General features: G+C 48.1%; 1 protein-coding gene and 1 long non-coding RNA gene across 2 annotated transcripts; one reads left to right on the top strand and one right to left on the bottom strand.

Moving 5' to 3' along the window:
• The first annotated feature begins 16369 nt into the window (after positions 1-16369).
• LOC134965328 (indolethylamine N-methyltransferase-like) lies at positions 16370-50233 on the top strand. The gene is made up of 3 exons (XM_063941801.1): positions 16370-16526; positions 45205-45400; positions 49996-50233. The coding sequence occupies exons 1-3, from the start codon at positions 16370-16372 to the stop codon at positions 50231-50233; spliced, it is 591 nt and encodes a 196-aa protein (XP_063797871.1).
• Positions 50234-52608: 2375 nt separating this feature from the next.
• LOC134965584 (uncharacterized) lies at positions 52609-70969 on the bottom strand. Its single transcript, XR_010188448.1, has 3 exons — positions 70562-70969; positions 64701-64871; positions 52609-53273 (listed from the first exon to the last, which is right to left on the bottom strand). It is a non-coding gene; the product is annotated as an uncharacterized LOC134965584 (long non-coding RNA).
• Positions 70970-72089: the final 1120 nt, after the last annotated feature.

Below are 72089 nucleotides of genomic sequence, written 5' to 3'. Positions count from 1 at the left end.
GTTCTGTGAAGTGTCACCCCCCTCCCCAGTGTTCTGTCATTGTGTCACCCCCCCAATGTTCTGTCACTGTGCCTCCCCCCCAGTGTTCTGTCACTTTGTCACCCCCCAGTGTTCTGTCACTGTGCCACCCCCCAGTATGCTGTCACTTTGTCACCCCCCCCCCCAGCGTTCTGTGAAGTGTCACCCCCCCAGTGTTCCGTGAAGTGTCACCCCCCCAGTGTTCTGTGAAGTGTCACCCCCCCCCAAGTGTTCTGTGAAGAACATCACATCCCGAGTCCCGAGCCCGGATCCGTGTCCGGCTTAGGACTTCCCGCCAGACTCGGTAAAAAGATTGAGGAAAAACGTCATTATCCCGCTCTCAAATTCTCACAGGATTTGAATTGCATATAAACATCCGGGCATCACCGCCATTTTCACTCCGGACTGGGAGAGTGAGGGAGACAGACCTCTGTCTCTCTCTGTGGGTGTCACTGGCTGTCACTGGTGTTTCATGCGTTGCAGCTGTACATGGGTGTTGCTGCCCTGGCTGTCACTGTGTTGTACAGGGTTCAGGGGCACTGGCCTCCTCCTGTATGCTGTAAAATATAAGGGTGATACTGGCCCTATATGTTGTAAAAATTCAGGGATGCAGTTGTTAAAAATTAAAAGCACACTGCTGTATGTTGTAAATTATAGGGGTAATGCTGTTTAAATAACATTACACTGGCCCTGTATGCTATTAAAATGCAGGGGTGCAGTAGCTAAAAATAAAAAACACACTGCTGTATGCTATAAAACATAGGGGTGATGGTTTTCAAATAACATTACACTGATATACACTAGAGATGTGCACTTGAAATTTTTCGGGTTTTGTGTTTTGGTTTTGGGTTCGGTTCCGCGGCCGTGTTTTGGGTTCGACCGCGTTTTGGCAAAACCTCACCGAATTTTTTTTGTCGGATTCGGGTGTGTTTTGGATTCGGGTGTTTTTTTCAAAAAACACTAAAAAACCGCTTAAATCATAGAATTTGGGGGTCATTTTGATCCCAAAGTATTATTAACCTCAAAAACCATAATTTCCACTCATTTTCAGTCTATTCTGAACACCTCACACCTCACAATATTATTTTTAGTCCTAAAATTTGCACAGAGGTCGCTGGATGACTAAGCTAAGCGACCCTAGTGGCCGACACAAACACCTGGCCCATCTAGGAGTGGCACTGCAGTGTCACGCAGGATGGCCCTTCCAAAAAACACTCCCCAAACAGCACATGACGCAAAGAAAAAAAGAGGCGCAGTGAGGTAGCTGTGTGAGTAAGCTAAGCGACCCTAGTGGCCGACACAAACACCTGGCCCATCTAGGAGTGGCACTGCAGTGTCACGCAGGATGGCCCTTCCAAAAAACACTCCCCAAACAGCACATGACGCAAAGAAAAAAAGAGGCGCAATGAGGTAGCTGTGTGAGTAAGCTAAGCGACCCCAGTGGCCGACACAAACACCTGGCCCATCTAGGAGTGGCACTGCAGTGTCACGCAGGATGGCCCTTCCAAAAAACACTCCCCAAACAGCACATGATGCAAAGAAAAAAAGAGGCGCAATGAGGTAGCTGTGTGAGTAAGCTAAGCGACCCTAGTGGTCAACACAAACACCTGGCCCATCTAGGAGTGGCACTGCAGTGTCACGCAGGATGGCCCTTCCAAAAAACACTCCCCAAACAGCACATGACGCAAAGAAAAAAAGAGGCGCAATGAGGTAGCTGTGTGAGTAAGCTAAGCGACCCTAGTGGCCGACACAAACACCTGGCCCATCTAGGAGTGGCACTGCAGTGTCACGCAGGATGGCCCTTCCAAAAAACACTCCCCAAACAGCACATGACGCAAAGAAAAAAAGAGGCGCAATGAGGTAGCTGTGTGAGTAAGCTAAGCGACCCTAGTGGCCGACACAAACACCTGGCCCATCTAGGAGTGGCACTGCAGTGTCACGCAGGATGGCCCTTCCAAAAAACACTCCCCAAACAGCACATGACGCAAAGAAAAAATAAAGAAAAAAGAGGTGCAAGATGGAATTGTCCTTGGGCCCTCCCACCCACCCTTATGTTGTATAAACAGGACATGCACACTTTAACCAACCCATCATTTCAGTGACAGGGTCTGCCACACGACTGTGACTGAAATGACGGGTTGGTTTGGACCCCCACCAAAAAAGAAGCAATTAATCTCTCCTTGCACAAACTGGCTCTACAGAGGCAAGATGTCCACCTCATCATCATCCTCCGATATATCACCGTGTACATCCCCCTCCTCACAGATTATCAATTCGTCCCCACTGGAATCCACCATCTCAGCTCCCTGTGTACTTTGTGGAGGCAATTGCTGCTGGTCAATGTCTCCACGGAGGAATTGATTATAATTCATTTTAATGAACATCATCTTCTCCACATTTTCTGGAAGTAACCTCGTACGCCGATTGCTGACAAGGTGAGCGGCGGCACTAAACACTCTTTCGGAGTACACACTTGTGGGAGGGCAACTTAGGTAGAAGAAAGCCAGTTTGTGCAAGGGCCTCCAAATTGCCTCTTTTTCCTGCCAGTATAAGTACGGACTGTCTGACGTGCCTACTTGGATGCGGTCACTCATATAATCCTCCACCATTCTTTTAATGGGGAGAGAATCATATGCAGTGACAGTAGACGACATGTCCGTAATCGTTGTCAGGTCCTTCAGTCCGGACCAGATGTCAGCATCAGCAGTCGCTCCAGACTGCCCTGCATCACCGCCAGCGGGTGGGCTCGGAATTCTGAGCCTTTTCCTCGCACCCCCAGTTGCGGGAGAATGTGAAGGAGGAGATGTTGACAGGTCGCGTTCCGCTTGACTTGACAATTTTCTCACCAGCAGGTCTTTGAACCCCAGCAGACTTGTGTCTGCCGGAAAGAGAGATCCAAGGTAGGTTTTAAATCTAGGATCGAGCACGGTGGCCAAAATGTAGTGCTCTGATTTCAACAGATTGACCACCCGTGAATCCTTGTTAAGCGAATTAAGGGCTCCATCCACAAGTCCCACATGCCTAGCGGAATCGCTCCGTGTTAGCTCCTCCTTCAATGTCTCCAGCTTCTTCTGCAAAAGCCTGATGAGGGGAATGACCTGACTCAGGCTGGCAGTGTCTGAACTGACTTCACGTGTGGCAAGTTCAAAGGGCAGCAGAACCTTGCACAACGTTGAAATCATTCTCCACTGCGCTTGAGACAGGTGCATTCCACCTCCTATATCGTGCTCAATTGTATAGGCTTGAATGGCCTTTTGCTGCTCCTCCAACCTCTGTAGCATATATAGGGTTGAATTCCACCTCGTTACCACTTCTTGCTTCAGATGATGGCAGGGCAGGTTCAGGCGTTTTTGGTGTTGCTCCAGTCTTCTGTACGTGGTGCCTGTACGCCGAAAGTGTCCCGCAATTCTTCTGGCCACCGACAGCATCTCTTGCACGCCCCTGTCATTTTTTTAAAAATTCTGCACCACCAAATTCAAGGTATGTGCAAAACATGGGACGTGCTGGAATTTGCCCATATTTAATGCACACACAATATTGCTGGCGTTGTCCGATGCCACAAATCCACAGGAGAGTCCAATTGGGTTAAGCCATTCCGCGATGATCTTCCTCAGTTGCCGTAAGAGGTTTTCAGCTGTGTGCGTATTCTGGAAACCGGTGATACAAAGCGTAGCCTGCCTAGGAAAGAGTTGGCGTTTGCGAGATGCTGCTACTGGTGCCGCCGCTGCTGTTCTTGCGGCGGGAGTCCATACATCTACCCAGTGGGCTGTCACAGTCATATAGTCCTGACCCTGCCCTGCTCCACTTGTCCACATGTCCGTGGTTAAGTGGACATTGGGTACAACTGCATTTTTTAGGACACTGGTGAGTCTTTTTCTGACGTCCGTGTACATTCTCGGTATCGCCTGCCTAGAGAAGTGGAACCTAGATGGTATTTGGTAACGGGGGCACACTACCTCAAGAAATTGTCTAGTTCCCTGTGAAGTAACTGCGGATACCGGACGCACGTCTAACACCAACATAGTTGTCAAGGCCTCAGTTATCCGCTTTGCAACAGGATGACTGCTGTGATATTTCATCTTCCTCGCAAAGGACTGTTGGACAGTCAATTGCTTGGTGGAAGTAGTAAAAGTGGGCTTACGACTTCCCCTCTGGGATGACCATCGACTCCCAGCAGCAACAACAGCAGCGCCAGCAGCAGTAGGCGTTACACGCAAGGATGCATCGCAGGAATCCCAGGCAGGAGAGGACTCGTCAGAATTGCCAGTGACATGGCCTGCAGGACTATTGGCATTCCTGGGGAAGGAGGAAATTGACACTGAGGGAGTTGGTGGGGTGGTTTGCGTGAGCTTGGTTACAAGAGGAAGGGATTTACTGGTCAGTGGACTGCTTCCGCTGTCGCCAAAAGTTTTTGAACTTGTCACTGACTTATTATGAATGCGCTGCAGGTGACGTATAAGGGAGGATGTTCCGAGGTGGTTAACGTCCTTACCCCTACTTATTACAGCTTGACAAAGGCAACACACGGCTTGACAAATGTTGTCCGCATTTCTGTTGAAATACTTCCACACCGAAGAGCTGATTTTTTTGGTATTTTCACCAGGCATGTCAATGGCCATATTCCTCCCACGGACAACAGGTGTCTCCCCGGGTGCCTGACTTAAACAAACCACCTCACCATCAGAATCCTCCTTGTCAATTTCCTCCCCAGCGCCAGCAACACCCATATCCTCCTCATCCTGGTGTACTTCAACACTAACATCTTCAATCTGGCTATCAGGAACTGGACTGCGGGTGCTCCTTCCAGCACTTGCAGGGGGCGTGCAAATGGTGGAAGGCGCATGCTCTTCACGTCCAGTGTTGGGAAGGTCAAGCATCGCAACCGACACAATTGGGATTTGGGATTTCGAAGAACGCACAGTTCTTTGCGGTGCTTTTGCCAGCTTGAGTCTTTTCATTTTTCTAGCGAGAGGCTGAGTGCTTCCATCCTCATGTGAAGCTGAACCACTAGCCATGAACATAGGCCAGGGCCTCAGCCATTCCTTGCCACTCCGTGTGGTAAATGGCATATTGGCAAGTTTACGCTTCTCCTCCGACAATTTTATTTTAGATTTTTGAGTCCTTTTTTTACTGATATTTGGTGTTTTGGATTTTACATGCTCTGTACTATGACATTGGGCATCGGCCTTGGCAGACGACGTTGCTGGCATTTCATCGTCTCGGCCATGACTAGTGGCAGCAGCTTCAGCACGAGGTGGAAGTCGATCTTGATCTTTCCCTAATTTTGGAACCTCGACATTTTTGTTCTCCATATTTTAATAGGCACAACTAAAAGGCACCTCAGGTAAACAATGGAGATGGATGGATACTAGTATACTTATGGATGGACGAGCGACTGCCGACACAGAGGTAGCTACAGCCGTGGACTACCGTACTGTGTCTGCTGCTAATATAGACTGGATGATAATGAGATAAAATTAAAATATATATATATATCACACTAGTACTGCAGCCGGACAGGTATATATTATGTAATGATAATGACGGACCTGCTGGACACTGTCTGCAGAATGCGTTTATAAAAACACCACACGACGAGTGTTTAACTTTTTCAGGCAGACAATCACAATATACTGGTGGTCAGCAGACAATCACAATACTGGTGGTCAGTGGTCACTGGTCAGTCACACTGGCAGTGGCACTCTGGCAGCAAAAGTGTGCACTGTACTTAAGTGCAGTCAGATAATGATATACAGTATTACATATGATGCAGCACATTGGGCTGAGCACAGATATGGTATGTGTGACTGTGTCACACTGTGTATCGTTTTTTTTCAGGCAGAGAACGGATTAATTAAACTGGTGGCACTGGTCACTGGTCACACTATCAGCAGCAAGTAGTACTCCTCCTATATGCTCCCCAAAATTTGTGTCTCTCTCTCTCTCTAGTACTCTAGTCACTCTAAACGGAGAGGACGCCAGCCACGTCCTCTCCCTATCAATCTCAATGCACGTGTGAAAATGGCGGCGACGCGCGGCTCCTTATATAGAATCCGAGTCTCGCGATAGAATCCGAGCCTCGCGAGAATCCGACAGCGGGATGATGACGTTCGGGCGCGCTCGGGTTAACCGAGCAAGGCGGGAAGATCCGAGTCGCTCGGCCCCGTGTAAAAAATACTGAAGTTCGGGCGGGTTCGGATTCCGAGGAACCGAACCCGCTCATCTCTTTTATACACTGCTAAACATTACACTGCTTTACACTGCTATATTATATGCTATACAAATGCTGGGGTGCAGTTGTTGAAAATTAAAAGCACACTGCTGTATGCTGTAAAATATAGGGTTGTTGCTGTTCAAATAACATTACACTGGCCCTGTATGCTATAAAAATTAGGGTGCAGTTGTTAAAAAATAAAAGTACACTGCTGTATGTTGTAAAATATAGGGGTGTTGCTGTTCAAATAATGACACTGACCCTGTATGCTAGAAAATGTCAGGGGTGCAGTGAAAATCAATGTACACTGACCCTGTCTTGTATGCTGTAATAATTCTAGGGTGCAGTGAAAATCAATGTACACTGGCCCTGTCTTGTATGCTGTAATAATTCTGGGGTGCAGTGAAAATCAATGTACACTGGCCCTGTCTTGCATGCTGTAAAATTACAGGGGTGTTGTGAAAATACAGGGGTGCTGGCACTGTCTGCAGTTGCAATGACTAGGCCTGACCTTCACTACACTGTATGGGAAGAGGAGACTCCTACCACCATTTGCACTCATATGAGGGTGATGACGACATCTTGTCACTGTAAAGCCAGTTTGTGCAAGGAGAGACTAATTGCTTCTTTTTTGGTGGAAGCCCAAACAAACCAATCATTTCAGGCACAGTCATGTGGCAGACCCTGTCGCTGAAATGATTGGTTTGTTAAAGTGTGCATGTCCTGTTTATACAACATAAGGGTGGGTGTGAAGGCTCAAGGACAATTCCATCTTGCACCTTTTTTTTCTTTGCATGATGTGCTCTTTCGGGCCTAGATTTTTAAAACTGCCATCCTGTCTGTCACTGCAGTGCCACTCCTAGATGGGCCAGGTGTTTGTGCCGCACACTTGTGTTGCTTAGCTTAGTCACCTAGCGACCTCGGTGCACCTCTTTTTTTTCTTTACATTATGTGCTGTTGGGGCCTAGTTTGTAAAACTGCCATCCTATCTGTACAGGTGTTTGTGATGCCAACTTGTGTCGCTTAGCTTAGTCATCCAGCGACCTCGGTACAACCTTTTGGCCTAAAAACAATATTGTGAGGTGTGAGGTGTTCAGAACGGGTGGTCTCCAGTATGCCGACTGTCGGGATCCCGGCGCACAGTATACCGGTGCCGGAATCCCGACAGCCGGCATACCGACACTTTTTCTCCCTTGTGGGGGTCCATGACCCCCTGGAGGGAAAATAAAATAGCGCGCGCCACTGTGCCCGCAAGGGGCTCATTTGCACTGGCCACGCTGTCGGTATGCCGGCGGTCGGGCTCCCGGCACCGGTATGCTGGTCGCCGGGAGCCTGGCCGCCGGCATACCATACTACACCCGTTCAGAACAGACTGGAAATGAGTGGAAATGAATGTTACAGAGGTCAATAATACCGTAGGAACAAAATGACCCCAAATTCTGTGATTTTAGCTGTTTTTATGTTGTTTTTTCCCCAAAAATCATCCAGATCCAAAACACAAAACACGAAAAGTGCCCGCCGCACATCTCTAGTAGAAAGTACACCATACTGTATTGTTGAACATATAATGTGACACCCAGAAGGGACTGTAAATATTGGGTCACTAGACCATTGTCTTTTTATATCATACATGTGTTTCACATGTTTTTTAATTTCTTTTTCTACACCCACTGCACTTTCCAGCTTCTCTCTTCGCTTCTACTATATTTCCTCCCTTTTTTCCTTCATATTGCACACATGAACATAGTGCTCAGTTACACTTTTTTCATATAATGTAACATACTGAATGTATAATATTTCATTAGTACAGTCTGGAACCTGAGCCCTAGTGAAGGATGTGACCACTTAAGCAGTGGGGCCCTCTGTACCCTTGTGGGCCAGACCTACCCTGCCTACAGCCCCACAAATAGTTACTCAGAGCAACTACATAAGAAAATGCTTATGTTGTATATAAACCTTCTATCTATTTCACATATACATCTAGACACACATTATTTGATGTTTTAAAGAACTCAGTTTAGTGTGAAGAAAAAAAAAGTTGTAAAATGAATGACCACATACCCCGTCCTGTCATTATACCCCTCATTACTTGTTATAGAAATGATATGGGTTCCATTTAACAATGATTATTATGACTGGTGACATATTTTGTATAGTATTACAGTAGTAATAATGAAAATGTCACCCTCAGTTAATAGAACTTATGGGGTCTCGTGATGTCCCTCTCCACAGCAGCATCCTTTGCTCTGTTGCTGCAGCCTATCGATGCGTATGTGCACGCATGATGGCCACCTGCGCTTGCATATTACACTTCCAACCAGTGGGTACTCTGCAAAGCCTCAAAGCCTCATTGCAGCCACTGGAGACCATGGGCCTAATTATACTTGATCGTAGCCGTGCAAGATTTTGCACGGCTATGAACAGCTATTCAGATATGCGGGGGGATGCCCAGCACAGGGCTAGTCCGCTCCGCATGTCTGGCTCTGCCCCGCCGCACAAGTATAAAAGCATTGCACAGCGGCGATACTTTAACTCGTCGCTGTCCTTGTCACAGTGGCTGCATGTGAGATCACGCAGCCGCCGTGGCCCGCCCTTCCCCCACACGGTCCAGTCACGCCTGCATTGCCCGGACTGCTCCCCTAAAACGGCGGCCAAACGCAGCCCGCACCCTCCCACCCAGCGACCGCCTCTGCCTGTCAGGCAGCGGCGATTGCAGGGCTGAGGCATCCGTTGACAGTCTGGCATGCGCCAGCGCACTGCGGAGCCGGTGCATGCACATTTCAGACCTGATAGACGCACAGCAGCGATCAGTTCTGAATTAGGCCCCATGTCAATAACACCAGCTACAGATATAGCTGAGCCTAGGCCTGTTTGCTAAATATGGAACAGAGCTCGTAATCCCTTCAGTGAGTGCTAAAGGGATTAATACTAGAGATGAGCGCCTGAAATTTTTCGGGTTTTGTGTTTTGGTTTTGGGTTCGGTTCCGCGGCCGTGTTTTGGGTTCGAACGCGTTTTGGCAAAACCTCACCGAATTTTTTTTGTCGGATTCGGGTGTGTTTTGGATTCGGGTGTTTTTTTCAAAAAACACTAAAAAACAGCTTAAATCATAGAATTTGGGGGTAATTTTGATCCCAAAGTATTATTAACCTCAAAAACCATAATTTACACTCATTTTCAGTCTATTCTGAATACCTCACAATATTATTTTTAGTCCTAAAATTTGCACCGAGGTCGCTGTGTGAGTAAGATAAGCGACCCTAGTGGCCGACACAAACACCGGGCCCATCTAGGAGTGGCACTGCAGTGTCACGCAGGATGTCCCTTCCAAAAAACCCTCCCCAAACAGCACATGACGCAAAGAAAAAAAGAGGCGCAATGAGGTAGCTGTGTGAGTAAGATTAGCGACCCTAGTGGCCGACACAAACACCGGGCCCATCTAGGAGTGGCACTGCAGTGTCACGCAGGATGTCCCTTCCAAAAAACCCTCCCCAAACAGCACATGACGCAAAGAAAAAAAGAGGCGCAATGAGGTAGCTGTGTGAGTAAGATTAGCGACCCTAGTGGCCGACACAAACACCGGGCCCATCTAGGAGTGGCACTGCAGTGTCACGCAGGATGTCCCTTCCAAAAAACCCTCCCCAAACAGCACATGACGCAAAGAAAAAAAGAGACGCAATGAGGTAGCTGTGTGAGTAAGATTAGCGACCCTAGTTGCCGACACAAACACCGGGCCCATCTAGGAGTGGCACTGCAGTGTCACGCAGGATGTCCCTTCCAAAAAACCCTCCCCAAACAGCACATGACGCAAAGAAAAAAAGAGGCGCAATGAGGTAGCTGACTGTGTGAGTAAGATTAGCGACCCTAGTGGCCGACACAAACACCGGGCCCATCTAGGAGTGGCACTGCAGTGTCACGCAGGATGTCCCTTCCAAAAAACCCTCCCCAATCAGCACATGATGCAAAGAAAAAGAAAAGAAAAAAGAGGTGCAAGATGGAATTGTCCTTGGGCCCTCCCACCCACCCTTATGTTGTATAAACAAAACAGGACATGCACACTTTAACCAACCCATCATTTCAGTGACAGGGTCTGCCACACGACTGTGACTGATATGACGGGTTGGTTTGGACCCCCCCCAAAAAAGAAGTAATTAATCTCTCCTTGCACAAACTGGCTCTACAGAGGCAAGATGTCCACCTCATCTTCACCCTCCGATATATCACCGTGTACATCCCCCTCCTCACAGATTATCAATTCGTCCCCACTGGAATCCACCATCTCAGCTCCCTGTGTACTTTGTGGAGGCAATTGCTGCTGGTCAATGTCTCCGCGGAGGAATTGATTATAATTCATTTTAATGAACATCATCTTCTCCACATTTTCTGGATGTAACCTCGTACGCCGATTGCTGACAAGGTGAGCGGCGGCACTAAACACTCTTTCGGAGTACACACTTGTAGGAGGGCAACTTAGGTAGAATAAAGCCAGTTTGTGCAAGGGCCTCCAAATTGCCTCTTTTTCCTGCCAGTATAAGTACGGACTGTGTGACGTGCCTACTTGGATGCGGTCACTCATATAATCCTCCACCATTCTATCAATGTTGAGAGAATCATATGCAGTGACAGTAGACGACATGTCCGTAATCGTTGTCAGGTCCTTCAGTCCGGACCAGATGTCAGCATCAGCAGTCGCTCCAGACTGCCCTGCATCACCGCCAGCGGGTGGGCTCGGAATTCTGAGCCTTTTCCTCGCACCCCCAGTTGCGGGAGAATGTGAAGGAGGAGATGTTGACAGGTCGCGTTCCGCTTGACTTGACAATTTTGTCACCAGCAGGTCTTTCAACCCCAGCAGACCTGTGTCTGCCGGAAAGAGAGATCCAAGGTAGGCTTTAAATCTAGGATCGAGCACGGTGGCCAAAATGTAGTGCTCTGATTTCAACAGATTGACCACCCGTGAATCCTTGTTAAGCGAATTAAGGGCTGCATCCACAAGTCCCACATGCCTAGCGGAATCGCTCCCTTTTAGCTCCTTCTTCAATGCCTCCAGCTTCTTCTGCAAAAGCCTGATGAGGGGAATGACCTGACTCAGGCTGGCAGTGTCTGAACTGACTTCACGTGTGGCAAGTTCAAAGGGCATCAGAACCTTGCACAACGTTGAAATCATTCTCCACTGCACTTGAGACAGGTGCATTCCACCTACTATATCGTGCTCAATTGTATAGGCTTGAATGGCCTTTTGCTGCTCCTCCAACCTCTGAAGCATATAGAGGGTTGAATTCCACCTCGTTACCACTTCTTGCTTCAGATGATGGCAGGGCAGGTTCAGTAGTTTTTGGTGGTGCTCCAGTCTTCTGTACGTGGTGCCTGTACGCCGAAAGTGTCCCGCAATTTTTCTGGCCACCGACAGCATCTCTTGCACGCCCCTGTCGTTTTTTAAAAAATTCTGCACCACCAAATTCAAGGTATGTGCAAAACATGGGACGTGCTGGAATTTGCCCATATTTAATGCACACACAATATTGCTGGCGTTGTCCGATGCCACAAATCCACAGGAGAGTCCAATTGGGGTAAGCCATTCCGCGATGATCTTCCTCAGTTGCCGTAAGAGGTTTTCAGCTGTGTGCGTATTCTGGAAAGCGGTGATACAAAGCGTAGCCTGCCTAGGAAAGAGTTGGCGTTTGCGAGATGCTGCTACTGGTGCCGCCGCTGCTGTTCTTGCGGCGGGAGTCCATACATCTACCCAGTGGGCTGTCACAGTCATATAGTCCTGACCCTGCCCTGCTCCACTTGTCCACATGTCCGTGGTTAAGTGGACATTGGGTACAACTGCATTTTTTAGGACACTGGTGAGTCTTTTTCTGACGTCCGTGTACATTCTCGGTATCGCCTGCCTACAGAAGTGGAACCTAGATGGTATTTGGTAACGGGGGCACACTGCCTCAATATATTGTCTAGTTCCCTGTGAACTAACGGCGGATACCGGACGCACGTCTAACACCAACATAGTTGTCAAGGACTCAGTTATCCGCTTTGCAGTAGGATGACTGCTGTGATATTTCATCTTCCTCGCAAAGGACTGTTGAACAGTCAATTGCTTACTGGAAGTAGTACAAGTGGGCTTACGACTTCCCCTCTGGGATGACCATCGACTCCCAGCGGCAACAACAGCAGCGCCAGCAGCAGTAGGCGTTACACGCAAGGATGCATCGGAGGAATCCCAGGCAGGAGAGGACTCGTCAGAATTGCCAGTGACATGGCCTGCAGGACTATTGGCATTCCTGGGGAAGGAGGAAATTGACACTGAGGGAGTTGGTGGGGTGGTTTGCGTGAGCTTGGTTACAAGAGGAAGGGATTTACTGGTCAGTGGACTGCTTCCGCTGTCACCCAAAGTTTTTGAACTTGTCACTGACTTATTATGAATGCGCTGCAGGTGACGTATAAGGGAGGATGTTCCGAGGTGGTTAACGTCCTTACCCCTACTTATTACAGCTTGAAAAAAGGGAACACACGGCTTGACACCTGTTGTCCGCATTTCTGGTGAAATACCTCCACACCGAAGAGCTGATTTTTTTGGTATTTTCACCTGGCATGTCAACGGCCATATTCCTCCCACGGACAACAGGTGTCTCCCCGGGTGCCTGACTTAAACAAACCACCTCACCATCAGAATCCTCCTGGTCAATTTCCTCCCCAGCGCCAGCAACACCCATATCCTCCTCATCCTGGTGTACTTCAACACTGACATCTTCAATCTGACTATCAGGAACTGGACTGCGGGTGCTCCTTCCAGCACTTGCAGGGGGCGTGCAAATGGTGGAAGGCGCATGCTCTTCACGTCCAGTGTTGGGAAGGTCAGGCATCGCAACCGACACAATTGGACTCTCCTTGTGGATTTGGGATTTCAAAGAACGCACAGTTCTTTGCGGTGCTTTTGCCAGCTTGAGTCTTTTCAGTTTTCTAGCGAGAGGCTGAGTGCTTCCATCCTCATGTGAAGCTGAACCACTAGCCATGAACATAGGCCAGGGCCTCAGCCGTTCCTTGCCACTCCGTGTGGTAAATGGCATATTGGCAAGTTTACGCTTCTCCTCCGACAATTTTATTTTAGGTTTTGGAGTCCTTTTTTTACTGATATTTGGTGTTTTGGTTTTGACATGCTCTGTACTATGCCATTGGGCATCGGCCTTGGCAGACGACGTTGCTGGCATTTCATCGTCTCGGCCATGACTAGTGGCAGCAGCTTCAGCACGAGGTGGAAGTGGATCTTGATCTTTCCCTAATTTTGGAACCTCAACATTTTTGTTCTCCATATTTTAATAGGCACAACTAAAAGGCACCTCAGGTAAACAATGGAGATGGATGGATTGGATACTAGTATACAATTATGGACGGGCTGCCGAGTGCCGACACAGAGGTAGCCACAGCCGTGAACTACCGCACTGTACTGTGTCTGCTGCTAATATATAGACTGGTTGATAAAGAGATAGTATACTCGTAACTAGTATGTATGTATAAAGAAAGAAAAAAAAACCACGGTTAGGTGGTATATACAATTATGGACGGGCTGCCGAGTGCCGACACAGAGGTAGCCACAGCCGTGAACTACCGCACTGTACTGTGTCTGCTGCTAATATATAGACTGGTTGATAAAGAGATAGTATACTCGTAACTAGTATGTATGTATAAAGAAAGAAAAAAAAACCACGGTTAGGTGGTATATACAATTATGGACGGGCTGCCGAGTGCCGACACAGAGGTAGCCACAGCCGTGAACTACCGCACTGTACTGTGTCTGCTGCTAATATATAGACTGGTTGATAAAGAGATAGTATACTCGTAACTAGTATGTATGTATAAAGAAAGAAAAAAAAACCACGGTTAGGTGGTATATACAATTATGGACGGGCTGCCGAGTGCCGACACAGAGGTAGCCACAGCCGTGAACTACCGCACTGTACTGTGTCTGCTGTTAATATATAGACTGGTTGATAAAGAGATAGTATACTCGTAACTAGTATGTATGTATAAAGAAAGAAAAAAAAACCACGGTTAGGTGGTATATACAATTATGGACGGGCTGCCGAGTGCCGACACAGAGGTAGCCACAGCCATGAACTACCGCACTGTACTGTGTCTGCTGCTAATATATAGACTGGTTGATAAAGAGATAGTATACTCGTAACTAGTATGTATGTATAAAGAAAGAAAAAAAAACCACGGTTAGGTGGTATATACAATTATGGACGGGCTGCCGAGTGCCGACACAGAGGTAGCCACAGCCGTGAACTACCGCACTGTACTGTGTCTGCTGCTAATATATAGACTGGTTGATAAAGAGATAGTATACTCGTAACTAGTATGTATGTATAAAGAAAGAAAAAAAAACCACGGTTAGGTGGTATATACAATTATGGACGGGCTGCCGAGTGCCGACACAGAGGTAGCCACAGCCGTGAACTACCGCACTGTACTGTGTCTGCTGCTAATATATAGACTGGTTGATAAAGAGATAGTATACTCGTAACTAGTATGTATGTATAAAGAAAGAAAAAAAAACCACGGTTAGGTGGTATATACAATTATGGACGGGCTGCCGAGTGCCGACACAGAGGTAGCCACAGCCATGAACTACCGCACTGTACTGTGTCTGCTGCTAATATATAGACTGGTTGATAAAGAGATAGTATACTCGTAACTAGTATGTATGTATAAAGAAAGAAAAAAAAACCACGGTTAGGTGGTATATACAATTATGGACGGGCTGCCGAGTGCCGACACAGAGGTAGCCACAGCCGTGAACTACCGCACTGTACTGTGTCTGCTGCTAATATATAGACTGGTTGATAAAGAGATAGTATACTACTAATATTATATATACTGGTGGTCAGGTCACTGGTCACTAGTCACACTGGCAGTGGCACTCCTGCAGCAAAAGTGTGCACTGTTTTAATATAATATTATGTACTCCTGGCTCCTGCTATAACCTATAACTGGCACTGCAGTAGTGCTCCCCAGTCTCCCCCACAATTATAAGCTGTGTGAGCTGAGCAGTCAGACAGATATATAATATATATAGATGATGCAGCACACTGGCCTGAGCCTGAGCAGTGCACACAGATATGGTATGTGACTGACTGAGTCACTGTGTGTATCGCTTTTTTCAGGCAGAGAACGGATATATTAAATAAACTGCACTGTGTGTCTGGTGGTCACTCACTATATAATATATTATGTACTCCTGGCTCCTGCTATAACCTATAACTGGCACTGCAGTAGTGCTCCCCAGTCTCCCCCACAATTATAAGCTGTGTGAGCTGAGCAGTCAGACAGATATATATATAATATTATATATAGATAATAGATGATGCAGCACACTGGCCTGAGCCTGAGCAGTGCACACAGATATGGTATGTGACTGAGTCACTGTGTGCTGTGTATCGCTTTTTTCAGGCAGAGAACGGATTATAAATAAAACTGGTGGTCACTATCAGCAAAACTCTGCACTGTACTGAGTACTCCTAATGCTCCCCAAAATTAGTAAATCAAGGGTCTCTCTAATCTATTCTAAACGGAGAGGACGCCAGCCACGTCCTCTCCCTATCAATCTCAATGCACGTGTGAAAATGGCGGCGACGCGCGGCTCCTTATATAGAATCCGAGTCTCGCGATAGAATCCGAGCCTCGCGAGAATCCGACAGCGTCATGATGACGTTCGGGCGCGCTCGGGTTAACCGAGCAAGGCGGGAAGATCCGAGTCGCTCGGACCCGTGAAAAAAAACATGAAGTTCGTGCGGGTTCGGATTCAGAGAAACCGAACCCGCTCATCTCTAATTAATACTTGATATTAAATAGAGCCCTACATAATTGTTGCTGTATACAGCCCGTAGCAGTGTTTTATAGCAGAAACCCAAACACAGGATGTATATGTATTACTATGTTTATACCTGGGGCAGAGTAGCTGTTGTTTTACATACTTAATGAGAAGTTATATTAACAAGTTTCAAATTATATTGTAACTTGTGACATTAATTATGTTTACTTGTAATGCATGTGCTGTTTATGTAATGTTTAATGTGCTCAACAAAACATATTTATATCTGCTATTCGCCCACATTAGTATCATAACACTCTACATTGTCAGGATGGATCCCAGCGCTGTTAAGAACTATTATTTATATTTACATGAATACGATCCAAAAGATTTTCTTACTATGTATCTTTCTCCAACTAGTGACAAGCAACTGTTTTATGAAATTGTAATATTCCCTATGAAGGAGCTTCAGAAACTTAACATTTCAGGTATGTATATGAGTTGGTTTATGTCTGTCTTGCACTATGGATAGTGAATTGGTTTATATCCATCTTTAACCGTGGAGGGTTATATTTCTGAGTCATACAGTAAGAGTAGTTTGTGTAGTGTGGTTAGAGCTGCTTTGAAATAATATAGGGGTCTATTCATTAAGCAGTGGAAAGAGTGGAGGAGTGAGCCAGTGGAGAAGTTGCCCATGGCAACAAATCAGCATTGAAGTAACATTTATAACTTGCATATTATACAATTGTACGGAGCAGCTGATTGGTTGCAGGGCCGGCGCCACCATTGGGCAGCTTTAGGCAGCTGCCTATGGGCGTCGGCAACTGGAGGGCGGTACCGCACATGGCAGATGAAAGCTTTATTTATTATTCATTTAGCTCAGGGACGTGCAGTCAGGGGAGGCAGTGCTTCCCGTCATTAATGATTACAATAATATAAAGAAGATACTTATGACACATATTCTGTGTCCTAAGTATATGCTTTATATTATTGTAATGATTTTTACACTTTAAAACACGTTACAATTTGTTGTGGAGGCACAGAGAGCGGTGCCTCCTGCGGATAATGACAAAAGGCCGGATGTGGGGGGCGGGCAGGGGGCGGGGCCAAGGAGAGGGCTGTAAAAGCCCATTATAAAAAGTATGATAAGCGGCACCAGTGTGAGTGCCTCAGTGACAGGGGCGTGCTTTCAGCACATATGAAAGCACGCCCCTGCACTGCTGCAGATATGATTGGGCACCAGAATTTGAGGTCACCCTGTGGACCAGCCTACCGATGGCCAGCCAGACGCTCTGCACTTCCTCATGTGAGACCCTGGTGGCCTCTGATCCCCTGACCCGCTCATCACCGCTATCTGACTCCCCTCATCACCACTATCTGACTCCCCTCATCACCGCTATCTGACTCCCCTCATCACCGCTATCTGACGCCCCTCATCACCGCTATCTGACTCCCCTCATCACCGCTATCTGACACCCCTCATCACCGCTATCTGACTCCCCTCATCACCGCTATCTGACTCCCCTCATCACCGCTATCTGACGCCCCTCACCACCACTATCTGACTCCCCTCATCACCGCTATCTGACGCCCCTCATCACCGCTATCTGACTCCCCTCATCACCGCTATCTGACTCCCCTCATCACCGCTATCTGACTCCCCTCATCACCACTATCTGACTCCCCTCATCACCGCTATCTGACTCCCCTCATCACCACTATCTGACTCCCCTCATCACCGCTATCTGACTCCCCTCATCACCGCTATCTGACTCCCCTCATCACCGCTATCTGACTTATCATCTCCCCGTCCAGCGCCAGCGCCGCTCATCTCTCCTCTCCCCCCCACTGCGCTATGTGACTTCTCCGTCCCCGCTCATCACCATCCAGGTCATCGCCGCTGTGCTATGTAACTTACCATCTCCCCCGTCCCCGCTCAGCACCGGCGCGCTCATCACCCCCCTCACCATTGCTATCTGACTTATCATCTCCCCCGTCCCCGCTCAGCACCGGCGCGCTCATCACCCCCCTCACCACTGCTATCTGACTTATCATCTCCCCCGTCCCCGCTCAGCACCGGCGCCGCTCATCCCCCCCCACCTCATCACTGCTATATGACTTACTGTGCCATGTCCCCCCTCCCCCTACTAGCTAAAGTGTGTGCCATGTCTCCCCCTCCCCCCACTAGCTAAAGTGTGTTCCATGTCCCCCCGCTGGCCCAATCGCTGGCTAATGTGCACAGCGACAGTGGCGGGAAACCACAGACCCAGCGTGAATTGAGCGGTGCCCGATGATCTCCTCCTCCGCCCTCTCTCAGACAGAAGCCCCTGCTCGGTGGCCGGTGGCTGTGTAGAGCGCACAGCCGCTCACCGCCACCAGCCGCTCACCGCCCACCGCTCACCACCGCCGCTAGCCGCTCACCGCCACCAGCAACAACAAATGAGTCAGGTAATGTTCACCTGCTGTCACCCTCTCTCCCTGTTGTTACTTCCCTACTGTCACACTCTCTCTCCCTGTCGTCACTCTCTCCCTGCTGTCACTGTCGTCACTCTCTCTCTCCCTGCTGTCACTGTCGTCACTCTCTCTCCCTGTCGTCACTCTGGCTGTCCCTGCTATCACAATTTCAGCTCACTCAGTGTGCTACAATGTGACTGTCGGCTCATTCAGTGTGCTACAATGTGACTGTCGGCTCATTCAGTGTGCTACAATGTGAATGTCGGCTCATTCAGTGTGCTACAATGTGAATGTCTGCTCATTCAGTGTGCTATAATGTGAATTTTGGCTCATTTAGTGTGCTACAATGTGACTGTCGGATCATTCAGTGTGCTACAATGTGAATTTCGGCTCATTCAGTGTGCTACAATGTGACTGTCGGCTCATTCAGTGTGCAACAATGTAACTGTCGGCTCATTCAGTGTGCAACAATGTGAATTTCGGCTCATTCAGTGTGCTACAATGTGAATGTCGGCTCATTCAGTGTGCTACAATGTGAATTTCGGCTCATTTAGTGTGCTACAATGTGACTGTCGGCTCATTCAGTGTGCTATAATGTGAATTTCGGCTCATTCAGTGTGCTACAATGTGAATGTCGGCTCATTCAGTGTGCTACAATGTGAATTTCAGCTCATTCAGTGTGCTACAATGTGAATTTCGGCTCATTTAGTGTGCTACAATGTGACTGTCGGCTCATTCAGTGTGCTATAATGTGAATTTCGGCTCATTCAGTGTGCTACAATGTGAATGTCGGCTCATTCAGTGTGCTACAATGTGAATTTCGGCTCATTCAGTGTGCTATAATGTAACTGTCGGCTCATTCAGTGTGCTACAATGTGAATGTCGGCTCTTTCAGTGTGCTACAATGTGAATGTCGGCTCATTCAGTGTGCTACAATGTGAATGTCGGCTCATTCAGTGTGCTACAATGTGAATTTCGGCTCATACCGTGTGCTATCAGATGAAAGGGGCACCAGTACTAGATAGTATAAGGGGTTCTACTACACTGGACACACCCCCTATTGGGTGACCATGCCCCCTTTTCTGGAGCGCGCATAATTGCATCCTTGACTTTTGCATACCCCCACTTCAAAATTTCCACTTCGACCACTCTATATATATATATATATATATATATATATATATATATAAAAAATATATATATATATATATATAAAATATATATCAGTGCCTCCCCAGGCAATGACCTCACCGCACGTCACTGATTTTGCTGTGCTCACTGCTGCTCCTCCTCTTCCTTATTAAAGAAGGAGCAGGGATTCCGCGGTCACCCAACAATCAGCCGACCCGACACTAACAGCGCGAGTGGCAACGTACGTGCTGGTGATAAGCCGGCTCTCGCTCTGTCACTCCCCAAGTCGTCCGCCCGCAATGGCACCCAACATATTCCCCCTGCACCACAACAGCACCCTCGTGTAGACGCCCCCCTGCGATCACACCCCCTCACACACACTCACTATCCTTAATGATCACCCCTCCCCTATCTGAGTGGGCCACCCACCACCGATCTGATCCGCGGTACAGTCAGAGCTTCTGGCTCCCCAGAGTCCCCACTAACCATGCGATGGGCTGCAGCTGCCAGTGCTGAGCAACAGACCTGCTGTACAATAGTAAGTTAAGCTTCTTGCAGCCTGTGACTGGCTGGGTGCGCAAGCGGCAGGGAAGGAGGTGGGATCCCTGTCAGTGTCTTGAGTTATGTATTCAAACTTCAGAGGAGAGTCATAGAGGACAGTGCAGGCTCTCTCCAGTTGTGTGCATGTGTCTTCACAGCCTGTCATTGCTGTCAGCAGAGCCGGCCCTAACCAATATGATGCCCTAGGTAAGATTTTGGCTGGTGCCCCCTAGCACCACCGCTGGTTCCGCCTCTGACCTTGCACCTCTTTCCCAGCACCATCACCCCTCACCCATAGCAGTCCTTATTTTGGTGTTTGTACCCCCTATATTTTAAATAGGAACAGTTTGCACATTTGGCGCACAGCCCAAAAAGGGGTGTGTTTTTGCTGGCAAGGGGCATGGCCACACAATAGTAACCCCAATTCCAATTACGCCATACAGTACTGCAACTTTATTCACATTTGATCATGCGATAGTGTCCATAATTCATATTACATCCCACAGTAGTATCACTTTACCTTATAAACGTTACTCCTCATAGTAGAGCCCCTTATTCACATTACATCACACTGAATTGCTCCTTATTCACATTACACCATACCCCTATTGCTCTTTATTCACATTAGACGACACAGTAATGCCCTTTCTATACGCAATGCCACATAGTAGAGAACCTTATACACATAATGCCACACATTAGTAATGCATTTATACACATAATTCCACACAGTAATGCCCCTTACACATATGAGACACATCATTAATGTCCTTATAAACATAATGCATCTTACACATTATGACAACCTTTATTAATGCCCTTTTACACATAATGTCCCTTACACAGGTGCTGCACATTATTAATGCCCTTATACACATAATGACACACACAGTGCCCCCTACACATTTGCTGCACATTATTAGTGCCCCTATACACATAATGACACACATACAGTAGTACCCTGTTACACATATGCCGCACATAATTAATGCCCTTATACACATAATGACACACACAGTGCCCCTTACACATATGTTGCACATTATTAATGCAATTTTACATGACACACATATTCTGAACACTACTGCACAACTAACCCACTCACAGGCACACAGCACTCACACTGCCACTGTGACCTCTGCCTCTGCTTGGATACAGATGTGTCCTCATAAATCTTGCCTCAGTGCTATAAATCTTATTTGCATTGCTATATAGCTAGGATGCACAAGCAGCTTCTGCTGATTAAAATGATATGCAGCATGCCTATATACTGTGTGAGACTGTGGCTGTATCTGCATATGAAATGTTACACACAGAATATAGGCATGCCGCATATCATTTTAATCAGTAGAAGCTGCTGATGCCCCTAGGCATATCAAATGCCCTAGGCAATTGCCTAGTTTGCCTATACCTATGGCCGGCTCTGGCTGTCAGCAAAAGGAAGAAAGGCTCAGGCTGTATTATTATTATTATTTTTTTTTCTATTACCAATTCAATTTGGAATTTACGCTCTGGGTTATTATGTATATATGCATATGTGTGTGTATACACTGTGTGTATATATATATATATATATATATATTTATATTATATCTAGATCTTTCTTTCTATCTAGCTATATATATATATATATATATATATATATATGTATGTGTGTCTATCTATCTATCTATCTATGGATATATATATATATATATATATCTATCTGAAAGAGTAGTAGAATCATCTTCACCTCCTGCACCTGTGTCTATGGGCCTAATTCAGACCCGATCGCTCCTCTGTGAATCTGCAGAGGTTTGCGATCGGATAGTCTCCGTACGCCATGCGAAAAGCTTTGCAAACGCCAGTCAGCTGCAAATCCATTCGCAACTCACTCACCATCAAATGATTTTTCCGGTCTGTGCAGCGTGTACAGCCCAGGACTCACTCCTACAGTGCGATACATACAGGCTGATCGTGACCGGAGCTGATGCCACCAGGGGCGGGTCCAGAACAAAATGACAGGGGGGGCACCACAATAGGGGAAGGAAGGGGGGGTTCGGCACATGTGCTCCTGTGAAAGGTGTAGCTTTGTAACAAGGGGTTTGGCCTCACAGAGAATGCCATACCCATGAGTCACGCCCTCGTTTTCATCACGCTGGGGGCATGGAGTACAAGGGCAGTAGGTGACAGGATGAGAGTGCGGGGACGGTGAGTGAGCGGGGACAGGCCTGGTAGGGTACAAGACGAGAGTGCAGACAGGTCTGGTAGGGGATAGGGCTAGGGGATAGGGCAAGTGTGCGGGGACAGCCCTGGTAGAGGATAGGGCAAGTGTGCATTAGAGATGTGCACCGGAAATTTTTCGGGTTTTGTGTTTTGGTTTTGGGTTCGGTTCCGTGGCCGTGTTTTGGGTTCGAACGCGTTTTGGCAAAACCTCACCGAATTTTTTTTGTCGGATTCGGGTGTGTTTTGGATTCGGGTGTTTTTTTCAAAAAACCCTAAAAAACAGCTTAAATCATAGAATTTGGGGGTCATTTTGATCCCAAAGTATTATTAACCTCAATAACCATAATTTCCACTCATTTTCAGTCTATTCTGAACACCTCACACCTCACAATATTATTTTTAGTCCTAAAATTTGCACCGAGGTCGCTGGATGACTAAGCTCAGCGACCCAAGTGGCCGACACAAACACCTGGCCCATCTAGGAGTGGCACTGCAGTGTCACGCAGGATGGCCCTTCCAAAAAACACTCCCCAAACAGCACATGACACAAAGAAAAAAAGAGGCGCAATGAGGTAGCTGTGTGAGTAAGATAAGCGACCCCAGTGGCCGACACAAACACCTGGCCCATCTAGGAGTGGCACTGCAGTGTCAGGCCGGATGGCCCTTCCAAAAAACACTCCCCAAACAGCACATGACGCAAAGAAGAAAAAAAAGAGGCGCAATGAGGTAGCTGTGTGACTAAGATAAGTGACCCTAGTGGCCGACACAAACACCTGGCCCATCTAGGAGTGGCACTGCAGTGTCACGCAGGATGGCCCTTCCAAAAAATACTCCCCAAACAGCACATGACGCAAAGAAGAAAAAAAAGAGGAGCAATGAGGTAGCTGTGTGACTAAGATAAGTGACCCTAGTGGCCGACACAAACACCTGGCCTATCTAGGAGTGGCACTGCAGTGTCACGCAGGATGGCCCTTCCAAAAAATACTCCCCAAACAGCACATGACGCAAAGAAGAAAAAAAAAAAAAGCAATGAGGTAGCTGTGTGACTAAGATAAGCGACCCTAGTGGCCGACACAAACACCTGGCCCATCTAGGAGTGGCACTGCAGTGTCACGCAGGATGGCCCTTCCAAAAAACACTCCCCAAACAGCACATGACGCAAAGAAAAATGAAAGAAAAAAGAGGTGCAAAATGGAATTGTCCTTGGGCCCTCCCACCCACCCTTATGTTGTATAAACAGGACATGCACACTTTAACCAACCCATCATTTCAGTGACAGGGTCTGCCACACGACTGTGACTGAAATGACGGGTTGGTTTGGACCCCCACCAAAAAAGAAGCAATTAATCTCTCCTTGCACAAACTGGCTCTACAGAGGCAAGATGTCCACCTCATCATCATCCTCCGATTCATCACCGTGTATATCCCCCTCCTCACAGATTATCAATTCGTCCCCACTGGAATCCACCATCACAGCTCCCTGTGTACTTTGTGGAGGCAATTGCTGCTGGTGAATGTCTCCATGGAGGAATTGATTATAATTCATTTTAATGAACATCATCTTCTCCACATTTTCTGGAAGTAACCTCGTACGCCGATTGCTGACAAGGTGAGCGGCGGCACTAAACACTCTTTCGGAGTACACACTTGTGGGAGGGCAACTTAGGTAGAATAAAGCCAGTTTGTGCAAGGGCCTCCAAATTGCCTCTTTTTCCTGCCAGTATACGTACGGACTGTCTGACGTGCCTACTTGGATGCGGTCACTCATATAATCCTCCACCATTCTTTCAATGGTGAGAGAATCATATGCAGTGACAGTAGACGACATGTCCGTAATCGTTGGCAGGTCCTTCAGTCCGGACCAGATGTCAGCATCAGCAGTCGCTCCAGACTGCCTTGCATCACCGCCAGCGGGTGGGCTCGGAATTCTGAGCCTTTTCCTCGCACCCCCAGTTGCGGGAGAATGTGAAGGAGGAGATGTTGACAGGTCGCGTTCCGCTTGACTTGACAATTTTCTCACCAGCAGTTCTTTGAACCCCTGCAGACTTGTGTCTGCCGGAAAGAGAGATCCAAGGTAGGTTTTAAATCTAGGATCGAGCACGGTGGCCAAAATGTAGTGCTCTGATTTCAACAGATTGACCACCCGTGAATCCTTGTTAAGCGAATTAAGGGCTCCATCCACAAGTCCCACATGCCTAGCGGAATCGCTCAGTGTTAGCTCCTCCTTCAATGTCTCCAGCTTCTTCTGCAAAAGCCTGATGAGGGGAATGACCTGACTCAGGCTGGCAGTGTCTGAACTGACTTCACGTGTGGCAAGTTCAAAAGGTTGCAGAACCTTGCACAACGTTGAAATCATTCTCCACTGCGCTTGAGACAGGTGCATTCCACCTCCTATATCGTGGTCAGTTGTATAGGCTTGAATGGCCTTTTGCTGCTCCTCCAACCTCTGAAGCATATAGAGGGTTGAATTCCACCTCGTTACCACTTCTTGCTTCAGATGATGGCAGGGCAGGTTCAGGCGTTTTTGGTGTTGCTCCAGTCTTCTGTACGTGGTGCCTGTACGCCGAAAGTGTCCCGCAATTCTTCTGGCCACCGACAGCATCTCTTGCACGCCCCTGTCGTTTTTTAAATAATTCTGCACCACCAAATTCAAGGTATGTGCAAAACATGGGACGTGCTGGAATTTGCCCATATTTAATGCACACACAATATTGCTGGCGTTGTCCGATGCCACAAATCCACAGGAGAGTCCAATTGGGGTAAGCCATTCTGCGATGATCTTCCTCAGTTGCCGTAAGAGGTTTTCAGCTGTGTGCGTATTCTGGAAAGCAGTGATACAAAGCGTAGCCTGCCTAGGAAAGAGTTGGCGTTTGCGAGATGCTGCTACTGGTGCCGCCGCTGCTGTTCTTGCGGCGGGAGTCAGTACATCTACCCAGTGGGCTGTCACAGTCATATAGTCCTGAGTCTGCCCTGCTCCACTTGTCCACATGTCCGTGGTTAAGTGGACATTGGGTACAACTGCATTTTTTAGGACACTGGTGAGTCTTTTTCTGAGGTCTGTGTACATTTTCGGTATCGCCTGCCTAGAGAAATGGAACCTAGATGGTATTTGGTACCGGGGACACAGTACCTCAATCAAGTCTATAGTTGGCTCTGCAGTAATGATGGATACCGGAACCACGTTTCTCACCGCCCAGGATGCCAAGGCCTCAGTTATCCGCTTTGCAGCAGGATGACTGCTGTGATATTTCATCTTCCTCGCAAAGGACTGTTGGACAGTCAATTGCTTGGTGGAAGTAGTAAAAGTGGTCTTACGACTTCCCCTCTGGGATGACCATCGACTCCCAGCAGCAACAACAGCAGCGCCAGCAGCAGTAGGCGTTACACGCAAGGATGCATCGGAGGAATCCCAGGCAGGAGAGGACTCGTCAGAATTGCCAGTGACATGGCCTGCAGGACTATTGGTATTCCTGGGGAAGGAGGAAATTGACACTGAGGGAGTTGGTGGGGTGGTTTGCGTGAGCTTGGTTACAAGAGGAAGGGATTTACTGGTCAGTGGACTGCTTCCGCTGTCGCCCAAAGTTTTTGAACTTGTCACTGACTTATGATGAATGCGCTGCAGGTGACGTATAAGGGAGGATGTTCCGAGGTGGTTACCGTCCTTACCCCTACTTATTACAGCTTGACAAAGGCAACACACGGCTTGACAAATGTTGTCCGCATTTCTGTTGAAATACTTCCACACCGAAGAGCTGATTTTTTGGGTATTTTCACCAGGCATGTCAATGGCTATATTCCTCCCACGGACAACAGGTGTCTCCCCGGGTGCCTGACTTAAACAAACCACCTCACCATCAGAATCCTCCTTGTCAATTTCCTCCCCAGCGCCAGCAACACCCATATCCTCCTCATCCTGGTGTACTTCGACACTGACATCTTCAATCTGACTATCAGGAACTGGACTGCGGGTGCTCCTTCCAGCACTTGCAGGGGGCGTGCAAATGGTGGAAGGCGCATGCTCTTCACGTCCAGTGTTGGGAAGGTCAGGCATCGCAACCGACACAATTGGACTCTCCTTGTGGATTTGTGATTTCGAAGAACGCACAGTTCTTTGCTGTGCTTTTGCCAGCGAAAGTCTTTTCATTTTTCTAGCGAGAGGCTGAGTGCTTCCATCCTCATGTGAAGCTGAACCACTAGCCATGAACATAGGCCAGGGCCTCAGCCGTTCCTTGCCACTCCGTGTGGTAAATGGCATATTGGCAAGTTTACGCATCTCCTCCGACTATTTTATTTTAGATTTTTGAGTCCTTTTTTTACTGATATTTTGTGTTTTGGATTTTACATGCTCTGTACTATGACATTGGGCATCGGCCTTGGCAGACGACGTTGATGGAATTTCATCGTCTCGGCCATGACTAGTGGCAGCAGCTTCAGCACGAGGTGGAAGTGGATCTTGATCTTTCCCTATTTTTGGAACCTCAACATTTTTGTTCTCCATATTTTAATAGGCACAACTAAAAGGCACCTCAGGTAAACAATGGAGATGGATGGATACTAGTATACTTATGGATGACGAGTGACTGACGACACAGAGGTAGCTACAGCCGTGGACTACCGTACTGCGACTGCTAGTATAGAGATGATAATGATATAAAAAATATATATATATCACTACTGCAGGTATATATAATATAATGACGGACCTGCTGGACACTGTCAGCAGACTCCTAAACTACTAGTATGAAGAAGATAGAAAAAAAAAACCACCACAGGTAGGTATACAATTATGGACGAGCACTGACGACACAGAGGTAGCTACAGCCGTGGACTTCCGTACTGCGTCTGCTAGTATAGAGATGATAATGATATAAAAAATATATATATATCACTACTGCAGGTATATATAATATAATGACGGACCTGCTGGACACTGTCAGCAGACTCCTAAACTACTAGTATGAAGAAGATAGAAAAAAAAACCCCACCACAGGTAGGTATACAATTATGGACGAGCACTGACGACACAGAGGTAGCTACAGCCATGGACTACCGTACTGCGTCTGCTAGTATAGAGATGATAATGATATAAAAAATATATATATATCACTACTGCAGGTATATATAATATAATGACGGACCTGCTGGACACTGTCAGCAGACGCCTAAACTACTAGTATGAAGAAGATAGAAAAAAAAAAACCCACCACAGGTAGGTATACAATTATGGACGAGCACTGACGACACAGAGGTAGCTACAGCCGTGGACTACCGTACTGCGTCTGCTAGTATAGAGATGATAATGATATAAAAAATATATATATATCACTACTGCAGGTATATATAATATAATGACGGACCTGCTGGACACTGTCAGCAGACTCCTAAACTACTAGTATGAAGAAGATAGAAAAAAAAACCCCACCACAGGTAGGTATACAATTATGGACGAGCACTGACGACACAGAGGTAGCCACAGCCGTGGACTACCGTACTGCGTCTGCTAATATAGAGATGATAAAGATGATAGAGATGAACAAAAAAAATATAACACTACTGCAGGTAAATATTTATATAATATAATGAATGACGGACCTGCTGGACACTGTCAGCAGAATGCGTTTATAGAATAAAAAAAAAAACACCACAGGAGTGTTTAACTTTTTCAGGCAGACAATATACTGGTGGTCACTGGTCAGTCACACTGGCAGCAAAAGTGTGCACTGTACTCCTGCTATAACTGCACCCCAGTCTCCCCCACAATTCAGCTGTGTGAGCAGTGAGCACTCAGCACAGTCAGATATACATATAGATGATATTATCATGCAGCACACTGAGGCTGAGCACAGATATGGTATGCGACTGTGTATCGTTTTTTTTCAGGCAGAGAACGGATTATATTAAATAATAAATAAAACTGGTGGTGGTCAGTCACTAGTAACTATCAGCAAAACTCTGCACTCTGAGTACTCCTAATGCTCCCCAAAATTACTAAGTAATCAACTCAAGTGTCTCTATCTATTCTAACGGAGAGGACGCCAGCCACGTCCTCTCCCTATCAATCTCAATGCACGTGTGAAAATGGCGGCAACGTGCGGCTCCTTATATAGAATCCGAGTCTCGCGATAGAATACGAGCCTCGCGAGAATCCGACAGCAGGATGATGACGTTCGGGCGCGCTCGGGTTAGCCGAGCAAGGCGGGAAGATCCGAGTCTGCCTCGGACCCGTGTAAAAAGGCTGAAGTTCGGGGGGGTTCGGATTCCGAGGAACTGAACCCGCTCATCTCTAGTGTGCATTGACAGGCCTGCTAGGGGACAGGCCTGGTAGGGGACAAGGCAAGTGTGTTTTTAGTTACAGCATCCCCTTCTGTAATTATTTTTGTTATAGTCCCCATTTTTTTGTTGGACTGGTCCACCTGCTTTCTTATAGTGCTCCCGTTTTTCTGTTTTTTGTTATAGACCTCTCAGCTCCTGCCAGTGTGTTTTTTAAATAGTGCCCTCTGTAAGGGGCGTCAGAAGGATTTTACGCTGGGGGGAGCAAGTTTGAATTTAATTCTGGCACCCTGCTGTGGTGCCGATCTCCCCTCCTTCAACCCCCTCCATCCCCTCCCCTCCGCCTCCGCTGTGGTGCCAGTCGCTCTTCTTCAAACCCCCCCCCCCAATTCAGTGCGGGGGTGCGCTTACATCTGCATCCCCATGGGTGTCCCCTCTTCTGTAATACCCGGCTGTCTCCTCACTGGTGATGCATTACTGGGAGAAGGCGTGGCATTCCAGGCCCACAGCCACGCCTCCTCCCAGTAATATATCACCAGTTAAGAGATAGCCGGCTAGCACAGAAAAGGGCGACGACGCATCATGTTTGGGAGTTCAAGCTGCCCCCCTGCCCCCCCCCCCCCCCATTACGACGCCTATGGCCCTCTGTCCCCCGTCCTGTTTCAGCATCTACCTGTCCCCCGACGTCAACCCACCTCACAGCAGCAAAGCATTTTTTCTTCTCCCGACTCCTCTGTCAGGCTGTGGCAGTGTCGCGTCCTCATTACAGCAGATGAGCGACATTGCCGGGAGCCGGGACTGGCGCTGCTGTATGGGACCATCACGAAGCCAGGGCACATGCAGCTAAAATGAAAGTTAAAAAATCTTCTAAATGACAGGGGTGGCACGTGCCTGGGTGCCCCCCTCCCCCTGGATCCACCACTGGACGTCACACACCCTCCCTGAAAACGCTTGGGAACACCTGAGTTTTTTCTGACACTCCCACAGGATGGTCAGTTGCCACCCACAAACGCCAGCTTCCTGTCAATCAGACATGCGTGCGCTCTACGATCCATACCCATACGCAGTCGTTCAATAATTGTACGCTGTGCGATTTTGCACAACAGCGCTCGGGTCTGAATTAGGCTCCATATACCTGCAGAGCTGCTTGTTCCCCTCCTCCGTCGGGACCAGTGATTAGTAGATGGCGCTGTGCTATTGGCACTGGGGGCTGAGACGTCATGACATCTTATCCCCCAAGAAGGAGACAACGTGCTGGACTTGGGATACTGGAGCTGGATTCTGAATCTGCCTGCTGGGACCCGCAAGCCAGCTCTGAGGTCAGTGAGGGGGAGAAAATCATTAAATATATTTTATAGTGTGGGGGTGAGAGCTTAAATTGCTGTATAAAGAGAGGGGGGAAATATTTAAAGGGTGGGGGGGATTATTAAATCTGTACATCACGTTGGGGCCAATTCAATTGTTTTTCCCCACAGCTAACACCAGGGGGCGCAAAACAGAGTAATTAAATTGTTGCTCCATTTAGACGTCCAGGAGCAGCAGCACTAAAAAAAATTCTCGCAGCCTCCTGAGGTGCGAGAAAAAATGTTTGGAAACTCAGCACTTTGGGTGTACAAACGTTGAGTTTGGACGCCCAAATCAGGGAGTTTAGACGGGTTTAGCTGTTTTAGGCGGCTAAACCTGGTCTGTTTGGGTGCGATACATGAATTGTGACAATTGTTTGGGCGTCTAAAAAGTCCAATTTAAATGGGATTTTTAGACGCCCAAAACAATTGAATCGGCCCCTAAGAGTCTGCACACTATATTTTGTGAGATTAATTATTAAAAGAGAGATAAGTGTTCATGAGACCCAAGCAGTAGTAACCAGTGGCCAACTAATCTTTCTCATTGCCCTGTTATATATTTAGGATCACTAATGGCCTATAGGGCATTTCCTATCCTGTCACAATCCAGGGATGTTTATAAATTGCGTCTTACTCAGAATTATGTCCATTTTCATATATTCAGCATTGTGGGGCATTCACTTACATGCTGTCAACAGTGGCGTAACTACTGCCCCCGCAGTCCTCGCGGTGGCTTGGGGGCGAGGGGCTGCGGGGGCGCCACTGATTACAGCAGACTGACATGCGGACGAGCGCCCGCATGTCAGTCTGCTTTCTCCTTCCCGCCGCCGCTTGTTGGAGGGACACGGACGGCACAGCGTGTGCCTCTCCTGTGTCCCTCCTGCATCATCTCCGGCGGCCGCGGGTCTAATAGGGGGAAGTGCCGTCCGTGAGCTCTAATTGGCTCACGGACGGCACTTCCCCCTATTAGACCCGCGGCCGCCGGAGATGATGCAGCAGGAGGGACACAGGAGAGGCGATCTGTGCCCTCCGTGTCCCTCCAATAAGCGGCGGCGGCGGCGACGGCGGCACTGGGGGGAATATCTGGCACTGGGGGGGGGATGTCTGGCACTGGGGCATATATGGCACTGGGGGGGGGGATATCTGGCACTGGGGGGGATATCTGGCACTGGGGGGGGGATGTCTGGCACTGGGGCATATATGGCACTGGGGGGGAGATGTCTGGCACTAGGGGGGATATCTGGCACTGGGGCATATATGGCACTGGGGGGGGGGTGTCTGGCACTGGGGGGGATATCTGGCACTGGGGGGGGGATGTCTGGCACTGGGGCATATATGGCACTGGGGGGGAGATGTCTGGCACTAGGGGGGATATCTGGCACTGGGGCATATATGGTACTGGGGGGGGATATCTGGCACTGGGGGGGGGATGTCTGGCACTGGGGGGGATATCTGGCACTGGGGGGGGGATGTCTGGCACTGGGGCATATATGGCACTGGGGGGGATGTCTGGCACTGGGGCATATATGGCACTGGGGGGGGGATGTCTGGCACTGGGGGGGATATCTGGCACTGGGGGGGGGATGTCTGGCACTGGGGCATATATGGCACTGGGGGGGAGATGTCTGGCACTAGGGGGGATATCTGGCACTGGGGCATATATGGCACTGGGGGGGGATATCTGGCACTGGGGGGGGGTGTCTGGCACTGGGGGGGATATCTGGCACTGGGGGGGATGTCTGGCACTGGGGCATATATGGCACTGGGGGGGGATGTCTGGCACTGGGGCATATATGGCACTGGGGGGGGATGTCTGGCACTGGGGGGGATATCTGGCACTGGGGGGGGATGTCTGGCACTGGGGCATATATGGCACTGGGGGGGGGATGTCTGGCACTGGGGGGGGATGTCTGGCACTAGGGGGGATATCTTGCACTGGGGGAATATCTGGCACTGGGGGCATATGTGGCACTGGGGGGGAATATATGGCACTGGCGGCATATCTGGCACGGGGGGAATATCTGGCACTGGGGGCATATGTGGCACTGGGGGGGAATATCTGGCACTGGGGGCATATGTGGCACGGGGGGGGGTATATGTGTACCTGGCACATGGGGGGGGGCTATATTTGGCACCGGGGGCATGTGAGTACCTGGCACCGTGGGGGAATATCTGGCACTGGGGTCATATGTGGCACTGGGAGCACAGCCCTAGCAACAAGGACTACCTCCTAGCAACGAGCATGACACCCAGTGCATGAAACACCTGACAACGAGCATGACACCCAGTGCATGAAACACCTGGCAACGAGCATGACACCCAGTGCATGAAACCCCTGACAACGAGAAGGTAATTGAAAAGTAATTAGAAGCCTTACTGTAGGACTTAATGTGTAATGGGCATTACGGTGTGTGGCATAATGTATCACGGACATTGCGGTGTGTGTCATAATGTGTCACAGGCATTACGGTGTATGGTATACTATATCGCGGGCATTGTGATATGTGGTATAATGTCTCAGGGTCATTGCAGTGTGTGGCATAATGTATCACGGACATTGCGGTGTGTGTCATAATGTGTCAGGCATTACGGTGTGTGGTATACTATATCACGGGCATTGTGGTATGTGGTATAATGTCTCAGGGTCATTGCAGTGTGGCATAATACATAACGGGCATTGCGGTGTGTGGCATAGGGTATAACGGGCAGGGCATTGCGGTATGTGTCACAGGCATTACGGTGTATGGTATACTATATCACGGGCATTGTGGTATAATGTCTCAAGGTCATTGCGGTGTGTGTCATAATGTGTCACAGGCATTGTATGTGCTATAATGTATCAGGGGCATTGCAGTGTGTAGCATAATGTATAACGGGCATTGCGATTCCTGTCATAATGTGTCGGGGGCATTACGGTGTGTGGCATAATGTGTCACAGGCATTACGGTGTGTGGCATAATGTGTCACAGGCATTACGGTGTGTGGCATAATGTGTCGGGGGCATTATGGTGTGTGGCATAATGTGTCATGTGCATTATTGTGTGTGGAATAATGTCTAAGGGCCATTGCAGTATGTGGCATAATGTATACTGGGCATTACTATAAGGAGGAAAAATGACAAATAATGTAAGGGGCATGAATCAGGATTATTTTTCTTTCCTGTGGTGGCTAACGTCTGGGCGTGCAGGTTGCAAAACTGGGGTATAAGGTAGTCTTTTCCTGCAATACCACGCCCCTTTATGAGAAACCACGCCCATTCCAACAAAACCACGCCCCTTTTTTGCAGCGCGCGCCGAAGGCGCGCGCATATTTATCCCTTTCTTGCTCCCAATTATGCGGCGGGGGGGGGGCGCCAAAGAATTTTTTGGCTTGGGGGAGAAAAATTTCTAGTTACGCCACTGGCTATCAATATTGTATGTTGGGCACACTGATGCTCTCCGTATTGTCTGCTGTTTACTTAACTGCTTTCCGTATTGTCTGACGATCACTAAAATGCTCTCCGAATTGTCTGGCGGTCTCTACAATGTTCATATTGCCTAGCTGTCACTAAAATGCTCTCCGTATTGTCTGGCGGTAACTAAAATGATCTGCGTATTGTTTGACGGTCACTAAAAGGCTCTCCGTATTGTCTGGCGGTCATTAAAATGCTCTTGGTACTACATGGTGGTCCTGTAGACAGTGTAATGTAATACTACATGGTGCAGTCTTTTTCCTCTTCCTCTGCCCCGGGGCAGAAAAGAGTGGCCTTTTGCTCGCTTGTACTTATGGGAACGAAAGGACTGAGTTTGAAAAGACGGTGTCTTTTTCTGCTGATGTGGAGTGACCTGGGGTAAAAAGGTGGATTTTCCAGCCGTTGCCGTGGCCACCAGGTCCGATAGACCAGCCCCAAATAACTCCTCCCCTTTATACGGCAATACTTCCATGTGCCGTTTGGAATCCGCATCCCCTGACCACTGTCGCGTCCATAACGCTCTTCTGGCAGAGATGGACATAGCACTTATTCTTGATGCCAGGGTGCAAATATCCCTCTGTGCATCACGCATATATAGTAGTGCATCCTTTAAATGTTCTATAGTTAACAAAATATTGTCCCTATCCAGGGTATCAATATTCTCGGTCAGGGAATCCGACCATGCGACTCCAGCACTGCACATCAAGGCTGAGGCGATTGCTGGTCGCAGTATAACACCAGTATGTGTGTATATACTTTTTAGGATATTTTCCAGCCTTCTATCAGCTGGTTCTTTGAGGGTAGCCGTATCAGGAGACGGTAACGCTACTTGTTTTGATAAACGTGTGAGCGCCTTATCTACCCTAGGGGGTGTTTCCCAACGCGCCCTAACCTCTGGCGGGAAAGGATATAATGCTAATAATTTTTTAGAAATTAGCTGTTTTTTATCGGGGGAAACCCACGCTTTTTCACACACCTCATTTATTTCCTCTGACTCAGGAAAAAATATTGGTAGTTTTTTCTCTCCCCACATAATACCCTTCTTTGTGGTACTTGTAGTGTCAGAAAGGTTCAATGCCTCTTTCATTGCCGTGATCATGTAACGTGTGGCCCTACTGGACATTACGTTTGTCTCGTCACCGTCGACACTAGACTCAGTATCTGTGTCAGGGTCTGTGTCGACCCACTGAGGTAACGGGCGTTTTAGCGCCCCTGACGGTGTCTGAGACGCCTGGACAGGCACTAATTGATTTGCCGGCTGTCTCATGTCGTCAACAGTTTTTTGCAAATTGCTGACATTATCACTTAATTGTTTAAATACAATCATCCAGTCAGGTGTCGACTCCCTAGGGGGTGACATCACCAACACAGGCAACTGCTCCGCCTCCACATAATTTTCCTCCTCATACATGTCGACACACGCGTACCGACACACAGCACACACACCGGGAATGCTCTGATAGAGGACAGGACCCCACTTAGCCCTTTGGAGAGACAGAGGGAGAGTCTGCCAGCACACACCCAGCGCTATATATATATATACAGGGATAACCTTACATAAGTGTTATTCCCTTATAGCTGCTGTTATTATCGTTATTTGCTGCCAAAAATGCCCCCCCTTCTCTTTTTTACCCTGATTCTGAAGCAGGACTGCAGGGGAGAGTCAGGGAGCCGTCCTTCCAGCGGAGCTGTGAGGGAAAATGGCGCTTGTGTGCTGAGGAGATAGGCTCCGCCCCTTCACGACGTCCTTATCTCCCGCTTTTCTGTGTAAAATGGCAGGGGATTAAAATACATCCATATAGCCCAGGAGCTATATGTGATGTATTCTGTTTTGCCACCTAAGGTATTCCGTTATATTGCGTCTCAGGGCGCTCCCCCCCCCAGCGCCCTGCACCCTCAGTGACCGGAGTGTGAAGTGTGCTGAGAGCAATGGCGCACAGCTGCGGTGCTGTGCGCTACCTTAGTCTGAAGACAGGATGTCTTCTGCCGCAGATTTCACCGGACCTCTTCGTCTCTTCTGGCTCTGTAAGGGGGACGGCGGCGCGGCTCCGGTGACCCATCCAGGCTGAACCTGTGATCGTCCCTCTGGAGCTAGTGTCCAGTAGCCTAAGAAACCCGATCCACTCTGCACTCAGGTGAGTCCGTTTCTTCTCCCCTTAGTCCCACGATGCAGTGAGCCTGTTGCCAGCAGGACTCACTGAAAATAAAAAAACCTAACTAAACTTTCATTCTAAGCAGCTCAGGAGAGCCACCTAGATTGCACCCTTCTCGGCCGGGCACAAAAATCTAACTGAGGCTTGGAGGAGGGTCATAGGGGGAGGAGCCAGTGCACACCACCTGATCCTTAAGCTTTTATTTTGTGCCCTGTCTCCTGCGGAGCCGCTATTCCCCATGGTCCTTACGGAGTCCCAGCATCCACTAGGACGTCAGAGAAATAATATTTAAAGAAGTCAGTTATGTATGTGAGTGGCTGGGCAGAGGGTATTGGGGGGAGCAGGGGCGGTATTGGGTAGCTCTGCCTAGGGTGTCTTGAAACCTTGCACAGGCCCTGATTGGTTGCCATGGGCAACTTCTACACAGGCTCACTTCTCCACTCTTTTCACTTCTTCATGAATATACCCAATTATGCCTTGTACCTCTTAACTGATGGATGGATGGATGGATGGATGGATGGATGGATGGATGGATGGATGGATGGATGGATGGATGGATGGATGGATGGATGGATGGATGGATGGAAGAGAAGATATTAATATAATTAGGTTGTATGTAGAGGCACAATAAAATGGTGAGTTGAGCTACCCAATCAAAGCCAAGTTCTGCCCAATCATAACAAAGTATGAATAGCAAAAATTGTATAGAGGAAATGATCAAAGGCACTAATACCTTAAAGAAAAAAACAAGGAAAGGAAGAAGAAAATAACTCAGCTCCAAAAGTTTTCTCTTGAAAATAACATAATAAAATAGAACAAGATTCCCACAAACAACGTTCTTCATAATAGTACAGTAATTTGAATCTGTGTTGAGATATCCTCCAGGCTCTAATATGGAATATTTTTATATTGTTTTCTCTTGTTGATATATGGGGATTATTTTTTTTTAATAACTACCATGTGTAGTATGTGCATTATTAAAAATTTACTTCACTCCACCACTTGTAAAATTTAAATAAACAGTAATAGTGTTTGCAAGACATGGTTAAAGCTGCTTGCAAATAAAAAAATACATTGTTCTACTTAACTGATGGACAGAGAAGAAGACATGTCTACCCCAAATATGTTTCAGAGGCTAGCACTAAATGCTGCTGCCATACTGTATCATCCTTAATGCTGAGCAAGAATAGAATCCTGCACCTATACCCATAGCATCTATTATATACTGTACATTAATATAAATGGCTAAGAATAAAAACAGTTTGTGTTGTGGTTGATAAAGGGTGAAAGTTGGGACAATGATTAACAATAACTGGACTGTGATAAGTAGGTGAAAAAATGTCGAAACATCAATGAATTTTATTGGTTAGTAGTAGAAATGAGTGGGTTCAGTTCCCAGAGAACCGAACAGACCCAAACATAATGGATCAGGGGCGATCTGAGCCACAGCTCGGATCTCCCTGCCGGCCCCGTATCCCAAATTGAGGCAAAACCTCAGGATCCAGCTGTTGGATCCTGAGGTTTTGGCTCAGGCACCAGTCCCATTATATTCAATGGGCTGACCACTGATTGGCTGAGAGAGCCATCTGTCATGGCTTTCAGCCAATCAGTGTGGTGTTTTGTTTTTTTGCTGTTTGTTAACTACTTTAGAGCAATGATATTCTACACACAATTCTCAGTAAATTTCTGTGTTGGATTGTTTTCTATTGATAGTACTTGCGAGTTGCTTCAATTGGTTATTGCTAATACATTACTAATTTCTAAAATATTTTTAAACAGAAATAACTGCCGTGTGTTTGTGCCACTGCTCTGTTGCTCAGCCAGGCTTTGGTCTATGTTGGTGAGGTGGTTAAAATTGACTGAAAAGGAGTGGAAAATAAGATTTTACTTACCGATAAATCTATTTCTCGGAGTCCGTAGTGGATGCTGGGGTTCCTGAAAGGACCATGGGGAATAGCGGCTCCGCAGGAGACAGGGGAATAGCGGCTCCGCAGGAGACAGGGCACAAAAAGTAAAGCTTTTTCCGATCAGGTGGTGTGCACTGGCTCCTCCCCCTATGACCCTCCTCCAGACTCCAGCTAGGTACTGTGCCCGGACGAGCGTACACAATAAGGGAGGATTTTGAATCCCGGGTAAGACTCATACCAGCCACACCAATCACACCGTATAACTTGTGATCTGAACCCAGTTAACAGTATGATAACAGCGGAGCCTCTGAAAGATGGCTTCCTTCAACAATAACCCGAATTAGTTAACAATAACTATGTACAATTTATGCAGATAATCCGCACTTGGGATGGGCGCCCAGCATCCACTACGGACTCCGAGAAATAGATTTATCGGTAAGTAAAATCTTATTTTCTCTATCGTCCTAGTGGATGCTGGGGTTCCTGAAAGGACCATGGGGATTATACCAAAGCTCCCAAACGGGCGGGAGAGTGCGGATGACTCTGCAGCACCGAATGAGAGAACTCCAGGTCCTCCTTAGCCAGAGTATCAAATTTGTAAAATTTTACAAACGTGTTCTCCCCTGACCACGTAGCTGCTCGGCAAAGTTGTAATGCCGAGACCCCTCGGGCAGCCGCCCAAGATGAGCCCACCTTCCTTGTGGAGTGGGCCTTTACAGATTTAGGCTGTGGCAGGCCTGCCACAGAATGTGCAAGTTGGATTGTGCTACAGATCCAACGAGCAATCGTCTGCTTAGACGCCGGAGCACCCATCTTGTTGGGTGCATACAATATAAACAACGAGTCAGATTTTCTGACTCCAGCTGTCCTTGCAATATATATTTTTAATGCTCTGACAACGTCCAGTAACTTGGAGTCCTCCAAGTCACTTGTAGCCGCAGGCACTACAATAGGCTGGTTCAGATGAAATGCTGACACCACCTTAGGGAGAAAATGCGGACGAGTCCGCAGTTCTGCCCTGTCCGAATGGAAAATCAGATATGGGCTTTTGTAAGATAAAGCTGCCAATTCTGACACTCTCCTGGCAGAAGCCAGGGCTAGAAGCATGGTCACTTTCCATGTGAGATATTTCAAATCCACCTTTTTTAGTGGTTCAAACCAATGAGATTTTAGGAAATCCAAAACCACATTGAGATCCCACGGTGCCACTGGAGGCACCACAGGAGGCTGTATATGCAGCACTCCCTTAACAAAGGTCTGGACTTCAGGGACTGAAGCCAATTCTTTTTGAAAGAAAATCGACAGGGCCGAAATTTGAACCTTAATAGATCCCAATTTGAGACCCATTGACAATCCTGATTGCAGGAAATGTAGGAATCGACCCAGTTGAAATTCCTCCGTCGGAGCACTCCGATCTTCGCACCACGCAACATATTTTCGCCAAATTCGGTGATAATGTTGCACGGTTACTTCCTTCCTTGCTTTAATCAAAGTAGGAATGACTTCTTCCGGCATGCCTTTTTCCTTTAGGATCCGGCGTTCAACCGCCATGCCGTCAAACGCAGCCGCGGTAAGTCTTGAAACAGACAGGGACCCTGCTGAAGCAAGTCCCTCCTTAGAGGTAGAGGCCACGGATCTTCCGTGATCATCTCTTGAAGTTCCGGGTACCAAGTCCTTCTTGGCCAATCCAGAACCACTAGTATCGTTCTTACGCCTCTTTGCCGTATAATTCTCAATACTTTTGGTATGAGAGGCAGAGGAGGAAACACATACACCGACTGGTACACCCAAGGCGTTACCAGCGCGTCCACAGCTATTGCCTGCGGATCTCTTGACCTGGCGCAATACCTGTCCAGTTTTTTGTTGAGGCGAGACGCCATCATGTCCACCATTGGTCTTTCCCAACGGGTTACCAGCATGTGGAAGACTTCTGGATGAAGTCCCCACTCTCCCGGGTGAAGATCGTGTCTGCTGAGGAAGTCTGCTTCCCAGTTGTCCACTCCCGGGATGAACACTGCTGACAGTGCTATCACATGATTCTCTGCCCAGCGAAGAATCCTTGCAGCTTCTGCCATTGCACTCCTGCTTCTTGTGCCGCCCTGTCTGTTCACATGGGCGACTGCCGTGATGTTGTCCGACTGGATCAACACCGGTTTTCCCTGAAGCAGAGGTTCTGCCTGGCTTAGAGCATTGTATATTGCTCTTAGTTCCAGAATGTTTATGTGAAGAGACGTTTCCAGGCTCGTCCATACTCCCTGGAAGTTTCTTCCTTGTGTGACTGCTCCCCAGCCTCTCAGGCTGGCGTCCGTGGTCACCAGGATCCAATCCTGTATGCCGAATCTGCGGCCCTCCAATAGATGAGCACTCTGCAACCACCACAGAAGAGACACCCTTGTCCTTGGAGACAGGGTTATCCGCAGGTGCATCTGAAGATACGACCCTGACCATTTGTTCAACAGATCCCTTTGGAAAATTCTTGCGTGGAATCTGCCGAATGGAATTGCTTCGTAAGAAGCCACCATTTTTCCCAGGACTCTTGTGCATTGATGTACAGACACCTTTCCTGGTTTTAGGAGGTTCCTGACAAGCTCGGATAACTCCTTGGCTTTTTCCTCCGGGAGAAAAACCTTTTTCTGAACCGTGTCCAGAATCATCCCTAGGAACAGCAGACGAGTTGTCGGCATTAACTGGGATTTTGGAATATTCAGAATCCACCCGTGCTGTTTTAGCACTTCTTGAGACAGTGCTAATCCCATCTCTAGCTGTTCTCTGGACCTCGCCCTTATTAGGAGATCGTCCAAGTATGGGATAATTAATACGCCTTTTCTTCGAAGAAGAATCATCATCTCGGCCATTACCTTTGTAAAGATCCGAGGTGCCGTGGACAATCCGAACGGCAGCGTCTGAAACTGATAGTGACAGTTTTGTACAACGAACCTGAGGTACCCCTGGTGTGAGGGGTAAATTGGAACGTGGAGATACGCATCCTTGATGTCCAAGGATACCATAAAGTCCCCCTCTTCCAGGTTCGCTATCACTGCTCTGAGTGACTCCATTTTGAACTTGAACTTCTTTATGTACAGGTTCAAGGACTTCAGATTTAGAATAGGCCTTACCGAGCCATCCGGCTTCGGTACCACAAAAAGAGTGGAATAATACCCCTTCCCTTGTTGTAGAAGAGGTACCTTGACTATCACCTGCTGAGAGTACAGCTTGTGAATGGCTTCCAAAACCGTCTCCCTTTCGGAGGGGGACGTTGGTAAAGCAGACTTCAGGAAACGGCGAGGTGGATCTGTCTCTAATTCCAACCTGTATCCCTGAGATATTATCTGCAGGATCCAGGGATCTACTTGCGAGTGAGCCCACTGCGCGCTGTAATTTTTGAGACGACCCCCCACCGTCCCCGAGTCCGCTTGAGAAGCCCCAGCGTCATGCTGAGGCTTTTGTAGAAGCCGGGGAGGGCTTCTGATCCTGGGAAGGAGCTGCGTGTTGCTGTCTCTTCCCTCGACCTTTGCCTCGTGGCAGATATGAATAGCCCTTTGCTCTCTTATTTTTAAAGGAACGAAAGGGCTGCGGTTGAAAAGTCGGTGCCTTTTTCTGTTGGGGAGTGACTTGAGGTAGAAAGGTGGATTTCCCGGCTGTAGCCGTGGCCACCAAATCTGATAGACCGACTCCAAATAACTCCTCCCCTTTATACGGCAAAACTTCCATATGCCGTTTTGAATCCGCATCGCCTGTCCACTGTCGCGTCCATAAAGCTCTTCTGGCCGAAATGGACATAGCACTTACCCGTGATGCCAGTGTGCATATATCCCTCTGTGCATCACGCATATAAAGAAATGCATCCTTTATTTGTTCTAACGACAGTAAAATATTGTCCCTGTCCAGGGTATCAATATTTTCAATCAGGGATTCTGACCAAACTACCCCCGCACTGCCCATCCAGGCAGTCGCTACAGCTGGTCGTAGTATAACACCTGCATGAGTGTATATACTTTTTTGGATATTTTCCATCCTCCTATCTGATGGATCTTTAAGTGCGGCTGTCTCAGGAGAGGGTAACGCCACTTGTTTAGATAAGCGTGTTAGCGCCTTGTCCACCCTAGGAGGTGTTTCCCAGCGCTCCCTAACCTCTGGCGGGAAAGGGTATAATGCCAATAATTTCTTTGAAATTATCAGCTTTTTATCAGGGGCAACCCACGCTTCATTACACACGTCATTTAGTTCTTCTGATTCAGGAAAAACTATAGGTAGTTTTTTCATACCCCACATAATACCCTGTTTAGTGGTACCTGTAGTATCAGCTAAATGTAACGCCTCCTTCATTGCCAAAATCATATAACGTGTGGCCCTACTGGAAAATACGGTTGATTCGTCACCGTCACCACTGGAGTCATCGCCTGTGTCTGGGTCTGTGTCGACCGACTGAGGCAAAGGGCGTTTCACAGCCCCTGACGGTGTTTGAGTCGCCTGGACAGGCACTAATTGATTGTCCGGCCGTCTCATGTCGTCAAACGACTGCTTTAGCGTGTTGACACTATCCCGTAGTTCCATAAATAAAGGCATCCATTCTGGTGTCGACTCCCTAGGGGGTGACATCCTCATATTTGGCAATTGCTCCGCCTCCACACCAATATCGTCCTCATACATGTCGACACACACGTACCGACACACAGCAGACACACAGGGAATGCTCCTAACGAAGACAGGACCCACTAGCCCTTTGGGGAGACAGAGGGAGAGTTTGCCAGCACACACCAAAAGCGCTATATATATATCAGGGATAGCCTTATAATAAGTGCTCCCTTATAGATGCTTTGTTATATCAAAATATCGCCATAAATGTGCCCCCCCCTCTCTGTTTTACCCTGTTTCTGTAGTGCAGTGCAGGGGAGAGACTTGGGAGCCGTCCTGACCAGCGGAGCTGTGAGAGGAAATGGCGCCGTGTGCTGAGGAGATAGGCCCCGCCCCTTTTCCGGCGGGCTCGTCTCCCGCTATTTAGAAAAATTAGGCAGGGGTAAAATATCTCCATATAGCCTCTAGGGCTATATGTGAGGTATTTTTAGCCTTTATAGGTACTCATTTGCCTCCCAGGGCGCCCCCCTCCCAGCGCCCTGCACCCTCAGTGACTGCCGTGTGAAGTGTGCTGAGAGGAAAATGGCGCACAGCTGCAGTGCTGTGCGCTACCTTTAGAAGACTGCAGGAGTCTTCAGCCGCCGATTCTGGACCTCTTCTGATTTCAGCATCTGCAAGGGGGCCGGCGGCGTGGCTCCGGTGACCATCCAGGCTGTACCTGTGATCGTCCCTCTGGAGCTTGATGTCCAGTAGCCAAGAAACCAATCCATCCTGCACGCAGGTGAGTTGACTCCTTCTCCCCTCAGTCCCTCGCTGCAGTGATCCTGTTGCCAGCAGGAATCACTGTAAAATAAAAAACCTAGCTAAACTTTCTCTAAGCAGCTCTTTAGGAGAGCCACCTAGATTGCACCCTTCTCGGCCGGGCACAAAAATCTAACTGGAGTCTGGAGGAGGGTCATAGGGGGAGGAGCCAGTGCACACCACCTGATCGGAAAAAGCTTTACTTTTTGTGCCCTGTCTCCTGCGGAGCCGCTATTCCCCTGTCTCCTGCGGAGCCGCTATTCCCCATGGTCCTTTCAGGAACCCCAGCATCCACTAGGACGATAGAGAAATTAATGTTATTGAGGTTAATAATACTGTAGGAACAAAAACAGCCCAAAATTCTGTAATTTTAGCTGTTTTGATAATTTTTCTATAAAAATACAGATCCAAAACCAGCAAGGGTGGTTTTGGCAAAACCAATCCAGATCCAAAACATGAAGGAAATACAGATCCAAAACCAAAATACAAAACTCAAGATTTTGCCCAGCGCACAACCCTAGTTTGTATGCCCCAGAGGTTAAAGTGTGTGTGTGTGGGGGGGGAACAAGGTGGAACTGAGTTCCACCACCTGTAATGGTAGGGGGATCTAGTTCCGCAACATCCATTTCCCTGCACAGTAATTCCAACAGAAAAACCTAACCCATCACCTACATCAATCCATGATACAGGTGCTGCAGCCACCCCTCTTCCTCTGGTCCTGGTGACTCCATTGTCCTTCTTCATGTACAGCCCACCCCTCCTGGTACTCACACATGCTGTGTCCGTAGGACGGCATTCACTGCTGCTGAAGTGAAGAGGAGCCATTAAGAGAACCATGCTCTGTGCATCTTAAAGACAAGGGACAAGAGAGTGGGGAAACTATGTATAAGGGGCATTACTGTGCGCAATATGTATATAAGCACCACCACTGTGGTCATTATGTGTAAGGGTCTCTACTATTGTGGGAATTGTGTATAAGGGGCACTACTGTGGGAATTGTATATAAGGAGCACTACTGTGTGGCATATCATGTATAGAGGTACCATGATGTAGTGCAATGTGAATAAATGGCACTACTAAGTGACATAACCTGAATAAGGGGCATTACTATGTGGTGTAATGTGAATAAGATTTTTCCCCTGTGTGGTGTCATTTGAATTGGGGGTACTATTATGTGATCATGCTACTTCTTTGTGAGATCAATGTCCCTTTATAAAGTATGTTTTTTAGGGTAATAATTTATAGTTTGTAGGGGGGTGCAGAAAACACTAGCACTGGCCCTAGGTCCACTTAATATTTGTGTGTGTGGGTGACCACTTTAAGCCCTGTTAGGCCCTGAACATGTTTCAGGTGCTCTTGCCAAAATATATATATTAAACTGTTATAAGCCATTTTACTATGTCTATCTATACTATATATATCGACTCTCTAACCTCAAATAGTATGAAAGCAGCACTGTACTGTATGTCTTGTGACAAAGCTTTTATTTTGTATGTATTTAGAAATTTTAACAATAACATGCTAAAAATTAATGGTTTAGGTAAGTTACTCTCTCCATCTCTTTTGATGATATACTGAAGTTGGGTACACACTAGACGATGTACCCAGCGATATCGTCGGCGGCTGGGCATACACACTTGCCAATGCAGGCAACGGTGAATGACGGTGGGGAGAGCAGGAGCCATGCTTTATTCGGCAACATGGCATTCACTGGCGATGTCGGCAATTGGCCATGAATGCACGTTCGACAGGCGATGACACGAACGATGCCAGTGACATTGTGCATACACACTAGACAATATCGTGAACGATTTGTCAGAATTGGGCACATCATCTGCTATATTATCTAGTGTGTACCCAGCTTAACAGCCCTAAGGAGTTGGAATCTAAATAGGACGATTTAAAGAAACTGTTATGTGACCATTATATCTCTCATGTATTTGACTGCATTTAGGGCTATATTTAGTAAACATAAAATCCTCTTTTCTCCAGCTATTCAGCTAGCCTTGGCAGTACCTCTGTCCTGGGTAGCACCAAACCTACAGTAGTTGGCAGTTATCATCCATAATTTATCCCTGAAATTGTGACAGTATTAATAAGTGCTTTAAGTAGAAGCAAAACATAACATTGCTCCCTAAGTATCCCATCCTCAGCATTTCATATTTATCTTTTCTCTTGATTGTATATGCTATAAAAAGGTAAATGAAAGCATTAAAAAACATTAAAAAACAGAGTTTATTAAAAATGTAAAAAATTTAATTTTGTTAATGTAACATTGATGAATGTTTCATTAATATTGCTCTTATTTTTTATTTTGTTTTGGTTTTATTTTAAAGGAGATGTCTTGATTGATTTTACAACTGGACCCGTCATTTTACAGCTGTTGCCAATCTGTAAAAATTTTAATGAATTTATTGTTCTCGAAGCAAAAGATTCCTTCATTAAGGAATTGGAGAAATGGGTGAAGAAAGAAGAAAGAGGTTTTGACTGGAATCATCTCTCTCAATATTTTCCAGAACTGGGAAGTGACTGGTAAGTGAATTCTCTATGATAAGGGCACAAGTTGCACAAACATCCGAATAATATACAGGTATTATACAGTAAGTAGAGAGGGAATCCAAGCCCTGGCTCAGGTTTCCTGCCAGACTCAGATTCCAAAACAAGGCAAAATGTCATTATTTTGGTGTCGGATCCCTTGTGTTTTGCATTCAATATAAGTCACTTTTTGTTTTTTGTGTCACTGCCTGCAATGCAGCATTAACCCTTTATTGGTGCACACTGGTTTGTGCCACCATTACTATAATATAAGTGCAGTGATTTTCAGCAGTGTATAAAAAATAAATAATAAAACAAAAAAAAAAGTTTAGTAGTGGACACTTCAAATCAAAATCTCTCACAATGTTAAAAACGGGGTAGAGTTGTCACATTAAAAAATGACAAATCAGTGCACCCCAAAAAAAACTAAGGCTGAAGAACAAACTGTGTGTTCACAAATCCCTGAGGCAAGTCTAGAAGTGTCCACATTAGCTATATGTGAGTCTGACATTTCTCACACTGTACTCTTAAAGAAGTCTCCTTCGCATCCTTTCACTATTGAGGATGCTTGTGAGGAAGTGTAACAGGATGAGGGTGATATATGTGTACTACTATATTTGACACTAATGAGCATGATGAAGGTGAAGATGTTGATGATGATGTTGTTTGTGTAAGTCAGCCACCAGTGACAGCAGTTCTTTCCCGTGATAAAATGAAACCATTGTGATGTCTGGTCATAAGACCAAAAAGCCATCTATTGGGTGTAGGATTATTTTTACCCAAATCATGACATTGTTTGTGAAGGTATCTGCTCCCTTTGTGAGGGCAGAGTTAGTCGAAGTAGGCACATTAACAATCTAGGCTCCTCCTCTATGTTATGTCATTTGCGGTGAGTTCATGAAATCTATTTTACTAAATTATAATAATTTGTAAAATAATATAAAGCAGTTCTGTATCAGCTACCAGCAGTTTGGACCAGACAATGCAATATCCGCCACTAAAATCCTCATCATCAACATCTTCATTAGTGATCCTAGGTAGTCTTTCCAAAATATTGGTTTGTGAGGGTCAAAAGAAACTGAGCACTTTTGCTGAAGTGCTTGGTTTTTAATTATTATTACATTTTATTTATAAGGTTCCACAAGTGGTTTGTAGCACCGTACATACAGCACCCATTAGAACAATACAGGGTACACAAAACTTAACATTACAGTAACTGAAAAATTAAAACAGTGCACAGGTAACAAATAGCACCACAATTATCAGAACACAATACAGCTGAGATCTAAGGAAGCAAAGAAGTAATAAGCATAGGATTAGGGGCAGGCAGCCATTGGAATTGATGACCAGTTATGTGTGAGAGGATATGCAGAGATAGACTGTCGCTAAGTAGGAAAGAGCTGTAGATTAAGAGCAAGAGAAGTCTGTGAGTACAGGAGTGAAAACAGCATTGCTTAAAGGAGATTACAATCTGGGGCTAGAGGGGAGACAGACAAGTGACATGCGATGCAAGAAAGCAGAAGGTGGCCCAATGGCAGGAAGTAAGTGAGGCAGAGATGGTAAAGGCATGAGGCAGGGGGTTGGGACAGCGGCTAGGTTATGCAGCAGAAGGGTACGCTTTGATGAACAGGTGGGTATTCAGTGCCTGTTTGAAAGTTAGCAAGGTCTACGAAAGTCTAATTGAGTGAAGAAGCTCGTTTAAGTGAAAGAGGGCAGCACAGGAAAAATCTTGGCAATGCACATTGTTAAACTACAGTATGCATGTATTTTTTAATATGCAACATAAGGGAGGGTGGGAGGTCCCGCGGACAATTTTCCCCTTTTCTTTTCTGCCGCTGCTCTGTCACTTTGTAAGAAGCCAGCAAGCTGCAGCCTTGGGACAATGTTGGTGAAAACAATATTATGAGTTGTGAGGTCAAAAATTGCTGTAAATGACTTGAAATTAATATTATTGAGGTTAATACAACTTTAGGAACATAAACTGGCTCAAATTACATAATATTAGCAATTATTTAAACAAATACAGATTCAAAACCAAAACATGTAAGGGTGGTTGTGATGGGCGGCAGGTGGCAGGTAGCAGGTGGTGGCGAGGGCACGAATGATCACCAGGGAGAGAGAGGAATGACGGTTTCTGCAGCTGCCTCTCTCCAGTGCAGCACACAACAGTGTGCTATCTACCTGCTCCTAGTGCCGCTGCCCACAATGGGGAAGAAGGGGCAGTGGCACCCATCCCCCCGTGCCCCTCCAGCAGACCTAGGCCCATGCACAGAGTTCCCATTCCTTCCCTCTCAACGCCACTGACTGCACATACACAAAATCCCTGTAAACTCCTACTGTATACTGCATGCATCCACTGTGTGTATGTACTCAATAGCAATTAAGATGCAGTGTTATCAGAAGGGTATTGGGAATTCATCAGGCGTTCTTGGTCAGTGACTGGGAGATGCCAATTTAGATGCACAAAGATGTACTGGGTTTTTGGGAATGTTCCTGGAGTGATTGCAAACTTAAAATCACAATGGATTACATTGGAGGCCACACTCTGACACCCAGACTCTTGTCTGGGCTGCTACAAGTTCTGCACGTTGCGATCGATATTGGCAATTAAGGGCCTAATTCAGCTTTAGTTGCAGATATCCAAAAATCGCAAATGGGTGATTTTCAGACCTCTGCGCATGCGCAGACTTTCAAAGTGCGATCGCATCCCAGAAGGTGAGGAGGTGGTGACATGCCGTGAGGGGCGTGAGGGGGAAGTGGTCTTGACAATGGCTGGACTGTTTGAGGGGTGGCTGCATGACATCACAGGCGGCTACACTGTGAGGTGAAACATGATGCCGGTGCACCTGCATACACAGACATGATGCATATGCAGAGGGTCAACCTCTGATTGGGTGATGCTGGGCAGCCCTGTCCTTTGCTGGGCGGCCCTCAGCATGTGATCTCAAGCAGTAGCAGTTTTCCTATGTTAGCAAGAGTTAAGGCTTACTGCATGTTCCTGCTGCCTATAGGGCAAACAGATCTACCGATGATGCTTCTCTCACTATACTGCATCAGGTATCAGCCCACATACAGATAAAATATTATTTTGCTTGGATTATATTTGTGTACAATATCAACATCTTTCCGAATACAGTATATTAATAGAAAACAGTTGCATCACAAGGGAGGGGGGGTGCAGCCCGCACCCGGGTGTTACCCTCCGAGGGGTGACACCAAAGTGCTGACTCCTGCTCAGTGGCAGGAGACAGGTGCTGCACTATAACATAATGTGCTGCAACACGGCTCCTGTCATAATGCAGAAACCAGCACTGCAGATGCACCAGTCTCCGGGGGCAACCCGCATCCCCTGACCCACGATGTAATGGAAACGGGGATGGGACGTCTAGCCACGCCTCTTACTGAGAAGCCACACCCCTTTCTGTGAATCCACGCCCCTTTGTGCCCACACCAGGTGTATGTTTAGTAAGTGACGCCTTTGATAGAACAATGGCATCGCAGGGCTAATTACTATATAAGGGAGGAACCGAAAGGACGCACTTGACACCTTCCTCTAACACGGTGAGAGGAACCATTGCACCTGGGCCCCCCCATCTCTTAAAATGCCACTACTTCTTTATAACTTAATGTCTACAATTTTCTTCTTTCATTATTTAGAAAGTGAGTCCTGGTGCATTTATATTACAAATGAAAAATTAATTCACAAGAATGTCACTTTTCTGTTCTACAGTAAATATTCCTGGGACAAAAAAAAAAAAAACCTGCAAAATATTTTCAGCCACAAATAAGTTTCCAAAAAAGAAAATCTAAAAAGGACGTATACCAAGTAGAATGTTATTTAAATTCAATTGTTCATAGGATAAAAACAAGACAATAAAAAACCCACAATCCTTAATTCAGCAAAAAAAACAATGGGGGTCATTCTGAGTTGATCGCGCGTACCAACTTTTTGCTGCTCGTGCAATCAACTTGACCCCGCGTATGGGGGAGTGTATTTTAGCATAGCAGGGCTGCGATCGCTTGTGCAGCCCTGCTATGCTAAAAATGTTTCCTGCAAAACAAGACCAGTCCTGCAGCTACTTACCCAGTGCGACGGATCCAGCGATGAAGGTCCCGTCTGTGACGTCAGACATCCGCCCTCCAAATGCCTGGACACGCCTGCGTTCGCCTTATCACTCCCCGGAAACAGTGAGTAGATGCCTGCGATCGCTTTCTTCGGTCCTGGCGTCGTTGTCCGGCGACTGCTGTGGCTGGTCAACAACGCTCATGCGCAATGTGGGCGCTGTGCAGCCACAATTCCGGCCCGTTCTCACCGCGGCGAAGAACCACTGTGTGCGAACGGGTCTGAATGACCCCCAATATTAGATCACCTGACAGACTAACTCACATAACAAAATACATTATTCTCAAAAAAATTATTTAATAAAGTGGAAAAATAAAATATAAATGTATAAATGTTCATCCAACTGAAAAGTGCTTAAGAAAATAAAAATACCACATACTATATTGAATCTTTATAGCAAATCATTCACATAAGAAAAGTAGCACATAAAGTTTAAGTGTCCTTTAATAGCGCTTTTATCTTTTTTCAGGGAAAAGTGGCTGGAAAAAGAAGAAATTCTAAGAAAAAGAGTTAAGAACGTTAAGAAATGTGACCTTGACAAAGCCAACCCCACAGAGCCTTTTGTATTGGAGAAAGTCGACTGTGTCCTAAGTGCATACGTAATGCAACAACTTAGCAAAGATAAAGATTCTTACTTGAAAAACCTTAAAAAAATTATCTTCCTTCATAAAAGTAGGCGGCCATCTAATATTGGTTGGTTCATTTAATGGACAGTATTTTAGAGTTGGAGAGGATAAATTCCATATATTAGCACATGATGAAGACTTTTTAAGGAAAGCTATACTAGATGCAGGTTTGACCATAAAAGATCTTCAGGTATCAGAGAGCACAATAGACACTGATATTGTAAAATTTGGCAAACCGTACGTTCTTTCTGCTGTTAAAGAGAGGGATGTCACGATCCGGGTATCTGGACGCCATTTCTTACCCATCAGATGCCTCCTAAGGTTGGCTCAGCGCTCCAGGACCGGATCCCATCTGTTATCCTGGTGTGTACATTCCTGTATCCTCTCCTGTCACTCTGGGACGCTGTCACAGTAAACGCCATATTACACCTGGCATGGCGTCTCCCGCGGCCTCCGCCGCCGTCCCTGAACTTCTGCATGCAGAGTGTCTGAGTGGCGATTACGTCAGCCGCGGCCTCCGCTGTGTCCGCGTGGTTGGATGTGCATCTGTCAGCCTGGCGCCTCCTGTCTCCGGTGGCCGGCGCCGCCATTACTGTTTTCATTACCACATGGATTACAAACCAAACTTCCCTCCAAGTGTCTGCATGGGCGCAGCCATCTTGGATTCTGTCAGCTGATCATTTCCACCAATCTGTTCTCAGTATTGATAATCTGCATAATTGCCTAGCCAATCCCTTCCTTGCTGCAGGTATAAATACACTGTGCCTGAGCAAGGAAGGCGTCAGTGCTTTGGTTGTCAAACCTAGTTCCTGTTTGTCTCTCTCCTGTGATTGTCTTCCAGGTTCCAGCTCCTGTCTCAAGACTTCCACCATAGAGACCCGCACCAGCATTCCACCTGCGGTGTAGCCTGACTCTCCAATCCATTGTGGATTCATCTGTTTCCAGCTACAACATTACCTGCTTCCAGCTCAGCTTCCAGCAGAGTACAGCTTCCCTTAAAGGGCCGGTGTCCTTTCTACACTTTACCACTCTCCACCGGTAATATTATTTCTCCGCTCTCAAGTGCTACATTTCAGTTCATATTTCATCGCTCCCAAGTTCATTTATTATTTAACTGGTTCCAGCCAGTATCCACTCCGTGCTAACAACAGTCTGGTTCCAGCCAGTATCCACAGCAGCTGTTTTATCTTCAGCAACCCAGCTCTTCCTGGAACACCAGCTGGCACAATCCTGGGTTATCTCCATTGCTACAGTCGGGCCTGGTAAGGACTTTCCATCTAGAAGATCATAAGAACTATCTCACACTACCAGTGCCCTGTGGCTCCTGCCATCCTGTAGTACCCAGGAACTGTATTTATTCTTTGCTGACTTTTACGTTTTCTTTTACTGCTGCTGTGTTGCGGAGTTGTCATAATAAACATCATTTGACTTTTATCCAAGTTGTCGTGGTCACGCCTTCGGGCAGTTATTATTCATGTTACTTACATGTCCAGGGGTCTGATACAACCTCCCAGGTTCCGGTACATCTCAGCCCCTACAACTGAGGCTGCCTCCCGTCAGCTCAGGCCCTCAGTTGTGACAAGGGAAGTTTAATATAAAACAAAAAAATGTGGGTTTGAGGTAATTTTAGGATAAGACCCATAGAAAATCACAGGAACAAAGAAATTTCTGGAATGTAGAAAAAAAGTGTTTGTTTATTAAAATTTATAAAATGTTGGCAAGAAGTCATAAATGATTAAAGAGAAAATAAGGCATAGATATACTAAAATTACAGTAATAATATTGCCATACAAAAGGACATATAAAAGTTGACAATTATAATTGTAGAAGTTATTCTATGAAATGCAAGATGAAAATGTTGTAATCTATAATTGAAATGTGACTTATCTAGATTGTAAGCGCTATAGGCAAGAACCTTACATAACTTAAATCATCCAGCTCTTTATGGTGTATTGTGATTACTGATTTTTTTCTTCTTATTTCGATATAATTGCATAAAATGATCATTCTTTACAAATATTCAATAATTAATTAAATGAATAAATGACACTGAAATCAGGTTTTTGGGTCACTTTATTTGAAATGTTTACATTACAATGTTGTGCTAATTGGAGCCACGTAGTTCTAACGTAATACAGACCGTTGCTGTAAATGACGTTTCCAGATCTTTATTATTTTCACACAATTCCCCCCCAAAATGAAAAAAAAAATATATATATTAATTCCAATATTAGATATTTAGTATTTATAAATATTTATTTACATATTTATTTAGTGGCCTTATACCATGCAGTGTTGTACAGGACTTAACAGCTCCCAGGTGTCTATTTACTAAGCCTTTGTTGGAGATAAAGTGGATGGAGATAAAGTACTAGCCAATCAGGTCTAAACTGCCAAACACAGCCTGCGGCATGGCAGTTAGGAGCTGATTGGCTGGTACTTTATCTCCGTCGACTTTATCTCCATCCAATGCTTAGTAAATAGACCCTCCACTTCGTGGGCCTGGCTCAGAGACTCAATTAACGCCAATGTTCATGTAGTTGAGCAATTGTTTTGCAACTGTGCGCAGACCCCTAATAAGTCATACGGCACACTAGTTACACAGAGTGTACACACAGAGGCGCTGCTGCAATTGAGACACAGTATCACAGTATCAGTAATGTTGTGGAACAGTGATGGGATTTCCTAGGAGGTGGACAGAAATGCACACACAATGGTCCGTGTAACAGACGTGCTATGATAGACTTGCTAGTGTGTCAGTGACAGCAGCAGCACACAGCCACAGACATAGGAGGCCACATCCAGATGGAGGAACTGCACCTGTCACAGGGCTGGTGCAAGTTTCAATGGTGCAACCTAAGGATGCACCAATCGGTATCACTGTGTGTACAGATGCTGAGAGTGGTCATCTCTGTCCTTGCACATTTGGCCGCACGGATGTACACAAGGGAGTTTATGTTGGCATTTGCATAAAGTCACAGATGGACAACCACCAGTAGATGCTGCTGCTTGTGCTTCAGCGTCCACTCAGAATCAGTCCCTGTGTTTTCTGTTCCTCACGGAGGTTCCACATAAATTACAGCATTATGGTATTCCTCTGTATCTCCATGTCTGCGGTACTCTATTATCAATCAGACAATCATGAACAAAGATTACAAAACTGCAGGAGACCAAAAGATAATTTTCTTCTTTAATACTACTGTGCATGTTTGAAACTTGTTGACTAGATCAGGAAAAGCAGCATTTGCATATCTAGCAAACAAGGACTTATATCTGTATTCATCACATCACATGGGTTCCTGGGTAATTGTGCAACTTGCATATGGGCAGAATTTGTTCTAAGCATGTCATAAGTTTCAGCCACAGTCGCCGCCACCCCCTTACAGAGCCAGAAGAATGAAGAGTGGCGAGTACTAAGCCGGCGTCCCGACTAGCGGGTCGCCGGCCATTATGGCGGCATGAGGGTACGAAGACATACAGCTACTAACCGGGACGGAATGCGTCTCCAGACACAATACACAGCTGCATCTCAGTACACTCTACACAGTACCCACACTGGCAAAAACAGCCTTAAAACAGTTTTCTCTCCATTTTAAGCAACAGATTTCCCCAGCCAGCATAAAAAAAGCGGGAAGACCGCATGCCATTAAAGGTGCGGGGCTTCGCTATGAGAGGATCCAGCAGCTCACCAGCGCCATTTTCCCTCTGCCATGGACAAAGACGCTGACTGACAGGGACGTGCAGCTCCTCCGGTGTGACTCCAGTTTACCTCAGCGGTACCAGGGGGTCATAGCAGAGGGCAGCGATTATTAGTGTACTAAGGTGGTCATTCCAAGTTGTTCGCTCGCTAGCAGTTTTTAGCAGCCGTGCAAACGCTATGCCGCCTCCCACTGGGAGTGTATTTTAGCTTAGCAGAAGTGTGACCGAAAGGTTTGCAGAGCTGCAGCAAAGTTTTTTTGTGCAGTTTTAGAGTAGCTCAAGACCTACTCAGCGCTTGCGATGACTGCAGACTGTTCAGTTCCTGTTTTGACGTCACAGCCACGCCTGCGTTTTTTTGAACACTCCCGGAAAACGGTCAGTTGACACCCAGAAATGCCCACTTCATGTCAATCACTCTGCGGCCAGCAGTGCGACTGAAAAGCTTTGCTAGACCTGGGCCAGTATTGACTAAAAATCCGAGTTTGTCCAATTTGTGTTTTTTTTTCTAAGTCCCAATCCGGGAATTCACTAAGCACCAATCTCGGCAGTTTTTGGACTATTCGTAATGGTTTGATTTGCAAAGTTCCGAAATACGAATGAATAGACCATCGGTCAAACACGGCTGTTATTTCATACAATACGGGCATTCACTATTCATTTGTATTTGGGTGTTAGTTTCTGAGTGCTCAAGTGCGGGTCTGTTTGTTTTCGATTCGTTAAAAAAAGCAGCAAAAAAATAGACCTGCTTTTTCCAGTCGAGTTTGGATAACCATGCACGGATCAGTGAGATCTGTGCATGGTTATCTATGGGAAAGGGTCTGTTTAATGTAAAAACTAAAAAAAAAATTGCGTGGGGTCCCCCCTCCTAAGCATAACCAGCCTCGGGCTCTTTGAGCCGGTCCTGGTTGAAAAAATATGGGGGAAAAAATGACAGGGGTTCCCCCATATTTAATCAACCAGCACCGGGCTCTGTGCCTGGTCCTGGTTCCAAAAATACGGGGGACAAAAAGCGTAGGGGTCCCCCGTATTTTTGAAACCAGCACCGGGCTCCTCTAGCCAGGTACATAATGCCACAGCCGGGGGACACTTTTATACTGGTCCCTGCGGCCCTGGCATTACATACCCAACTAGTCACCCCTGGCCGGGGTACCCTGTAGGAGTGGGAACCCCTTAAATCAAGGGGTCCCCCCTTCCAGCCACCCAGGCTGCACACGGCAGAGATACAATGTAGCGCCTATGCGCTCCATTGTAGCCAATGGTGGGAACTTTGCAGGCAGCGGTGAGGTTACTTTCGGTCAACCGCTGACCGCAAAGTTACCACCATTGGCTACAATGGAGCGTATAGGCGCTACATTGTATCTCTGCCGTGTGCAGCCTGACAGACACTACAGGAGCACACAGCCAATCAGGAGAGTGCCACAACGTGGCGCTCCCTGATTGGCTGAAGGGACCCTCTTTGACAGGAGCCAGGGGGGGTCCTGGCAGTCGGGGAAAGGGGTCCCATGTGTATACATGGGGCCCCTTTCAGTGCATAGTCGGGTTTCCGTTTTATTTTTTTTGCCAAGTACGTGGATTATACAAAGGTCTGATTCTACACTGGATTATGTGAGTATAATTTTTTTCACAGGTACCCCAAGGATTCTACAGGGACAAGAGGACAGAGCCTCGTGTGAACATAGGTAAGTATGTATGTTTGGAGGTGTTGTAATAAAATTATACTTTCACGGTGTGTGTGTCCTGTTTTTTGGGGGGTATTTTTTTAGTAGTAGTACTACAGGTACCAGCGGGCCCGGTTTTCCACCGCATGCTGGTACTTGTGGTTCTCCAAGTACCAGCTTGCAGGGGAGGCTTGCTGGGACTTGTAGTACTGCTACTAAAAACAATATTCACATTTTTACAAAAGGCTATCAGCCCCCCATCCGCCGCCCTTGGATGGGGGGGACAGCCTCGGGCTTCACCCCTGGCCCTTGGGTGGCTGGAGGGGGGGACCCTTGATTTAAGGGGATCCCACTCCTCCAGGGTACCCCGGCCAGGGGTGACTAGTTGGGTATGTAATGCCAGGGCCGCAGGAACCAGTATAAAAGTGTCCCCCGGCTGTGGCATTATGTACCTGGCTAGTGGAGCCCGGTGCTGGTTTCAAAAATACGGGGGACCCCTACGCTTTTTGTCCCCCGTATTTTTGGAACCAAGACCAGGCGCAGAGCCCGGTGCTGGTTGATTAAGTATGGGGGAACCCCTGTCATTTTTAACCCCATATTTTTTCAATCAGGACCGGCTCAAAGAGCCCGATGCTGGTTGTGCTTAGGAGACGGGACCCCACACAAATTTTTTCTGATTTTTTAAGACTTTAAACAACTTTTTAAGGTACACAAGGAAGCCCTGCACGGATCTTACAGATCCGGCCGGGATTCCTTGTGTTTTGTCAGGCAGTGTTTTACTCATCACTCCCGTAAAACACTGCCTGATATTACGAATCACATCGACATCGGAAAAAACGATTGTGCAAAACTCGGCAGCTTAGTGAATGATCGTATCAGGATTCAAAAAGTTGCAGTAAAATGCACCCGATACCATTCGAGTTCAAACACCCTTCAAAACGGCAAAAACACGAATCTTTGTAAATATACCCCCTTGTGTTAAACTACATCTGTTGTTGTAATTGTACGTTGCGCGTGCGCATTGCGCCACATACGCATGCGCAGAAGTGCAATTTTTTTCCCTCAACGCTGCACAGCGAACAAATGCAGCTAGCGATCAACTCGGAATGACCACCTAAGTCCACTATCAGGGTACTTAGTCTGCGACCTGGCTAAGCTTGGTATTAGCGAAAAGGGCGCGGTGGGGGCTGGCTCCAAATAACTCTGTGTCTCCCTGAAGAGCTCTATGTGGGTTAATTGTGCTTAACCTTTTCCTGTGTGTGTGTGTGTGTGTGTGTGTTGCCACATTCACATTATGTAAGGCAAAGAGTGTGTTTCTTGTACAGCGGAGTGTTCCTCTTCACCAGGGGGCTCACTACTGGGTACTCAGGGCAGTGCACCTTCCCAGAATAGCGGGGCTGAACTAGAATGGGTTAATTCCATTAAGGGAATGATCTCAAATATTTCTACAAAACTATCCCGCAATGAGAAAGAGACGCAATACTTAAGACAGACTGTGGATGAGTTTATGAATAGAGACTCAGTCCACAAACCAGTGTATCAATCCCCACCCATTTGTCTGCAAAAACGATCTCTGGTCCATATCCTGCAGTCTGACTCTGACGCTGACGGGTCAGACATGGAGGAGTGTGAGGTGAATGGGACGCTACTCTGTCACAGGGAATAGAGGCTCTTGTAGAGGCTATCAGAGATGTTCTACAAATTCCTGGTAAGGTGCCAGATGAGTGTGAGGAATCTTATTTTAATGGAAAAAAGAAGTCCTCAGTCACTTTTCCTGTGTCAAAGGAATTGAATACCCTGTTTGAAGAACCGTGGGTTAATCCTGATATGAAATTTCAAATCCCTAAAAGGTTGCTCTCATCTTTTTAGGAAAAAAAATAGGAAAATCCACCGATAGTGGACGCAACAGTCTCTAGGCTGTCAAGAAAAATTGTATTGCCTGTCCCTGGTGCAGCCGCCCTAAAAGATACGGCTGATTGTAAAATTGAGACTACACTCAAATCATTATACACAGCTGCTGGGGTGGACCAGAAACCCACTACTGCATGTGCGTGGATCACAAAAACCATTGCTAAATGGTCAGGTAACCTAATTGAGGGGTTAGAATCCTTGTCTATCTGGGATGTTGTTTTACTCCTGCAGCATATACAGGACTCTGCGAACTTCATGGTGGAAGCCATAAAAGATATTGGTTTTCTTAATGCATGCACCACCGCTATGGCTGTGTCAGCATACAGGGGCTTGTGGCTACACCAGTGGACTGCTGATGCGGACTCCAGGAATGGCATGGAAGGCCTACCATTCACAGAAGAGGACTTGTTTGGAGACAAACTAGACAAATGGACCTCCAAAGCTACTGCGGGTAATTCTACGTATCTTCCTTCTGCAGCTCCCTAAGCCAGGAAAGCTTATTCAGCTTCAAATTTACAGTCCTTTCGACAGCCATGTTTAAGGGAAAATCCAGAGGTGCTTCTACGGCCTCCAGAGGCACAAGAGGTAAACCACACAAACCAGCAGCTGCAGGTGTTCAGGAACAGAGCTCAGGCTCTGCTTCCTCAAAGCCTTCAGCATGACGGTGGGCCGCGGGGCCTGGTAGTCTGTTAGGTGCCCGACTAAGATTCTTCAGTAACATCTGGTCAAGTTCATGCCGGGATCCCTGGGTAATAGACAGGGCCAGTGCTAGAGTGTTCGGCGCCCCTTTCAAACTATAAATTTGCGCCCTCCCATATCCCACAAAGGGTCAGTGTACGCCTTTGGCGCATGCCGGGAAAGGGCATGGCCACACAATAGTAACCCCATTTAAAATTATGCCACACAGTACCACAATCTTACTCAACTTATACGTAATGCCCCACCCGTAGTAGTAGCACCCTTATATGTATTGCACCCCAGTAGTAGTAGCATCCTTATACATAATGCCCCCCAGTAGTAGTAGCATCCTTATGCATAATGCCCCCCCAGTAGTAGTAGCATCCTTATACGTAGTGCACCCCTAATAGTAGACGCGTCTTTATACGTAATGCCCCCCTAGTAGTAGTACTGTCCTTATACGTAATGCCCCCCCCAGTAGTAGTAGCGTCTTTAAATGTAATGCCACCCCAGTAGTAGCGTTGTTATACGCAATGCCCCCCAGAAGCAGTAGCATCTGTAAATGTAATGCCCCCCAGTAGTAGCATCATTATTCGTAATGCCCCACCCAGTAGTAACATCCGAAAATGTAATGCCACCCTAGTAGTAGCATCGTTATATGTAATGACCCCCCAGTAGTAGTAGCATCCGTAAATGTAATGCCCCCCCAGTAGTAGCATCGTTATACGTAATGCCCCCCCCAGTAGTAGTGTCATTATACGTAATGCCCCCACCAGTAGTAGTGTCATTATACGTAATGCCCCCACCAGTAGTAGCATCCTTACATGTAATGCCCCCCAGTAGTAGTAGCGTCTTTAAATGTAATGCCACCCCAGTAGTAGCGTTGTTATACGCAATGCCCCCCAGAAGCAGTAGCATCTGTAAATGTAATGCCCCCCAGTAGTAGCATCGTTATTCGTAATGCCCCACCCAGTAGTAACATCCGAAAATGTAATGCCACCCTAGTAGTAGCATCGTTATATGTAATGACCCCCCAGTAGTAGTAGCATCCGTAAATGTAATGCCCCCCCAGTAGTAGCATCGTTATACGTAATGCCCCCCCCCCGGTAGTAGTGTCATTATACGTAATGCCCCCCCCCAGTAGTAGCATCGATATACGTAATGCCCCCCCCCAGTAGTAGTGTCATTATACGTAATGCCCCCACCAGTAGTAGCATCCTTACATGTAATGCCCCCCAGTAGTAGCATCCATAATGCACGCGCACACACACACACACACACACACACACACACACACACATATATGTAACCCTCTTTTCACACTAATCTATTGATTGATTACCCTAAATGTGCCTCCACCCAAGCTATGAGATTATTTTGGTTGGGCTTCCAGCAACACCAGGAAGAATGGGAAGTATAGCAGTTTTAATGTCACAGTACTAAATATTTTATAACATTACATAGCCATACTGTATATGAATATAGAAATATATTTCTTAATATACTCCTTTTTCCCTTTCTAAACTATTTGCCTGAGTGTGCCTATACAATTATAAATGCATGCAACACGAAAAAACTCTCCACCTTCTCTTAGGTAACAAATAATCCGGGTACCCTTGTCCTTATAGTGCACTCGTTGGGGTCCTGGGGTTCCTGAGTTAAGGCCAGTACTCACCAGCTGATGCAGGAGAGACGTGTGCTGAGCGAACCGCTCAGCACACATCTCTCCCCCCGCTCAGCACAGCGCGATGTGTGCTGAGTATGCGAGGGAAGCGGGGGGGGGGCGCTCATTTCACCCAGCGGGTGAAGTGAGCGACCCGCTAGATTGGCCTGCACGCAGGCCAATCTAGCACCAGTGATAGCGATACGCAGGGCTGCGCATCGCTATCGCGGTGAGGGGTACACACGGAGAGATCACTGCTTAAAATCTAAGCAATCTAGTCAGATTGCTTAGATTTTAAGCAGCGATCGCTCCGTGAGTACCCCCTTAAAAGTTATAGTAGTATCTGGAAGGATATCTTTTCATTACAATGTTGCAATCCTGCTATAAATAGCAAATCAGGGAGTCTCTACTGAATATTAATGGGGTCCATGGGGCCGATATTCCCGTCTGTTGCTCTATCTGTGGAATGAATAGGCTGTAGATACTTCCCCTTAATAATTTCCAGCACTGTCTTTGAAGTATCAGTTCTCTCTGGTACAGAAAGGATAATACGAGCCTCTGTTTACTGTTGTAGCATTTTGTATCCAATAAATTATGACTTGCAGCTATGTAGAATTCAGTGTCTGCTAGACTGCGACTGCTACTTATGTTTCCTTTCTAGCTGTTCAAAGGGAAGTTTTTATATGTAACAAAGTCTTCTGTCTAACTAGTAACCAAATTGTTTCTCACGGACTGGTGACTGCAGCAGATGTCCTTTTCTGTACTAAACAGCCTCCAACAGGTGATATAAATAACATATGCAGTAGTATCTATATGGGAAGCGGTAACCTTTAATATGTCTTACCATTGTCCAGTATGTCACGTATAGCAAAGGCTTCAGCAGTCCCTTGTGTGGTATCTCGGCCAATATTCTAAATAACGGTTACTATTAATGTATTCAATCCTTTCACTAAATATCAGCATCGTTTGGGGGGCGTGGCCTGGAGTAGCTAGGTGAAGGGAGCTTTTGCCGGCTCTCCCGCACATATCCTTGAATATATCCTGTTTTTGTAGCTGTTTTCTCCCCTGGATTCGGTTCTGCAGTGGTGTATTGTCTGCTGATCACCAGGAGCTCTGGGGAAGGATCCTGTGTGGTGCCTTTTGTCAGTTTTACAGAGATCTCTGCAGCCGGGCCTTCTCACACTGCGGCTTGGTGTCTCGTCTCCAGCTCCTGCGGCTGTTCGGGGACATTATACATACTTGAGTGCTGCCTCTTGGTTGTCTCCCGGCTGTGTTCTCCAGGATCGTGTGTAACCCCTGCAAGTGGCTTCTCCTCGACATACGCCTGTCTGCTGCTGTGTTCGGGGCGCGCTGGGTGCGGGCTGTCGCCATCTTGTTGCTGTCCTCTTCGGCGGCAGCACGGATCCCCTGTCTGCTCTGACGCCTTTTGGGTAATGGTTGCGGTCTTTCCAGCGTGACAATACTACTGCTGCGGCTGTGTCTCCTTGTTATTCCCTGCTGCTGTGGTCATCTGGCTGGTGGCTCCAGCTCTAGGTCTATTGGTAGGCTCTGGTGGTCTGCTAGCCGCCGCCATCTTGCCACGGGCCTCCTCTTTGGCTTGAATTCACAACTTACCAATGGCTAATTCTGTGCAGCAAATCCTTCAAGTAATCCTTGCCTCTACGCAGAGGCTCCTTACGAAGCTCGGAGATGTGGTAGCTGTACCTTTGCATTCTGTCACTGCGGTCTGCGCTCATGGTGTCCCGTCAGTTTCTGGATTTCTCCTTCCTGAGGGATGTGATTCCAACTGTTCTGGATATTGCCTTAGTCCGTGGGTGTCAAGACTCCATTATGGGCTTTTTGAAGATCCGTTCTACACCTTCGCTGGCGGTGGTGATATTTCCAGATCCGTTACTCCCATGCCTCAAATACCTTTCGGGACATCCCCGCGCTGGCGGGAGGTTCCTGGACTTAACCTTTAAGTACTTTGTGCCCCGATGTGTCTGTCCTTGGATAACCAGAGAAGAGACTGATACTGTGATATTGCACACGATGGAGGCCTGGCCGGATTGATTCTCATCTTTGTTACCAGTATTTTGGTTTTATTATTTGTATATCTTTATTACCTGTAATTTTTTATTTTTTTTATGTGGTTGAATCTTCTCCTATCTATGCTATACGTTTATATACTGCTTAGTATGCTATATGGGAGGAACGCTGTATCCTTCTGTGGGAGAGCCGGACTTAGCCTAGCTTAAGGTCATTAGTTTATTGCTCCTATTAGTTTCGAGTCCTATTATCCTTTTGGAATAAAGGGGGGGGGGGGTTGCTAGTTAGGGTAGTTAGAGAAGGGGATGGGGGTTTAGGGATCCAAGTATACCTGAGTTGGGGGTAGGCTATACAGGGCGGGGGGGGGGGGGGGTTACAGGCAGAGGCGTAACTAGGGTTTTTTGGAGCCCAGGGCAAGATCAATAATGCCCCCCCCACCACCATAAAAAAAAAAAAAGGAAAGTATGTGCACACGCCACCGGTGTGACTATATATAAAGATGTCAGGGTGTGTATGTATAGAGGTAGGTGCAGTGGTGGAAGTGGAATTTTTGACAGGAGAATGAAAAAGTGAAGGTAGCAATTATGCGCGCGCTGAAGGCGCGCGCGCTCCGGAAAAGGGAGCGTGGTCACTCAAAAGGGACGTGACCTTCAGTGTAGTAGGAACCCTTATACTATCTAGTACTGGTGCCCCTTTCACATTATAGCACGGTATGAGCCGAAATTCCCATTCACATTATAGCACACGGCATGAGCCGAAATTCACATTATAGCACACGGCATGAGCCGAAATTCACATTATAGCACACTGAATGAGCCAAAATTCACGTTATAGCACACGGTATGAGCCGAAACTCACATTACCCCACATGGGGGTATATTTACAAAGGTCCCGATTTTGACCGAGATGCCGTTTTTTCTTCAAAGTGTCATCTCGGTAATTTACTAAGCAAAAATCACGGCAGTGAGGAGGGCATTCGTAATATTTTGGAAGTCCTAGGAAAAAATCACGAATCAATACACCATCGGTCAAATACGCCTGCAATTTGGTAGAAATCGGGAATTTACTAAAAAGTGCAAAACACAAACACTGCCGACAATTGCCAAACACTGCCGTGATGAAATATAAATCGTGAAAAAGTGCTAAAAAAAAACAGACCTGCTTTTTTTATCCCGTGTTTGTATAGGCATGCACGGATCCATGAGATCAGTGCATGTTTTTCAGTGGGAAGGGGTGGGAAATGTTTTAATTTTTCAAAAAAAAAATGCGTGGGGTCCCCCCTCCTAAACCAAACCAGCCTCGGGCTCTTTGAGCCGGCCCTGGTTGCAAAAATATGGGGGGAAATTGACAGGGGTTCCCCCATATTTAAACAGCCTGATCCTGGTTCCAAAAATACAGGGGACAAAAAGCGTAGGGGTCCCCCGTATTTTTGAAACCAGCACCGGGCTCTACTAGCTGGACAGATAATGCCACAGCCGGGGGTCACTTTTATACAGTGCCTTGCGGCCATGGCATCAAATATCCAACTAGTCACCCCTGGCCGGGGTACCCTGGGGGAGTGGGGACCCCTTCAATCAAGGGGTCCCCCCCCCAGCCACCCAAGGGCCAGGGGTGAAGCCCGAGGCTGTCCCCCCCCATCCAATGGGCTGCGGATGGGGGGCTGATAGCCTTTGTTGAAAGTAATGAATATTGTTTTTAGTAGCAGTACTACAAGTCCCAGCAAGCCTCCCCCGCAAGCTGGTACTTGGAGAACCACAAGTACCAGCATGCGGCGGAAAACCGGGCCCGCTGGTACCTGTAGTACTACTACTAAAAAAATACCCCAATAAAGACATTACACACACACCTTGAAAGTATAACTTTAATGCATACATACACACCACCATATACACATACTTACCTTATGTTCACACGAGGGTCGGTCCTCTTCTCCATGTAGAATCCAAGGTGTACTTGTTGAAAAAATCCCACTCACCAAATCCAGTGTAGAGGGCTCCTCGGATAATCCATTTGTAATCCACGTACTTGTAAAAATAAAAAAACGGGACACCCGACCACGAACTGAAAGGGGCCCCATGGTTGACCGAAAGTGACCTCACCGCTGACCACAAAGTTCCCACCATTGGTTACAATGGAGCGCATAGGCGCTACATTGTAACACTGCCGTGTGCCGCCTGTCAGACAGTACAGGAGCACACAGCCGATCAGGAGGGTGCCACAACGTGGCGCTCCCTGATTGGCTGAAGAAACCCACTTTGACATCAGTCAGAGGGGGTTTCTGGCATTCGTGTCCCCCGTATTTTTGGAACCAGGCGCAGAGCCCGGTGCTGGTTGTTTAAATATGGGGGAACCCCTGTCAATTTTTTTCCCATATTTTTGCAACCAGGACCGGCTCAAAGAGCCTGAGGCTGGTTTGGCTTAGGGCGGGGGACCCCACGCAATTTTTTTTTTAAGTTTAAACATTTTTTTTTTTTTTTTTACAAGGTGCACAATGAAGCCCAGCACGGATCTCTCAGATCCGGCCGAGATTCATTGTATTAAAGTCAGCAGTGTTTTACAAGTCACTCACGTAAAACACTGCCTAAAAAAACGAATGACATCGACATCGGAGAAACCGAAAATGCAGCTTAGTAAATTAGTCGTAATCAATTCAAAAAGTTGCATATTTACACTTTCGATGTCATTCGTGATTGAACTTTGACCTCAAACGGGAAAATACGATTCTTAGTAAATTTACCCCACGGTATGAGCCGAAATTCACATTATAGCACACGGTATGAGCCGAAATTCACATTATAGAGTGAGGGGATCCTACCCCCTTTATTAACTAATGCTGAGGGGCACTGTGGTGAGGGGAGCCCATTGACTAATTGCAGAGTTTAGCAGCGGAAGGGTTGCAGCAGTTTCTCACCCCAAGCTGCGGCGCTTCTGCCACCTCCGACACTCCACGTCTTCGGCGCCACCAGGGATGCAGAGCACCGCACCGGGGAAGCACCCTTTTCAGCGTGGTCTGCTGCGCTCCGAAGGGGGATCTTCTCTCCTGCTGCAGGATCCCGATGTGCGCCATCCTCCTGTGCTGTTACTGCAACGGTAAGCATTCGTATCGTTTACCCATCACTCCTGCATCATGCCCCATTACTCCTGCCTCCCGCCCCCTCACTCTAATGCTTCATGCCCCATCACTCCTGCCTCCTGCCCCCTCACTCCTGCCCCCTCACTCCTGCATCCTGCCCCCTCACTCCTGCATCATGCCCCATCACTCCTGCATCCTGCCCCGTCACTCCTGCATCCTGCCCCGTCACTCCTGCCTCCTCACTCCTGCATCCTGCCCCGTCACTCCTGCATCCTGCCCCGTCACTCCTGCCTCCTCACTCCTGCATCATGCCCCGTCACTCCTGCATCATGCCCCGTCACTCCTGCCTCCTCACTCCTGCATCATGCCCCGTCACTCCTGCATCCTGCCTCCTCACTCCTGCCTCCTCACTCCTGCATCCTGCCCCGTCACTCCTGCATCATGCCCCGTCACTCTTGCCTCCTCACTCCTGCATCATGCCCCGTCACTCCTGCCTCCTCACTCCTGCATCCTGCCCCGTCACTCCGGCATCCTCACTCCTGCATCATGCCCCGTCACTCCTGCCTCCTCACTCCTGCATCATGCCCCGTCACTCCTGCCTCCTCACTCCTGCATCCTGCCCCGTCACTCCGGCATCCTCACTCCTGCATCATGCCCCGTCACTCCTGCATCCTGCCCTGTCACTCCTGCATCCTGCCCCGTCACTCCTGCCTCCTCACTCCTGCATCATGCCCCGTCACTCCTGCATCCTGCCTCCTCACTCCTGCATCATGCCCCATCACTGCTGCCTCCTCACTCCTGCATCCTGCCCCGTCACTCCTGCATCCTGCCCCGTCACTCCTGCATCATGCCCCGTCACTCCTGCATCATGCCCCGTCACTCCTGCCTCCTCACTCCTGCATCCTGCCCCGTCACTCCTGCCTCCTCACTCCTGCATCATGCCCCGTCACTCCTGCATCCTGCCCCGTCACTCCTGCCTCCTCACTCCTGCATCCTGCCCCGTCACTCCTGCCTCCTCACTCCTGCATCATGCCCCGTCACTCCTGCCTCCTCACTCCTGCATCCTGCCCCGTCACTCCTGCCTCCTCACTCCTGCATCATGCCCCGTCACTCCTGCCTCCTCACTCCTGCATCCTGCCCCGTCACTCCGGCATCCTCACTCCTGCATCATGCCCCGTCACTCCTGCCTCCTCACTCCTGCATCATGCCCCGTCACTCCTGCCTCCTCACTCCTGCATCCTGCCCCGTCACTCCGGCATCCTCACTCCTGCATCATGCCCCGTCACTCCTGCATCCTGCCCTATCACTCCTGCATCCTGCCCCGTCACTCCTGCCTCCTCACTCCTGCATCATGCCCCGTCACTCCTGCATCCTGCCCCGTCACTCCTGCCTCCTCACTCCTGCATCATGCCCCGTCACTCCTGCATCCTGCCTCCTCACTCCTGCATCATGCCCCATCACTGCTGCCTCCTCACTCCTGCATCCTGCCCCGTCACTCCTGCATCCTGCCCCGTCACTCCTGCATCATGCCCCGTCACTCCTGCATCATGCCCCGTCACTCCTGCCTCCTCACTCCTGCATCCTGCCCCGTCACTCCTGCCTCCTCACTCCTGCATCCTGCCCCGTCACTCCTGCATCCTGCCCCGTCACTCCTGCATCATGCCCCGTCACTCATGCCTCCTCACTCCTGCATCATGCCCCGTCACTCCTGCATCCTGCCTCCTCACTCCTGCCTCCTCACTCCTGCATCCTGCCCCGTCACTCCTGCCTCCTCACTCCTGCATCATGCCCCGTCACTCCTGCATCCTGCCTCCTCACTCCTGCATCCTGCCCCGTCACTCCTGCATCATGCCCCGTCACTCCTGCATCCTGCCCCGTCACTCCTGCCTCCTCACTCCTGCATCCTGCCCCGTCACTCCTGCCTCCTCACTCCTGCATCATGCCCCGTCACTCCTGCATCCTGCCTCCTCACTCCTGCATCCTGCCCCGTCACTCCTGCATCCTGCCTCCTCACTCCTGCATCCTGCCCCGTCACTCCTGCATCATGCCCCGTCACTCCTGCATCCTGCCCCGTCACTCCTGCCTCCTCACTCCTGCATCCTGCCCCGTCACTCCTGCATCCTGCCCCGTCACTCCTGCATCATGCCCCGTCACTCCTGCATCATGCCCCGTCACTCCTGCATCATGCCCCGTCACTCCTGCATCATGCCCCGTCACTCCTGCATCATGCCCCGTCACTCCTGCCTCCTCACTCCTGCATCATGCCCCGTCACTCCTGCATCCTGCCCCGTCACTCCTGCCTCCTCACTCCTGCATCCTGCCCCGTCACTCCTGCATCATGCCCCGTCACTCCTGCATCATGCCCCGTCACTCCTGCATCCTGCCCCGTCACTCCTGCCTCCTCACTCCTGCATCCTGCCCCGTCACTCCTGCATCCTGCCCCGTCACTCCTGCCTCCTGACTCCTGCATCCTGCCCCGTCACTCCTGCCTCCTCACTCCTGCATCCTGCCCCGTCACTCCTGCCTCCTCACTCCTGCATCCTGCCCCGTCACTCCGGCATCCTGCCCCGTCACTCCTGCCTCCTCACTCCTGCATCCTGCCCCGTCACTCCTGCATCCTGCCCCGTCACTCCTGCCTCCTCACTCCTGCATCCTGCCCCGTCACTCCTGCATCCTGCCCCGTCACTCCTGCCTCCTCACTCCTGCATCCTGCCTCCTCACTCCTGCATCATGCCCCGTCACTCCTGCCTCCTCACTCCTGCATCCTGCCTCCTCACTCCTGCATCCTGCCCCGTCACTCCTGCATCCTGCCCTGTCACTCCTGCCTCCTCACTCCTGCATCCTGCCCCGTCACTCCGGCATCCTGCCCCGTCACTCCTGCCTCCTCACTCCTGCATCATGCCCCGTCACTCCTGCATCCTGCCCCGTCACTCCTGCATCCTGCCCTGTCACTCCTGCCTCCTCACTCCTGCATCCTGCCCCGTCACTCCTGCATCCTGCCCCGTCACTCCTGCCTCCTCACTCCTGCATCATGCCCCGTCACTCCTGCATCCTGCCCCGTCACTCCTGCCTCCTCACTCCTGCATCCTGCCCCGTCACTCCTGCATCATGCCCCATCACTTCTGCCTCCTCACCACTGCATCATGCCCCGTCACTCCTGCATCATGCCCCGTCACTCCTGCATCATGCCCAGTCACTCCTGCCCGCTCACTCCTGCCTCCTGTCTTGTGTCTCACAGCATCCCCGTGTCCCTCAGATGGCAGATCCCTGAGTACAGAGGGGTGATTCTGGCGGGGGTTAGAGTAGATCTCTGGGTGCAGGGGGTGACACTGGCAGCATATGAGGTCAGATATAGGTGCAGGGGTGAAGGCAGATCAGGGGTGTAGGGGTAGACATTGGCAGGGGTTGAAGGCAGATCAGTGTACAGGAGGTGACCCTATCAGGGGGTGAGGTAAGACATCTGGGTACAGGGGGTGAGGGCAGATCTAGGTACAGGGGTGACACTGGCATGGGGAAAGGACAGATCTAGGAGCAGGGGGTGAGGGAAGATCTGGGAATAGGAGGTGATGGCAGATCTAGGTACAGGGTGAGGGAAGATCTAGGGGCATGGGGTGAGGGCAGATCTGGGGGCTGTGGGTTGACACTGGCAGGGCGTGAGGGCAGCGGGTGACACTGGCAGGGGGTGAGGGCAGCAGGTGACACTGGCAGGGGGTGAGGGTAGTGGGTGACACTGGCATGGGGTGAGGGTAGATCTGGGGGCTGTGGGTGACACTTGCAGGGCGTGAGGGCAACAGGTGACACTGGCAGGGCGTGAGGGCAACAGGTGACACTGGCGGGGTGAGGGCAGCGGGTAACACTGGCAGGGGGCGAGTGCAGCGGGTGACACTGGCAGGGGGTGAGGGCAGCGGGTGACACTGGCAGGGGGTGAGGGCAGCGGGTGACACTGGCAGGGGGTGAGGGAAGATCTGGGGGCAGCAGGTGACAGTGGCAGGGGGAGATGGCAGATATAGAGACATGCACCTCTATTGACTGCAGCAGACTTTAATAAGCAGAAGCTTTCCCTATTGCCGGTAAACAGGCGTTCCTTCCCCCCTTACCTGCCGGGTCCGGCTTGCTCCTGGCTCCCAGATAGGAGTGAAGTTGCAGTGTTCATGTTTGCGGGAGGCGTGAAGCCGCGGTGCGGCCGGTAGTGGGAGCTGCAGCCAGTGTGTGCGGAGCGGGAGCTGCTGCCGGCAGGGGGAGCGGGACTTTCACCCCCTTCCCCTTCTGGCGGGCTGAGGCGGCAGGTAACAGCAGGCTCTTCACACAGGGGAGCGTGACACATCGCGGTCACGCTCCCAGGAGGAAGAGGCCAGCAGCAGCATAACGGTGGTGGAGTGCAGAGCTCTGGCAGCATGGGGCGAGCGGGCCATGCAGGTGCTGGTGGCGCCCCCCTATGCTGGGGTTGCCACGGTGCCCAGGGCACATACCCTGCTCGCCCCATGCTAGTTACGCCTCTGGTTACAGGGGTGGTTTGTTTTTGTGGGTTTTGTTTTATTTTTTGTGGCAGTTTGGCAGACATTTTATATCCTATTGGATTATACTTAACAATGATGGCCCTCATTCTGAGTTGTTCGCTCGTAAGAATTTTTCGCAACGGAGCGATTAGTCGCAAACTGCGCATGCGCAACGTTCGCAGTGCGTCTGCGCCAAGTAAATTTGCAAAAGAGTTTGGTATTTTACTCACGGTCTAATGAAGAAATTTAATCGTTCTGGTGATCGGAGTGTGATTGACAGGAAGTGGGTGTTTCTGGGCGGAAACTGGCCGTTTTATGGGTGTGTGCGAAAAAACGCTTGCGTTTCTGGGAAAAACGCGGGAGTGTCTGAAGAAACGGGGGAGTGTCTGGCCGAACGCTGGGAGTGTCTGAAGAAACGGAGGAGTGTCTGGGTGAACGCTGGGTGTGTTCGTGACGTCAAACCAGGAACGAAACTGACTGAACTGATCGCAGTGTAGGAGTAAGTCTCGAGCTACTCAGAAACTGCAAAGAAATTTCTATTCGCAATTCTACTAATCTTTCGTTCGCAATTCTGCTAAGCTAAGATACACCCCCAGAGGGCGGCGGCTTAGCGTGTGCAATGCTGCTAAAATCAGCTAACGAGCGAACAACTCGGAATGAGGGCCGATGTGTCTTTATGGTGACCTGTGTTTGGGACTAGGTACTCCCCATTTTATTCTGTGGATAGAATGTATCGGCTCACATGGCGCCTGTGGGCCTCTGTGTACTTTGGTATGGGGAGACAATTTACTTATACTGAATCATTTGTCATGTGTCCCCTTAATTTGCAATTATTGTTGTATATTCTATATTCTGCCACGTATACCTGCACTTGCTACAGCATTTTCAGTTTGTTTTGTATTTCTACAAACTTTAAAATCTCAATAAAAAGATATTGAATAAAAAAAAATATCAGCATCGTTTTATAATACTGTATAATTGAATTCAGCAGCTATATAACTGATTCTGCTATAAGCAATGCCTGTAGCTAAGGTTATATGTCCCACTCCTGTAGCTACATTGATAAGTGTCATGCAGCTGGGGTTGTATAGTGCATAATGGGAGTTTACTTAACCCCACTTCTCAGCTGCTGCGCTCCCTCTGCGACTAGGCCACTCCCCCAACTCTATGCTGAATGGCTGCTCTGGAGGGATGGTCACTCACCCAATCATACCACACCGAATTTGGGTCTATGGGTCTGTGCTGTAGCCTAGCCCCTTCGATTCCTCAGGGAGGCTGTCCCTACTTCTACCAGCCGCTGAATTTGGAGGATCGACTTGCCTGACCGGCACTCCAGCCCTCCATACTATCACTCTCCTGGCCTCCTATGCAATCAGCGCTGGCAGAGAGAGGTAAGGCGCTGTCCGTCCTGGACTGTAGTCTCTCCTCACCCACGCGTCTACCACCGCGGCAGCTCTCGGTGTCAGCGATTTCCACACTTCACCGAACTGATTTTGACAGGGGTCACCTCCTTTACTGGTAAGAGATCCCCTTGTCCTCCATCACTGCTGCTCACTGTTTCATAGGCTACCGGCTCTCTCCCAACTGCCGCACCAGCAGCCCCTTTTATAACCTCTTCTCTAACCACTCGTGACTCCTGCTCCCCGGCTATGGCATGCGGATGAGGGTGCCGTGGGGACAGTCTAGCAGCTTCTTCCCCTTCCACTGTATTATAGCATACAAATTAACATTATTAACATTACACATACACATATACTGATATAGCTCCCTAATAGTAACCAGGGATTACACTCGCAAACAGACACACCTCACACACACACATACACACCCCCACCATACACACACACACACACACACACACACACATATACACACCCACCATACAAACACACACACACACCATTCACACACACATACATACAAACACACCCACCATACACATACACACACACACACACACACACACACACACACACACACCATACACACACCCACCATACATACATTTCTCTCTCACCCTCCACTTACCTAAGTCTGGCTGGTTGCCACTGTAATTACTCTCCAGTCTCCCTCTGTACAGCATCCTGGTTTGTGTAGCTCTGCCCCCTTTCATTCTGTGTAGCTCAGCCCCTTTCGTCCCGTGTAGCTCCGCCCCCTTCCATCCCGTGTAGCTCTGCCCCTCCTATGATCCGTACACAGTGAAGTCACACAGGTGAGGGGAGGAGGCTTTTCATGCTGCCTGCGCTGCTGCCAGTGCATGTCATACAATGACAGGCACAGCAGCTGGCAGCAGCAGAGGGGGGACAGGAAGGCGCAGCAGCAGGGAAGGGATGCAGAGCAGGTACAGTGCCTCTCCATCCCAGCGCCTCCCTGCACTGCATCCCTTCACTGAGCGGGTAGCGCCGGGCCTGGTAATAGATCTTATTTCCCAGGGCTACAGACTGGAGTTCCAAGAGCTCCCACCTCACTGATTCTTCAAATCAGGCTTACCAGCTTCACTAGAGGCAAGTATAACTTTACAGCAGGCCATCCAAAAACTGGTACAGACTCAAGTCATTGTTCCAGTTCCACCTCAACTACACAACAAGAGGTACTATTCCAACTTGTTTGTAGTACCGAAACCGGACGGTTCGGTATGACCAATTCTGAACCTTAAGTCCTTGAACCCATTCTTAAGAGTGTTCAAGTTCAAGATGAAGTCTCTGAGAGCAGTGATCTCAGTTCTGGAGGA

Source organism: Pseudophryne corroboree, chromosome 10 (genome assembly GCF_028390025.1).
Source record: "Pseudophryne corroboree isolate aPseCor3 chromosome 10, aPseCor3.hap2, whole genome shotgun sequence".
In the NCBI taxonomy this organism is placed as follows: Eukaryota; Metazoa; Chordata; class Amphibia; order Anura; family Myobatrachidae; genus Pseudophryne; species Pseudophryne corroboree.
Note: the sequence above shows the minus strand (reverse complement) of the source record. Positions and strands in the feature narration are given on the sequence as shown.

Coding starts and splice junctions, on each gene's coding strand:
- LOC134965328 (XM_063941801.1), top strand. CDS start 16,370: ATGGATCCCAGCGCTGTTAAGAACTATTATTTATATTTACATGAATAC. Junction 16,527..45,204: donor TCAGAAACTTAACATTTCAG/GTATGTATATGA, acceptor TTTATTTTAAAG/GAGATGTCTTGATTGATTTT. Junction 45,401..49,995: donor CCAGAACTGGGAAGTGACTG/GTAAGTGAATTC, acceptor ATCTTTTTTCAG/GGAAAAGTGGCTGGAAAAAG.